The sequence below is a fragment of the Haliaeetus leucocephalus genome, unplaced genomic scaffold (genome assembly GCF_000737465.1).
Source record: "Haliaeetus leucocephalus isolate CR32 unplaced genomic scaffold, Haliaeetus_leucocephalus-4.0 Scaffold687, whole genome shotgun sequence".
In the NCBI taxonomy this organism is placed as follows: Eukaryota; Metazoa; Chordata; class Aves; order Accipitriformes; family Accipitridae; genus Haliaeetus; species Haliaeetus leucocephalus.
The window spans coordinates 3,502,127-3,572,252 of NW_010973123.1; the positions used below are offsets into that span (position 1 = coordinate 3,502,127).

General features: G+C 45.4%; 2 protein-coding genes across 2 annotated transcripts; one reads left to right on the forward strand and one right to left on the reverse strand.

Annotated features, from left to right (window-relative positions):
* The first annotated feature begins 4,824 nt into the window (after positions 1–4,824).
* SGPL1 (sphingosine-1-phosphate lyase 1) lies at positions 4,825–34,554 on the forward strand. Its single transcript, XM_010579933.1, has 14 exons — positions 4,825–4,855; positions 13,470–13,635; positions 15,604–15,671; positions 17,609–17,756; positions 19,415–19,494; positions 21,019–21,147; positions 28,207–28,295; positions 29,472–29,577; positions 30,060–30,158; positions 31,181–31,330; positions 31,589–31,827; positions 32,449–32,595; positions 33,635–33,755; positions 33,854–34,554. Exons 1-14 carry the CDS (start codon positions 4,853–4,855, stop codon positions 33,992–33,994), a joined length of 1,686 nt encoding a protein of 561 aa, XP_010578235.1. The 5' UTR covers positions 4,825–4,852; the 3' UTR covers positions 33,995–34,554.
* A 3,762-nt stretch (positions 34,555–38,316) lies between these two features.
* Positions 38,317–40,873, reverse strand: PCBD1 (pterin-4 alpha-carbinolamine dehydratase/dimerization cofactor of hepatocyte nuclear factor 1 alpha). Its single transcript, XM_010580008.1, has 4 exons — positions 40,858–40,873; positions 39,408–39,535; positions 38,966–39,046; positions 38,317–38,415 (listed from the first exon to the last, which is right to left on the reverse strand). The coding sequence occupies exons 1-4, from the start codon at positions 40,871–40,873 to the stop codon at positions 38,317–38,319; spliced, it is 324 nt and encodes a 107-aa protein (XP_010578310.1).
* Positions 40,874–70,126: the final 29,253 nt, after the last annotated feature.

Genomic DNA, 70,126 nt, shown 5'->3' on the forward strand with positions numbered 1-70,126 from the left:
ACTGGTTTATGACCCTTTCCGGCAGGGTTGGGTCCCGGGGCTGTGTGGGCTCCTTGGTTGCATGCTCTGGATTCCTGGCTGTGCAGCACAGAGTTTAGGCAGTGCAGTGGGGCGGAGGAACCCTTGGAGGTCCGGATCTGCTGACTTGACAGCCACTTGGTGCTCTTGGTGTGGCTGGCAGCTGTTACCAGCTTCCCAGCACCGCATACTGCGGTCTTTAATCAATCAGCAGGGAATGTATGGAAAGGAAATGAGTCTGGGGTGAGACACAGCGCGTACATCATGATCTATTCTAGGAAGCCAACCTGTTTCTCATTTCCATCTCCTACAAGCCATGGCTGGCTGATGCAGAGATTGTAATTCCTGCCTGTTGCTGAAGTGGGGAGCAATGTTTCTTGAAGGAGCACAGGCTTATTGCTGGAGGTTTGCTAATGGCTTACCTATTGATTTGTTTCTTAATGTAGTGTTGGCAATATGCTTAGGTAGGCAACGTTAAACTGCTTGTAAATGGCAAATATGAATGATTGTAAGTCCTATGGAATCAGAGAAAGTAATTCAGTCTCTGAAAGAAGCCCTCTGATGGGATATAGATCATGAACCTTAAATCTACATCAAATCCCATTACTTCTCCCTGTCTTTTAAAGGTTAGCCCATACCTTCTCTTTGGGACTGCCAGATCTAAGCAAAATGGAGTTGAATAGGTGGAGCTTGTACTACCTTAAACTACATCAAGAATGCAATATCCCTTTAAAATCATCACCAAAAATATTTAAATCTATGCTTTCCTCTCTGCCTTGTGGTGTCTCACCAATGCATGTTGAAGCCAGGGTGCTGCTGACACCTGAACTGAGAGGTGTTTGCTTGCACTGCTTGATTGCAGCTTCTTTTGTTCCCCCCAGCCAACTGGTTGCTGCTTGCTTGCAGGAGTGAGCAGGCAGAACTGGGGCTGAGGGAAGAAAGAGGAGTTTGTTCCATTCAGAAAGCTATTGTAATCCCCTCTTCTCATTACTTTGTGGTAAGAGGAAAAAGCACTCCTTTTTTCATACTTGACTGCTTTCAGACTTGACTTTTGCATCAGCCCTTCAACCAATTAGTCCTGCTGGATTGGTCTCAATGACATTTTTTCCGTCATAAATATGTAACCTGTAATACCCATGCACAATCTAATGCTAACAGCCCTGCTGGCAGAGAGGGTCTTGGAGCATTGCAAAACTGGGACTTGTTTGTTTTTTTTTCTCTCTCCAGCCCCTTTTCCAAGACAGCCTTTAAAGAAGGGTGTGACAGCTCTGTTTTAGCACCGGCAACACTGGCAGGAGTCTTGGTTGGCAGAGTGGAGGGGTCCAGACTGCAGCTCTGTGGGAGAGGTCCTCTTGGTATTGCTAGGAGGCTGCAAGTGCTAAGAGCGATCATCCTCCCAGCAAACCTACCCTCTTGGCCTTATTCTGTGCCAGGCTCTAGGTCAGCTCAGGCCACGCAAGCAGCCTGGCCGTCCTGCTCCTCAGGCTCCCCTTCCCAACTCTTCTTGGGGCCAGCAGCACCAGAGATGGATGGAGAGCAGGGCCAGGTGCTCAGTCGATGGCCGGCTGCTCCTGGGAAAGGCAGCTCCCTTCTCTGTGCGAGAGCAGCTGCTTTGGCACAGCCACGACACTAATCCTGCCATCTGCAAGGAGAAGCCAAGGTACTTCAGTTTTGTTTTTTTTTTTTCTTCATCTGAATAGTGGCAAAAAACATTTTTGCCTGGGCTGTGGAGGAGCTGAGGTGTGTGATGGACCAGAGGAAAATGGAACCCCTGGTTTAAATGAATATGGAAAACCTAATCTCCATGGAGTAAGTCTCCCTGTTTCAAGACAGGTTCTTAAACTCAGATGTAAAGCTGTGAAGAAGCCATGCTCCTTTGTTGTAATGTGCTTTGGAGATGTGGCTCTGGCTTTTGAGGCTTGTAAGTTGTTATTACTCTAATGGAAAGGCTGTTGCAGAATGTCAGCTTGCTCATGGCTACAAACCCCCTTGCAGTTCTCAGCCTAAATGGGTTCAGGGCCAACCTGCATCCATTTGTTCTCGTGCCACCATTGTCCTCTCACTCGGATGGCTCCTCTCCCTCCCTGGTGTGTTTCTTCCTCCCCTACTCACATATTTATAGCAAGATAGAGTATTCCCTTCTACCTGTGCTTTTAGCCATATTAAACCAAGCTCTCTGTTTCCCAGCATTATGTGAAGGTGTGTGTAAAGTTTAGCAAAGCTTGCAATGATGCATCCTAAGAAGCTTTTTTTCAGGGTTGAAGGAACAGATAAGATTTCCTCTCACCCCCTTGAGAGCAAGATGTCATTTAGACATAAATGGTTTTTTTTAAGGCTATTTTCCAAATAGCAATATTTTTCTGGAAGTTTGGGGGCCTCGGTGCTTGTTGCAGAGGTTGCTTCAATCAGAAGACACAGCTCTTTTGGGTCTCAGATGCTTTCTTGCTTGGCAAGCACATGGGAAGAAGCCCTACTTTGTGAGACTGATAGTGGGTTAGCAACAGATCTGTTTGTTCCCTTTTCTGCTAAAAAGAACATCTGATATCTAGGAATAATTCTAAAAACAATCCCACGAGGGCAGTTTTCTTGAGATAAAAGTACTGTCTGGTGACTTTATGTAAGATGCCATCTTCTGTGAGGAGACAGCTTGGATGGCATGGTGACAGCTGATGAAAACAGTTACCACTTGTAATGCAGCACAGAGTTAAATATTTGTGCTAACTACAGATGCCAAGAGCTGATACTTATATAGCCATTTCAAAACATTGTAAAAACAAAAGCATGGGAGGTTGTGTGAACATTTAAAAAGCCACACCTGAACCCGTGCAAGAGAAGGTACAGATTTAAACATTTTAAAACCAAGATGTGTTCTGGAGTGACTAACCAGAAATCTTCAGTTTTAATGAACCTAAAGTCTTAATAGGTTTGGAAGCTTGCAACAAAAGGTGCATCTTGAACACTTTATTATGGATACAAGGGGCATCAAATAACTGCTGGTTTCGATTTAACTCTGGCAAAGACACCAAGGACTGATTAATAACTGGTCTGAGTGTGGGCTTCAGACTCTGCTCTCCAAGAGCTCCTGTGTAGGCCCAGGTGAAGATGGGCACTTGCTCCTGCTGCCCTCTCCAAGGAGAGAGGTGGTTGCTCAAAGTAATGCACCAGGCTGGTGGCAGAGGCAGCACCCTGTGACACGTTGAACTGCAGTTGCTCCACTTGTTAATTTTTGGGCTGGAAACAAGCCAAATGCTACTGTGATATTTGTCCAATTCACACCACTTACTGGCAACCAGAGCATCTACTTTGTGTGTTTGCCCTCAAAACACAACCCTACCTGAAGCTAGGCTGCTCTGCTGTCACTGTGCAAGAAACTACTTATTTGAAGTGTTTCCCTTTTTTTGCCATTGCCTATCTCTCCCTCTTTCCAGGTTGCTTTTAGCTCCCCAGAGGCAGCCTCCCACCTCCATGCTGCTGTCCCAGCCTTGGGGTGTGCTCCCTAGAGCTGTGAAGCACCGCACGGTGACCTCCCTCTTTGCAAACTGGATGCTATGTAACTGGAAGCATCTTACGAGGAGCGACTATGGACTCTGTGTTTGTCTATTTTGGAGAAAAGGAGGCTGAGTGGAGACCTCATTGCTTTCTACAGCTTCCTGAGGAGGGGTAGGAGGTGCTGAGCTCTTCTCCCTGGGATCCAGTGATATGACATGGTGTGTGGGATGACTCAGGGCTGCATCGGGGAGGTTCAGCCTTGACACTGGAAGAATTTCTTTACCGAGAGGATGGTCAAACACTGGAACAGGCTTCCCAGAGAGGTGGTCAATGCCCCAAGCCTGTCAGTGTTCAAGAGGTATTTGGACAATGCCCTTAGTAACATGCCTTAACTTTTGGTCAGCCCTATAGTGGTCAGGCAGTTGGACTAGATGATCGCGTATGTTCCCTTCTAGCTGGAACTATTCTGTGGGATGAGTTCTTCTAAATGTTGCTTCCCACAACTTAAACGCCCTTTGCATGTTTGCCAGGTGGCGTTTGCCCTGGGTGCCTCAAAACTGCTGAGCTTGTAGGAGGCTGGTCCCAAACAATATTCTCCTTGTTGTGTTTGAAACCCAGCCTTTGTGTCATGGGGTCACACCTGATCCACCCAGAACACACTTTAATGCTGTATTGGCTAGTAGCTCCTGCCTTACGTTTTTGCACAGAACAAAAACTTTCTCCCAGAAAATGCAGGAACGCTGCATCTGACCAATGTGTCATAAAACCAGTGATGTGGGTTAAGAGCAACTGGATGCTGGAATAACCTCTGAATAAAACGCCTCATCAGCTTCAGCTGATCTCATGCCAAGCAAGTATTCTTCACGCACAAAGATGACTGTGTTAATGCAAAGCTCTTGAAGCCGGGTGCCTCCTCGTGCTTTGCAGCAGCTAATTAGGACTCAAGGTCCGAGAACTGCTCGCTCGTTAATTCCCCAAATTGCCATTATCAGGAGCTCCCCTCCCTGGGGAAGTTTCCCCGGCCCTCGTGGTGCGAGGAAGCAATTCCTCAGACCCGGGCGGGCTTAGAAACGGCTTTTGTGGGCTTTTTAAGCTAAAAGACGGCGGTTTTTTCCCCCCTCATGAGGCAACCTTTAAACGGAGGGAGCGGCCTCCAGTCAGGCCTCCCCTCGCCTCCCTGTTGGCGGGAGCGCGCCGGCGGCCCTACGGCGCGCCCAGCAGGGGGCGCTGTGGTGAGGGAGCGGCGGGGAGGTGCCGGGTAATCTCGGTGCCGGGTTGAGGGAGGAGCGGGGCCGCGCCGGGATCCTGGGAGGCCGAGGAGGAGGAGGAGGCGGCAGGAGCAGCGATGGTGAGTGTGGAGGTGTGGGGTGGTGGGTCCCTGACTCGGCCGCTCCACGGTGGGGTGAGAGATAGGGGTGTCCCGCTGCGGCCTGCGCTGTCCCGGCCCTGAGGCTGTGAGGCCGGGGCCTTGTCCGGCGGGGGGGGTCTCGGTCGCCTCTCAGGGGCTGCTTGACCGAGCTCGGCCGCCGGCGGGGGGGTGGGGGAGTCCGGCGGGAGGGGGCCATAGGCCCGAACCGTGCCCCTAAAAACGGGGATGGGGTGCGTGTGTGTCGCTCTTACAAGCCGTGCAGTGCTTTCCTCGTCTCCCACAGGTGTCTAGTTTCAGGGCAGGAAGGGTTAGAAATGGTATTTTCCGTGGGTTTATTTCGGCGGGGTGGGGTGAGAGTTGTATTTCCCGCTTGCTCTGGATTTTGGTGAAGGTGCCTGATGCTCTGCTAAAAGTTACCTGGCTAATAGAGGCCCTGTTTACTTTTTTATTTTTGGCTAGAAGTAGTAGGGAAGCAAACTCTTCAATCGCAAGCGGGATTGCTTGAAATATAGCTGGCTCCGGCATGCAGCGGTATGGCATGAATTTTCTGAGTCCTCAAACCTGGAAGGGGTTCTACCTACCTTCCCCCCCCCAGGAAGGTACCTTGAAATCGTGGCTGCTACTGGGTGGTAGATGAAATAGCATCATCTCTGGCTGACTGCCTTTTCCCACTCGGTCACGGGGAGCAGCTGTTGGTGCCCAAACACTCAAGTGCCGCTTCCTCTTCCCACTCTGGTGTGGAGCTGTGCCCAGCCAGTGTGTCACCACTTCTGTGAAGGGGACAAAGGCAGGGCCCATGGCATGCCGCGCGTATGCCGGCACATGTAGCGTGGGACAGCATCGAGAGCTTGCACGGCTTGTGTTTCGGTTGCTTTCAGCTGCCAAAAGTTCACTCATTTGGAACCCAGTAAACACTGCACACCTTGTGCACGGTGTGGTCTAGACTGGCCTGGGGTTGCTGGAAGCGTGCTGTGTGGTCAGGCTGTTCTCACCTTAGCCTCTCTGTGCCAAGGCTTTGCGGAGAAAAGGGCTACTTACTGCGTCTGGAAGACGTGCGCAGGTCTGCTGTTTTATTCGTTAGGCTAGACGGTAGCTATTGCACAGGGTTCCTGGCTTCTGGAAAGCTAACAAAGTTGGCTGCGTACTCAGGGGCTGAGGCGTTCTCTGGAGAAACACTGATACATAGCGTTTTTCCTAAATTGTGGTTTTAGTCTGCGATCCTTCCCATGACCTTAGCAAAAGGGATTGTGAGGCACTGGGAATTTTCTTACCTAGGTGAAGAAAAATCTTGCTTCTACCATGTATTGTGCACTTCCAGGCTACTAAGAGTTTTCCACCCTCTCACTACCCTTAGAAGTCATAGATGAATTGCTAACCTGAGCAGGAGAGGGTCTGCTGAGATGATGTCTTGCTCCTTGCCTTTCATTTCTCTGGCACATATTTTCACCGTTTGGCGGTGTTAAGATAAACCTAATCACGGCATTTATTGCGTGTATGTGGTTTGACTGGTGTGGCAGTGATCAAAACCTTGCTGTGATTCTCTTGGCAAAAGGGATTCAGTAGAGCCCGTTTCTGTGAGTAAGGATTTTGAGGTGCTGCTTGTCTCTTCTGCCAAAGATGTGGTTCTGGTAAATAAAAAGGGCGAGTATCAGTCTGGTATCCTCTTGCAACAGCTGTCTCCCACCACAGACCCCGGCGTGCAGTGAGGGTTGTTTCAGAAAGCCTGATCTGTTCACACTCTTTGGTTTTTGGAAATGGAGTGATGCATTTTTGACCTAGAACTATTGCTCTCATTCCCTGTGTCCCAGGTGGTCAAAGACATTCAAGTATTAGCAGGCCTTCCTTCTGGAGTATTTAGTACTGAAATCTGTTTGTGTACTGGCTAAATGGCTATGGCCCTTTACTGGTTAGTGTAGTGATAGGGGCTTTGAAGTGTCTTTTAGTGTTGTCCTTAGAGTGCGATGTGTAACTGAGATTTGGATTCTGTCCATTGATGTTGTAGTGGCAGGTGCATTGGTCTCTTTGCAGTGGGCTGTGGTGATTGGGGTACGACTTTCTTTATTCTTTTTTAGGAGAGATTTGTGTTTCCTAGAAATTTGCAGGTAAAAGTCACTTGGAAGCCCTTGTGTTCTGAGCGTTTCCATTTCCTTTGCCTCCTCTAGCTCATCAAGGTCCATCCATGCCACGTATCGGGAAGGGCATGTGACTAGGTATCACAGGGGCCGAAGAGTTTTGCACGTTCGTGTTGATAAGATAGTCTTTAAGGATCTTGCACTGTGGTCCAAGTTGCCCAAGACTAGGGCCCTTAATGTATAATAGAGGCATTCAGTTTGTGCTGATACTAGGGGCTTTGTTGGAGGCTTGCATAACCCTGCTAGGAAGCTGTGCCAGGTCTTGGTGCTGCCTTTGTTCGGGAATGCCTGTTCCCAGAACAATTGCCATGCTATTGTCTGCTTTCAGACAGCTCCCGCCAAGACTTTATCTTTTAACGCTGCGTGTACCTCTGCATGGCACTGAGCTACTTGCAAAATGTTTCAAATAAATACCCATTTTGTTCTCCAGAAGGCATGTGGAAAGGACTGCGTGATCTGCATCTGAGAGGATGCTGAGTGGAGGAATGAACAAATGTGTCCAGATGAGTCCCAGCACATAGGGAACTTAGCACTGCTTTTATCCTAATTATTGTGGATGCCGGGAGAGGACGTTTCCTTGCAGAAACTGCACCTTCTTGGAGCTGGTGACCCACAAAGAGATCCGTAATGGGTTCACGTAAGGCATCTATCGTGTGAATCCTGTTTCTTATGAGATTTGAGATCTGTGCTACCTGGAGCATGCCTACATGTTTGCAGAAACTTTGCTTTTATAAATTGGTTTGTTGTAGTGAGCAAAGTGAGCGATAGGCAACAACATCTTGTGTGTGTTTTGGGTTAAATGAAATTTGAAATCGCACCTGATTTTTGGAGTCCTTTGGGCTGTTGTAAGTCTGCACATCTTCTTAACCTTGCATCAGCCTTTCTCCATCTTGTTTTGGCAGTTTTATGTTCCTTCTCTGTAGTGGAAGCTGGGATGATGCTGCTCTTACTCTGACTTGTTGCCTTGTTTGTTTTTGTGCTGAAGCTATAATTAGCCATTGTTTAGCCACTCCCCTTGAACTCTCAGGGTTGGTGGGATAGTATGTGTGCATTCATTTTGCAGACACTGTATATGGGGGGAGCCCCCCCCCTCCAAGGTTTCAGTATGGCAGTGCATTTATTTCCACCAGAAGAAGCTGGTGGTACCAGGGAGCTGTGGTAAGATGAGCATGACCTGAATGTGTTTTTCTTTCACGTAGTTCAGCCCATATGTCTAAAGGTTCATGCCTGTGTCTGGTATCGCTCTGTGTGCCCACATCCTTTGGTGAGGGGCTGCAGCATGCAGTCCAAACCTCGAGCTATAATTAGGAGCTGACTAACAAATATTCTCTGCTGGGTGCTTATGTAAAGATATTTGTCACACTGGGGGTGGCAGGGAGGGACAGAGGAGCAGACTCATTACTGGGGTGCAAATCAAAACACTGCAGGCACACGTAGCAACTAGCACCCTCCGAGGCTGACGTGGCATTGCTCAATCCCATTCCTCCTCTCTGGTAGGAAGCTGGCTGGCTGAAGGCTGCAAGTCCAGTACTTACCTGCGGCTAGGCCAGTTATGCTGCGTAGTTACGCTGGTCAGATGTGCCTTTTGTGGCCAGAACTTGCACAGGCAACAACGTGTTAGCTAAGGCATGGCTAATTGAAGTCTTCCTTCTTCTTAGGAGCAGAATAAATAAATGAAGCTGCTGTGTCGTTGCTGGTTTTGTGCAGTTTATTTTCAGTCAGGCAGCCTTCTCCTGGGAAAAACTTGTTGCATAGGAGCACAGGCCTTAATTACAGTGGCAATACCTGTATTCTGCACGCTACCATAATCAGAGTTGACCTAGCTTGTGCAGTCGCAGTGAGCAATCTCTCTCTGCCTTGATTTACTGCGTGCCGAGTTGTGTGACATGCCGCCTTGTTTATTGGCTCTGAAGTGAGGGAAGACAAATGGCAAACGCAGATGTTAAGGTTTGGGCATGGGGAGGTGGTCAGAGGGTCCCTGGTTTGGGAAAATGTGTGGATTCAGGTGAAAGCTGAGGATGTGGTTTGGTGTTAGCAGTTCCTACTCGCACAGTGAGCTTAAAACTCAAATTTAAGCTATTGCTTAAAATAAACTTGCATTTAAAAGCTACTTTTATTCTGTGGCCCACTTTAAATGCTCTCCTGAGGGAAGGAAGATTCTGCTGATAAAACCTTTTTTCCTACTCTTCCCACAGGTAAATTTTAATGGTGGTTCCACTTTACAGTGTCAGAAGCAGGAGGCACTTGTAACAAAAGTGTGAGGTCCTCCAGTTTATTGCCTTTCTGTTTCTCTCTCTCTCTCTCTTTTTTTAAGGCTTATTTGAGTCCTAAAACTCACAGCCGAGGAAATGCTGTTCTGGCAAAACTGCAAAATGTGCTCTCGTTAGCTTTGGCATTTTTTCCCCCCTCTTTTCTATCATCTGGGACAGAAAAGCATTACTGCAGTTAATTTGTCCTCTTTTGTAGTGGCATAAGTGCTATCCCTGGAACCAGCTCAGCTAGCTAATGGCTTTTAGAAATAAAGTACTAAGAATGTATATTCCTAATCTGTGGAGCTAAAAATTCAATATGTAAACTGCTTGGGTTGCTGAGTGCATTAATATTGGTACAAATGAACACTGCAAGTCCTAATGATAGCAATTAGTATTTTATCTGATACCTGGGTCTGTCTTAATGCTCTGAGAATTAAAAACAAATCCTCCAGTGGAGATTTTTCCCCCATGCTTTTCAGCGTGCTCGCAAGTCGGGCTTTTAAACTGCTTCTAAAATAATCCTGTGTCTTGTGAAGCTTTTGTGGGGGGAAGGTTCTTTTAAGGAAATAAACCCAGCTTATCTACTCTCCTATAATGGGAAGGGAAACCTTTATTTTTTTTTGATGCCTTCACAAATAAGCAAGTTATTGTCTTACATGAAATTCTGTCCTGCAGATAGGCTTAAAATCAGTCCAGCTTGTTGTCTTTTAGCCCAGCTGGGAAGCAGTAATAGCAGGGGCGAATGAATGCTATAATCCTGCAAAGCTGGAAGTGCATCCCTTCTTATTGTATGTGCCGAAAGTTTCTTTTGGCTGAGGTTGATTAGAAAAAAAAAAAATCCACCTGTTTTTGACTCTGTTATGAGCAGCTCCTCCAGGGCTGCCGGGAGAGGGATTCAAGTGGCTTGGCTGAACACAGGCTATTTATTACCCCTGCCTCTTCCCTGTAAAATGAGGAAGCAGTGTAGGGCTGCAGCAGTGAGGCTGCAATCACATGTTGTTGGGTATAATGAAAACAGAGTACATTCAAATGCAACCTTCTGAATGCCCTCTAGCATCTCTAGGATTAAGTTAGTAATTCAGAAAGTAGAGGTCTCTCCTATCTTGCTGGATACTTTGGGGCAAAGAGGCGCTTTAAAAACACTGACTGTGTAGTTAGCCAGGGAGCTGAGAAATTGTATTTCATTGCTAACTCATCTTCCATGCTAATTTTCGCTGTTTTTTTTAATCCCTCTTTTTAGTATCCTCCTAAACTGATCAATCTCACCCTTCAAACTCTTGTAAGTATGAAACGACTTAAGAAGGAGAAAGTGAGAAATACAGAGAAAACTTTACCCTGTCAAACTGTATTCTTTGTGGAGTGATCTCAGATTGTTTTTTAAAGCAAGAAAGGGAAAGAAATTCTTCAATGGCTTAGAATTAACATAATGAAAATCTTCTCTTGTTTTTTCAAAACTTAGACATACCATTGAGTTAGCATCTATCAGTGCTGGTGTGCATGATTCTAGCTTGTGGTAAAACTTACGGTAAAATATTTTGTCTTGCATCTCGGTAATGGAAAAGTGAGCAGAGCCAGAGCCACAGTGCCTTGCATATGTGGTAGGCTAAGAGCAGAAAGGTGGATGTTGCTCATTCATCCGTGATGTCTTCGTTATGCACCTGAGCCTTTTTTTCTGGTAATGTGGCTGAGAATATACTTTTGTGGAGCAGCATGCTGGGGTTACTGTGGTGTCATGCATCGCTTGGGTTCTGGGCTGTCTGCGCTTTGCTTGGGTTCACCTGAAGTTCAGAGTCAAGCAGCCTGAATTTGCAGACCAGAGCACTGGTTTGATGGGCTCTTGGGAAAGAGAGAACAGGAGGGCCTTTCCGGTGGGTTTGCTTATCCCTGTGATAGGATGCAAGATTTGCCACTGGTATTGGTTGAGTCTAGAAAAACTGACTTATTTTTTCCTCCCATACCAGTGGAGAGCTGATGTGCTCCAGAATGCAGCGGTTTAGGTGGGGAGTGTGTGATTTGACAACAGGATGTGCAATTGGCTAGGGTCTTCTGTCCAGAGCTTTCTCCAAGAGTGAGATCAATCTCTTGCCAGATTTATTTATTTATTTTAACTTGGCCATTGACTTAAGTGACTTCTGTCTAGAATGTCATGTTCCGTTTTGATTTTGGGCTTATAGCTTACAGTATCCTCCATCTTCAGGGAAAAAAAAGCACAACTCACTTTATATTTGATGCTGCAGCATTTTCTTGCCATCAGTTGAGAACAGCTATTGAGACACCAGCACATTAGTGGCTCCGTTTCCATCCTTTAAGTGCAGTTCCAAAACCGAATGATATCCTGGCATTAGCTCCTAGGCAAGGAACCAAAGTCATCGTTGTTGGTTAAACACTCCTTTCCAGGGATTGTGCAAACTTGATGAAACTTGAGTACCACCTCTGGGTAGTTGAAAAAGGTAGCTCTTCCCTTAAATTCTAGGGTTAAATCAGCTTTGTGGTGACTGGATTTGAGGACCGGGCATTAGCTAGGACATTGCCTAATTGCAGCGGTTTATGTGGCTGCCTTGTTTTCAAGGCTGAAGTAGCTGGTGTATTTTTAAATTGCCTTTTGCCAAGCAGATGGGTGCTAATTTGACTTGTCATAGCTGAGTGCTACTCCTCATGAGGGGACCTGGTTTTGCCCAGTTCAGTCTGTGTCCCTTAAGCCTGTGCTGGGACATGGCTGATATTAGTCCTCTGCAATGGGTTGACAGTATTATTTTGCTGGAATTTTTTAGCTTTATGTTTGGGTTGCTTAAATATTTGTAAACTTTCTCACATTATATGCAGTTTACTGCTTTTCCAAAGTAGTGAATATTCATTAGTGTTCTCTTTTTTTTTTTGTAAGGAATCCTGCCTTCCTCCATTGATTATTTGGAAGAACTTGGCTTTTTTTAGGCTGTTTGTAGCCTCTCCAGTTCTGTTGGAATGACATGTTATCCCTAATGGTGACCTAAAAGATAAAATTAAATGCTGCTTCTGTTGTTGGTTTGACCCAGAAGTGAGATCTGTAAAGGGTCCTGAGGAGGAAAGTTTTAGCAGCTTTTCATTTAGTGGTTTATTTATATCCATCTTTGCACATTGCTCTAACCCCACCAAGAGTACAACAGCATAGGTATCAAGGATGTATTCCTTCCAAGGTTTATTAACAAATCTTTTGAAAGGCTCCATGTACTTACTCTGTCATTTGGAGGGTGAAGCTTTGTAGTGCTGGAGATCCCCCCAGAAAACTCCCTGGCAAAACTAGGCTTGATAGTAGGTTAAAAGGCAAGAAGGGTTTGGAAGAGTGCTCTGGGGGCGGCCGAAGAAGCTTTAAAAAAAGTGAAGTAGAATGTACGAGCTTTTGTCTGTAACATGCAACAAACCCCCAAATACTTATTTTGATCATAGCTCCAAACAAGGTGTGGTTACCTGGATTCTTCTTATCCCTAGAAACCTTTTTCCAGAGAATTGTACTGGGGGAAATGGCCTTTTTCCCTCGTGCACATCCAATTTTTCCCACCCTGTTCTTCTGAGACTCTTGAAGAGAGTCTGCTTTGAAGCTATTGATTAGGTACTTGGCTCTGTCCTGACAATAATTGCTAGTTTGACATTGTAATTGTTATTGCATCACAGTTTTCTTTTTTTTATTTTGGCAGCATCAGTGTTTGTCTCTTTCATCCTCCCTTTGTATGGAATGTACTAATTAGATCTTAAACTTAAGGAGTTGCTCAGTACTTGCATCTTTAAAAATCCAGCCCATGGCACTTAATAGACCTGGTTTGGTGGTACCTGATGAATGGTGTTTCCTTTCTTACAGGTGTATTGTAGTAGTTCAGTCTTCACTTGCCACCTGATAATTCCTTGGAAAAAAATATTAACGCAGTTACTTCTCTTGGGCTGTGGTAGGATCTGGTGATGAGTCTTGAGACTGTGAAGCTTGCATATCTTACTCGTCTGCTCTTGGCACTTCTCTCTGAATATTTGAAGTCTTTCATGATGTGGGTTTTTATCGGTGGCTCTTGACTGGAAAGGTGAATGACAACTATCTTCTACCTGTTCTGTTTATAGGAATTAAGGAAAGCATGGGGTCTGCATACTGAAAAGCACCTTTTTAATAAACTCATAGATGTTTTGATGCCCTATTTGTGTGCATTTGAACTTTTCTCAATACGATTCTTGTTTTCCTTTGCGCAGGATGCCATTATTCCCTACAAGGAAATCCTGCAGATGTATTGGGAGAAAGCAACAAGCTTTGTGAATGCCCAGTGTGATGGACTTGAACCCTGGCAGCTTGTTGGGTTGACGTTTTCTTCTACGCTTGTAAGTGTATGGCTGCATGGCTTCCTCTTCCAGTCTGAGAGTAAGTATTTGAAGTGGGGGATTTTCTTATGTTTGGCAGGGAAGGGAAGGGAGATGGAGTTGTTCTGAAGTAGTGGAAGGAAAGAAGATGAAACAAGGCCAAACACTTGTTAAAACTGACTTTCTGCTGTCAACTAATATTAACAAAACCCCCTTCCAAATTAAGGTCAAGGCCTGTCTGATCAATGAAACACTGCCATTCCTTGAGAGGATGCGGTAGGCCAGCCTGGAACGCATCTGCATCTCCTTCCCTTCCTCTTGTCTCCCTTTTGCTTTTGGCTAAACTATTTACTTGTTGCAACACTCTCTTCTTGCTCAAAACCTGGGAAAATTTATCTGAGAGCTGGGTTCTTGTGAACTTAGTCACTGGTGCAAAGTGTCTGGATAACTCTTGCTCTTGATTGTTTCCCTTCCTGCTGGGGGAGGAGACATGCTTTTGATTCAGTGTTGGAGACATGTTTCATCCTCAGGATGTTCAAGATAATTGCATGTGGTGGTGTTGTGTGGATTTTTTAATTTTTTTTTCCCCCCGGAGCATCTTCCTGTTTTGAGTAGTTTCTGATGTTGACAGCTCTTCAGTGGGATCTCTTTTGATGAACCTGCAGTTTTCCGTCTGATGGTCAAAGATAACTAGCTCGCCTTCAGAGGACAACAAGGTGCTTTTCAGTTCCCACAGGCCTTAGGGTTACACTCCAGTGGCAGTTTGTTAAAAGCCAAGTTTTTAACTTGATGTTTACTTCTGTGCCTCTCTGTTCCTCAACCAGCCTTTTTTCTTTTTAAAGATGGGAGTAGCTGAATAGTGGGAACGTCTATGGAAGGAACAAAATGGTATGAAGCTTTTGCTCAGCATAGGGTTATGTTAGCTTCTTGGCTAGTATTTGTACTGTTGCACAGTTTTGGTTTTTTTTTATTGACTAGCTGTTATAAGATCTGATTAGATTGTCTGAATTTTTCAGGAGTTTGCAGTCTTCTCTCACTGTGGAAGGTATTAATGAAAGAGTGCTCACACTGAAATGCGCAACAGAAATGTTATTGCCAAAGTGTTAACTAGTGTTTGCTACAGAATGTGCCAAACTGCAATTACTGTCCTTATGTAAATTTCAAAATATATATGAAGTGATATATATACATGAATTGGGGGGGGAAATGTAGATAAAATTGCAAAGTCCTAAAATGGTTGATTTTTAAAGTTTGTTTAGTTATTTTTTTGATGTAAACGTCCTGTAACTGCTGGTGCTCAACTGAAATGCCTGTAGGACTCAAAAGCATTTTTGGTGGCTATAAAGCATCTGTGTCATCCTGCTTTCGTTCCTGCCTTTAGAGCCACCCCAGGAGTTTTCCGGTGTTTGTCATCAGTGGCTTCTCTCATTTCAGTATTTGGGCTGTGGTGGAATTTCTGCTCTTCCCTCTGTCTGTCCCCTTCCCCTGAGTCGCCTCCCGTTGCATCACCCGTTTCCTATATCAGATGGCCAGACATCAGGCCAGTCCTTGTCACGTTATGGCTGAAGTACTACTTCCTCCTTTGATTTGAGAGCCAGTTTCATGTTGCTGAGTGTGTTCATGTTACAGTACTATTCTGGTTTGAAGAGGCAGAAAATATTTTCAAAAAGTTTTTTCCCTTTTTGCTGGAGACCTTACCTTTAGTGAATCCTAAAATCCCTCTCTTTCCTGTAAAATTCCCCATGTGTGTGCAAATTCCCTTATAAGTAAGAAAACGAGTCAAATTATTGATTCCCATAGATGGCTACTGTTCTGCGAGCCAGATGTTTCTGTAGCATGGTCCACTTCTGAACCTTGCTCTTTGGTGTGCACATCTGTCTCACCATGTCCCCTTGGTCACTGTGTTACTTTAGCTTGGATCAGAAATACTGAGCCTGTGTCATGGGCTGTATCAGAAGTATTGTGCTCTGAGTCCATTTTTTTTGTTTCTGGAGTCATCTTAAGTTAATTTCTGACTTTTGTCTTTCAGGTTTAACATCCCGAACTAAAAAAAAGTTCTTTAAGCTACTGAGAAAAATGCCATTTATTGGGGCTATAGTAAGTATTTGAACAACTTTTCTTAATATTATGTCAGGTCCTTGTTTCAACCTGCATAGCACTCTCTGAGAACTTCTGTGCATCTTTGTTGTCATGTTACTATGATCAGAATGATCCAAGGATATAGATCTGGAAGGTCTTCTGCTGACACCTGGTTTAATGAAAGAGATAATTTCTACCTAGTCTTTTTATCATAGTATCATTCTCATAAAATGAGGATGCCACCTTTTTTTTTCTTTTTTTAACCAAGAATTAGTGAATGTGGTTACAGAGCTTTCCAGTAACATTTCCTTGTTGTTAGATTTTAAGAAAATATTTTTATTTATGGAAGAAGGGGACAGGATTGAACTTGAGTTGTTCTTCTGAAACAATGTCTTATTCTTGAGCAAGTGTGAGATAGCCACGTGTTTGTTGTGCAACATGGAAGGATAATTTTTTGATTCCGATGATTAGTTTAGAGCTCAGATACCTATTAGCATTATAGCACAAAGATATTGGAAGTTTGTGTAATCATTAAAACAAGACAAGCTTTAGTGTTTGGGAGATGTTGGGGGTTTTTTTTGCATAAAAACTTGAAACTACAAATGTCAGCATGCTTTAGCACGTTAATGACTTAATGATCGAGAAATGCACAGCTTGGTTTATTTTACCTAGTAAATGATGGTATTGCACTTGATTGCAGTTCTTTCTGCTTGATGTGTTGGCATATTTACACATTGATTCATGGGGTCAGGATTGTTATAGGCAATTTTATCAAATGAGAGTAGCAAAGAGGAACTTTTTCCTTTTGCCACGGACAGGTGGTTCCCCAGTTTCTCCCCAGCCTTCTGGAAGGGACTAGCATCCCCCCTGTATGTCATGTTAAATGCCCCAGCTTTCACCTTCTGACTCGAGTAGTCCTTGATCAGGTGAATTAATGACTTGTTCTCTTCTGCTTGTATTTTTTTGTTGGCCTGTTAGAAAAGGACACCTTTTGGCCCCTTGTATACAGTCCCTATTTTGTCCAGACTTACCTTCTCAGGGCTAGCGCTGTTAAGCTCTCCTGTGCCAGGGGACTCCTGGTGTGTCCTATCTGTGTACTCTTTCTGCTCTTTGGTAGGCTGATACCTGATAACCTATCAGTTGCTTACAGGAGGCCTTGACTTTGAGGCATTCCAATGTCCAAAAGTCTTTAAAGCTGATGATATCCCAACACCTGTGTTGCCTGGAAGAAGAGTCTCTACTTTGGAATGTGCTATGATAAGAAGTCTGGGCCTCCTTGAGTGTAACATGTGGGTGGGAAGAAAGAAATCTCCTAACTGTGTCTGTAGTGGAGATTTTTTTATTGTTTCTATTTTCCGGAGTTTCTAAACTGTGTGTATGGTGGCAGGAGAGACAAGGTGCAAAACAGAACGCATCTGAAGACTTCTACAAATTAAAAACTGACTTAAAAGGGATAAAAATGCAGTATTTTTGCCTTGAGCTTTGTTTTCTCAAGCGTTAAGGAAGGGGCTCAAAGCTCCCACTGCTCATCGATACCCAGTAAAGAACATACTCTGTCTGAACATTGTGGTGGTGGTGTCTGTGCTGTTAAATGAAATGCAGCCAAGCAGTGGCCCAAGTGCCACTCTGCAGTCACCTACATGGGTTACTTGGCACAGTTCCGGGCTGTGCCAGCTACCATTCCTGCAGGCAATTTCCAGTGTGGTTTAGGGACTAGTGTATGCCAGTTCACTATTCCAGGCAGCTTGGTTTTGGAGGGAGAGGTTGGTAGGAAGGAGGAGTTGAACTGTGTGGCTGTGAACTCTGCTATGCTTTTTCATGATAGAGCTGAAACAGTTCCTATCTGTTCTGCTCAATAATATGGATGTAGCTAGTGAGTTCAATCTTGCATGCACTCAACAATTATTTGTAATATGGCCAGCGCTATTGTTGATAGGATTTTCCTTTCTTTTCAGATTCAAAAGAAGATTGATGAAGCCTTGAATGATGTCACTTCCAGTTTATCCTTCCTGAAAGATGAAAAGGATTATATCAAAGCACTGCCGGAACGAGGCATGAGCCAGCCTGAAGTACTAGAGAAGATGAAAGAGTACAGCTCAAAAGGTATGAATGTGGGTCTGTACTGCAGCAGAGGTGGGTCTGTTTCATAGACCTAACATCAGACTTACTCTCTTAAATGAGTTCTAATGACTCCTGCTAATGGTTTCATCTTAAATATTTCCTCCCTGATGTTCTTTGCTTGCAAATTTTTGTCTGTTTTCCTTCTGGAAGTGACTAAGATGGGTATTCATGACTTCTAATAATGTATTTGGGTACTTACATTGAAATTCTGTTCCTTCCCCAAGAATTTGAGACTGATGATGGGAGAGCCGAGAAGAGAAATGTGGAAGAAGTTATTTGAATGCATTTTTGATTACATTTCTGAGCAGTGGCCTAAAAGTTTGACTTTTAACAGAAATTTATTTTCTGTGAAGCCCCAGGGAATACTCATAATAAAAACCCCCAAACTTCCAAGCAGGATTTCTAGGGAATTTCCAAGACTGTCTCTCTTAATCAAAGTCATAATGGTTTGCACCTTGAAAATGCCATTTATGGAAGGCAAAGTCACGATAATGCTCTCCTGGTTTGAGTCCACATAAACAGTGTCTGAAACTTAATTTGAGTTGTCTCACTCATGTAAATATCTCCACCCTGATTCTTGTACCTATTACTCCGAATGAGCAAATTTGGGTGACTTGCTGTCCAGAGGAGAAGATACGACTGACCTGCTCCTATCCCAAATTTGAGAAGTGCCTTGAATTTTCTGCTAGAACAGTGCACCTACTCCAAATGCAGAAACAAACACTTTTGCAGTTGAGTGTCCTATAACAACTTCCTTCTTTTTTACTTTTATGTATTGCTTATGTAACTTCTGTCTGTGTTTTCCCTCATGATTACTTCCTACCTTCACTGGGTTGCTCTTTCCTTTTTTCTTTTCCTATGGTCCCCTCCTTCCCACACACATATACTCCCCTTTCAAAGTTACTTGGAAATGATGATTGGATTGTGACTATGTTCATCTTAAATATGCTTGTGAAGCTGATGCCATTGAGTTTTGAGAAGGAGGCTAACAGTTAGCAGAGGGAGCAAATAATCAAACAAGTGGAGATACACTGCCAGGGTGTATGGATGCAGAAGGTTACTTGGTTAAGTACCATCACGCTGGACAGTGGGTTGAAACACTTTTCAACAGGGTGTGCTGCTGATGCTGTTCCATCCACCTGCTCTCATACGTTAAAGCTTCAGCAGTATACTGTTTTAGGTGAAATTCAATTGAGGCACCCGGCATTGTAGGTTTTAGCAATACAAGCTTGGCCTTCCTGTCTCTTCTCAGCTTACAGTGGTGATGGGTGCTCTTTGAAAGTGGCTTTAACTTTAGCCACTTTAGAGTTCAGTTGGTTGGACAGCAGTTTGGGGAGACTGAGTGGGAATTAAGTGGATTACATATTAATATAACTGCTTGCTGCAGCTAGATGTTGTTTATGTGCTGACTCTTTAGTCATCATTCACTTGCAGTTTGCAAAGTTCATGGGATACATGATGCCAGAGGCTTAGTGTCACACACAGCTATCTCTGTGGCACAAAAATCATACTTGTTCCTCATCAGTGAAATCTCAAAAGCTGAATCCTCATCTGCAGAACTGGTGAGGGGACTTCTCTGCACTTCTACATGCCTTCTGAGAATGGCTGTGTTTGCCAGCAGTGTGCGCTTCCTCTTTCAGGAGATGTACGTTGGCAGGATGGGAAAGTCTCTGGGACTGTGTACAGTGGTGAAGAGAAACTCACCCGACTGCTAGTGAAGGTAAAGTGCAGTCTAACTTTGCATCTTTGCAGATATCCTTAGCATCTTCAGGGTGACCAGAAACCCCTCAACACTGTTCCAGCGTCTTTGAAAATAAATAAGGAAGATCTAAAACTAAGGCTGCCCAACTATGAAGACAGAGCCTAGGGTAAATGTAGGTGGAAGGGGAATTATTAGGAAAGCACTTGGGCAGTGTAAAGCTAGCCAAGTGACTGTCCCTGAGAAAACACAGTATAGAGATAGCTAGGATCCAATCACATGAGATGTTGTTTTGAGTAGGAAAGTAAGAAGCTGGTTACAAGTGAACTGGAAACTGGTACTGACCTTCTAATTCAGGGAATGGTAGGAGGCATAAAATTGCCATAGATCAGCTTCAGCAAGCCCCTGACAGATGTGCCTTTGCTGCAGGCTGGAGTGAAAGCATCCTTGGCCAGCCTGATACTGAGAGGCTGTGGGACCTTTGGACTGGAACAGCTTCACTGAGCAAAACTGAATTCCTCTTGGTTTAAGCAAAAAAGAAGTTTGTAAAATGTTTTTTGGCATTACTGTGCGGTCCAGATCTTACAACAACGGAGCACTGGCATGCTTCAGTGGTGTCTTTGTTAGGTCTGTTTACCTACTCAGGAACTTTTCCCTTTGAGAAGATCGGAAAATAACCTAAACAGCCGAAAGGTCTGTTTTCAAAAATATCTACTTCAAGAGGTTTTTTGCTAGAAAGGGAAGTGTAGCCTTCTTGCTCCTGGGAACAGCTTTTATAACAGCTGTAATGAGCCCTGTTTGGTGGTTGCTATTGCTGTTTTCTTCTGCGTGTTGACATTTTCTTTGCCACTCTGGGGAAACATAAAGCTCAGAGCAGCCTTTCTACAGGGGCCTCAGCTTGGATTGAATGTTGTGGAAACATTCCCTCTGTTTGTGCTGATTATTCGCTGGTTTATTCTTCTGTATTTCTTTTAACATCCCTGCAGTTGCTTTTTGATCTCGACTGCAGGAGGTCGGAACTGGCCTGTTCCAGTCTTATCCTGTGAGTCCACGGTTGCAGAACAAGCATGAAATACTGGTTTCCACAGCCACTTTTGTTGTGGTGTGGGTGGGCATTTGTGCTTTTCTAGCTGCTTCAGAATTCCCCTTTAATAGTAAACTTGAAAACTAGTTTTGCAAAGTAAATTTTTTGGCCTGCTTTCTGTAAAGCAATCACAGGGTGCATATTGTGTTCTTTTTTTAGAATAGGGAAATGATTAAACCTGTCTTTACAACAATAAATATTGCTATGTTATAGAATCACTCCAGAGGCCAGAATGCCCTAGAAAAACAAATGATTTTTTTTTTTTTTTTAACCCCTCAGCCATAGCTTCCCAGCTTGTAGTATTTACTTGCAGGAGCAGTTAAGTCCAGGTAGCTCTGCAGTATCGTTACGGCTAAATGCAGCTAATTTGCTTATACAGTGTGTATGGTGAGTTCTCAAATCTGCACTGGTAATCTGGTGCTTCATGGGCAAGGCTAACTTTCTGTCTTTGTTTTCTGAAGGTGTATGAAGAGTTTGCCTGGAGTAATCCTCTCCATCCAGATATATTCCCTGGTTTGAGGAAGATGGAAGCGGAAGTAGTGAGGATTGCCTGTACGCTCTTCAATGGGGGCCCCAACTCTTGTGGTGCTGTAAGTAGCCTGTCTTCAAGTGTCCTCTGAACATTTTGGATATTTCTGACTTGTGTCATGTGTGCAAGCGCACCCTCTGCTATCCATCTGAGACTGAGGTCAAGCACATTCTGGTGTATGCCATGCCAGCATAGCTGTATGGAAGACAGTTGCTAATTGCTCTTCTTGGTGAAGCTTTGAGAGACAATTTAACTCAGGGAAGTAGTTCTCTAGCCAAGACCATTTACTTCAGCGCTTTTTCACACTCTTAAATGATACAGGCTTGATGGCAGTTGGAAAAGAGAACCAGTGTAATGTAGCCTGGCTGGCTGTCAGTGGGGGACAGTGAACAGAGCAGTGTCACTTTGAGTATCTCCCCTCAGTTTTAATCTCTGAACTGGAAATCTGTGAGCCTGCCAAAATGCTAAGATTGAGGACAAGGCCAGCTGGCTGGCTAGTCACCAACAAGCAGCTTGAAATGTTGGTGATCAAGCAGGCATGGTATGTATTGTCATCTGTCCAGCTGGAAAGCTGTCTTTCCAGGCTTTTGTGACCTTCCAGTATGCTATGGTGGAAACCAGTTTTAAAGCCTTGATAGAGTTCCTAGCAAGAGTCCAGATGTGTGTTCCTAAACTGATGCTTTCAGAGTTGGTCAAAGAGCAAAAGATAGGAAGTTGCATGGTGAGCTATTGTTATAAAAATAAGCCATGGCTTTTTACACTCCTCTCTCTTGCTTTACCTTTTTGGTAAGGATCTTGAATTCCTTAGGCCAAATTCTCTTCCTGTTTACATGGAGCATGGGACAGCAAGGTCTTATCTCCTGGCATGGTGGTCACGTGCAGCTGGGATACAAATAGGCTGCTCAACAACTTGTGAAGAAGTTGTTCCATTTATGAGAAGAATCCAGATGAGATTTTTTCAGAGACTGGGCATGAGTTGATGCTAGGGAGGGAGAAGGCCAGCAATGGCTGAAGATCAGTATGGGAAGGTAGTGTTGACTTATGAACTTGGGAGGTGAACTGGCCTTGAATGGGCTTAATCTGATAGTTGGAGGCTTGGTTGTGTTAAGGAGGTAAGTGCTGGAGTAGCTGTATAATAGGTGTAGCTGGAACCAAACTCCACCGGATTGAAGATGAAACCTGACTGTACAGTGTCTGGGAGTATAAAATGGGATTGCCTTTGATAGCAGGAGGTTGCACCCTGTGACCTGACTTGTCTTCTCAGGACTGTATTCCTTGTGCCACCTTCAAGTTTAGAGAAGGAATGTGCCTCTTTGCTTATAAAAAGCATTTAACCTCACCTCATCTCCTTCCTGATTTGCAGTACTGAGAACACTGGTGAGATTATCCCTGGATTAGGGAATAGGCTGGGTCTAAAGCTGTTGAAACTCATCTTTATCAACAGTTGAGCTGTTGAAACTCATCTTTATCAACAGTTGAGATGTCAATTGATACAACAGTCAGATAGCTCTGTGACGCTTACCATATGCTTGGAGAGCTTTCCTTGCTGAAGCCTGCAACACCTGTGTTCAGTTTTTGTTACGTAAACCATGTGTTGTAAAAGTGTCAACCTTGGCCCCGTGTGCTCTTTCACTAAAATTTAAAAGTAGAATTGCCTGAGAGGAAAAGTTCAGAACAAGTAAAAAACTGCTTCAAACCAATAAGACAGTGGTCACAGCCAATGTGAGAACTCCACAGATGCTCTCTGGGGGAATCCCTCTTCTCCCTCTGTCTTCCCCTCCCTTCTGAGGATTGTGCCACAAAGCTGTGCCTAAGATTCAAACAGAAGCAAAGCAAACAAGGAAGCATGCAACCTGCCATGGAGTTACGTTCTAGCTGGTTGAACAGTCAGATTTGCAGGGTGAGAGGGAGGGTTGAGAAGTTGATTGGCTGGAAACAGAAGATTAATTGCATCCCTGTAATTATCTTGTCCAAACAAGCCTCTCCAGTGGACTTCTTGTCTTCCTCCCACATTGCCCTTCCTGACTGTGAAGTGTACAGAGTTGCTAATCATTGATGGAGAGATGTAGGTGGATACGTGGAGGTCACATGCTCTTTAAGTAGTTGGGCTCAAAAACCTTCCTTATTTCCTTCTCCCCAAAACAGCATTAACATTTCAGAATTATTTCTGGAGGCTTGGACAGTTACGAAGTCATTTAAAAAGAGCATTTTTTCAAACTGATGCTATGCTTTCTGTCTCTGGAAGCCCCTGCTATGGCTGGCTGCTCAGGCTGCTGCAGTTACGCTTCGGTAACCAGTGAGGCTGTAAAACAGAGATGGCTAAACCAGGGAGGGTGCAATGCTGTGAGTTATCTTTAAATTGATCTGTTCAGGAGGTGCTGCTGGCTTTTTCTACTGAGAAGGCTTCTGGTTTACTCGATTCAACTTTTGCAGTGTTGAAAACTAAAACAAATGCTTTTTTTTCCTGAATTTCATCACTGCCATCTCTGAGCAGTAGTGTGTCTTAGTGCCAGGTCCCTGTCCACTGGATTTACTAACCTGATTTAAGCAGCTGGGACTGCTTGTCCGATTTTGTTGGTGCCTGTTGATGGTCCCTGAAGGCAGATGGAGCTTGTTGGTGTTTCTGGAGAGTGTATCTGTGGCTACGCTATGTGCAAAACACCAAAAGTTTCTGTGTGTGCTTCTCAGTGAGGCAATTTCACTTCGTTTGTGCTCTGATTTCCACGACACGCTGCAGAACAGCGCTTTTTGGGGCTAATACTCTAGTGCTCAGTCTGGGAAAAGCAGCACAGTGACACATTTGTGCTGTTCCCAGGGCTTTCAGCAGCCTGGGGTTCCCTGCACGGTCCTGCCCTGTGACATGTGGACATCTTCCTAAGCAGGATCTCTGGAGGGCAGTCCCCTGCTTCCTCTTTGAAGTTTTTTGGTGTGTTTAATAAATGCTAAAATGAAACACGTCTTTTTAGATTTCTGCATGTTAAATCAGATGAGCAGCTTGCATTATTTACAGAAGTTGCCTTTGTTTGAGGCATGGGGGCTATAATTCTTCTTAGTTTAAACATGGGCATAAAACCACTAACCACCCTTGTGGCAGGGGGTGTGCAGGCGTGCCTTTTTGCCTTAAATTGCACCGAGAGATGTTCCAGGTTTTTAAGCAGTTTTTAAAAGTAATCATTTTCAGCAGCGGATGGATGCTTCCTATTTCTTGCTAATTACTACTTTTGTTCTTACTTTTAATCATGTTACGCAAGAGCAAAGAGACAGGAATTGGTGATTTTTGGCTCCCAGGAGATTCTAATCACATTCTTGCAATGATTTGGAAGGACTAATTAAGCTCAGCACATAGAGGAGGAATGGGGGAGTTTGTTCTTGTCTGATGTGTGCATGTGTTCCTGTTCACAAGGTGCTTTGTTTTGCAGTGCTGGCTCTGTGGATTTCCCCTCTAATTTGGGGAGAAATCACCACTTTTATGCAAGCTTCAATGATTTTTTTTTTTTAGTAGTTTTTTGAACTTTAAAAATAAAGGGCAGCTTTGAAGTGCAGGGGAAAATTGCATGGGGGGGTGTGTGCCTGTGTATTTGATGTCAATCTCTCTGTGAATTCTTCTTTGCACTTACTCTGCAGCTGAGGACAGGAGACAGGAGGCAAAATCAGCAGACGCAAACCTAAGCGTCCTGTAGAAACCATCTTGTCTCTTCCCCCCAAATTCTGGGCCTTCCAAACTTTGTCGTAGTGCTGGCTGTACATTTGAAGTAGGACTTTAACAGTGAAATGCGACTGATGTGTCTTGGGGGGCCTTAAGCTCTGCAGATCTGTCAGGTTTTATCTGTAGTGATGAGCAGGTCACCTTGAGAGAGACAACTAGTGGAATTTACAACCTGCAGGTTTACAGGGGTTTTATGTGAGTCTGCCACTACGTTATGACCATGCAGTGGATTGTGGTATATTTTTACTCTAATGCTACCTTAGAAATAAACTGTAGTTTGCTCTCTTATTCAAGGAGTAGTTCAGCTCAGTGAAACTTTGGGTTTGAATCTTTGTCTCCAGGGTCTGAATGGACGTGTTTCCCAAGGTGGAAATGCAAGCAAAACTTTAGAGACCATGAACCAAAGTGGCTCTTCTATGTCTGACAGTTTGACAGTGACATGCAAGTGGCATGGCTAAAGAAATCCTAGAATAGGGACCGTACCTTTTATTGCTGTTTTAATGTTGAGGTTCCAGAGCACTGGAATTTGGAGGGAGGGAGCAACAGAAGGGATATACTGAGTTTAGAAAGCAGGAGGGATATTTTTTTCCCTATGCTTTCTCCTCTCCCCTCCCATGTGGAAAATAATAAATAAATCGAGAACAAAAAAGTCTGCTTGCTTGCCTTTTTCCACACACTTTGCCTGGCTTTTGAAGATAGTGCAGGGTTGGAAAGCTGCTTAAAACAATGCCTATTTCAGCCCCTTTCCCCCATGGCATCGCTTGAACCCGTGGACTTTCATTTAGAGGAGAGAAAAAAAATATTTATGTGAGCCATTGGCGGGTGCTGAATCACTGCATGTTGGCTGGCTGCCGGCATGCTGCAGGCGGTGGGGAAGTTGTATCCTGTGACAGTGATTCAAGCCCTGGCTATAGCAAAACGAGTTTGCTGTTGATAGCTAAGCTGACAAAGCCTCCTGTAAAGGAGCAGACTCCCTCTGCAGGTATAAACTGCGTGGACCAAAAGGATTTTTGCTGTTGTAGCTGCCCTACACTAAAGGTGCTGCTGTAGATCAAGCTGCTCTGGCACATCTCTGTGGCGGAGACTAATGTTGGTACTGACATGCCGACTGTGGCCCAATTTAGGAAGCTGATCTGGCTGAAATTCAGCTTTTTGGGTGGATTTTCAGCTCTCTGAACAAGCTTTCTGTGTGGTCATCTGCACACCAGTCTTGGTGCCTGGAAGGAGGATCCGTCCTGGATGCTGTTCCTTAACCTGCATCTGACCAACTGCTGAAAAGTGTTAACTCTGACCTACCAAAACCTGTGTGTGGCTCAGCATTTCCATGCAGGTGATAAGCCAGACTTTGAAGAAAGGTTTGTCACATATAAGGGCAGGGCGTTGGTGTTTTGGTGGAGAGATCAAAATGGAGATAAGACTGTACAGAGGCTGCTCTTTGAGGAGCAATTGTCTAGATGAGAGTAGAGGTAGCTACTGCTTGCTCAACAAGGAGCAGGCCTGGTGGCACGAAGTGCCTGGTGTTCAGTAATGTGAATCCCCAAACCCCCAAATTGTGCCTAACAAAGTTTTCACAGTCATTGCAATATTGTAAGCAATGTTGCAAGCAGTGTTATAAGTGTGAAATGATCCCATTCCTCTTCTCCCATCCGGCAGTAGGAAGGCAATCCATGTTATACTAGCTGCTTTTTTTTCCCAAAGGTAATAGCCGACGACTTCACAGATCTTTTCCTAAGAAGGGTTGAGGAATGGCACAGCCCATAAAACACTTAGGACATTGTGTTCCTGCTGCCATCTATTTGCTTCACAATAAATGCAACAATTTCTTTATCCAGTGTGAGGCTCTGTTAGGGTTTATCTGTGACAGCTGTTGCTTTTAAACTACCAAAAAAGCAGAAATTTTCTGTGGTGTGACAGTCACTTCCACACTGCCTGTGGTGGCAGCTGCTGCTAGCTTGGATCATGTTAGGAACAAATGTGGCAGGCTGTTTTATGTGTCTGTGAACTTTGTTCCTTATCTCTGTACTTAATGTTTAGTCATTGTCACACAGTCATGCTTCTTCTTTGCATTTTGGGGGTTTGCAGCTATGTCAGCTGGGAAAAAACAAAGGAAAACCCAGGCTAGCAGATGTCATAAGGCATGCAAATGTAATTGCATCCTTTTTATTTTTTGGGGGGGAAGAGGTTAAAAGGGGAAATTGCAGTTGCTTCAGCAGATCTGAGGATCAAAATTAGTCCTCCATAAGCACTTTAAGTAGCTTTTGATTCCTCTCTTTCACCTCTGCTTCTGTTTACCTGTCCCAGGTACCACCCATTCTCAAGTTATGGCTCACCCAGCATAGCAGTAAGTCAGTCCTGCAGGCTGCTTGAAAAACCAACCTCACATTTTACTAGGTTAAAATTTTATTTTGGAAGGTTTGTGCCCACACGCTTTCCTGTCCCCTGCATGTCAGAACTCATAAAGGCTGGCCGACAAGAGACAGTCCTCCCACTTGAGGAATTTCTTCCTGTAAAGACTTTCATTTATTTATTTGCAACAGCTCTTGAGTTCTAGTTTGCAATAGTAAACTTGATTGAACAGTTTGTGCGTGTACCTTCCTCTCTTCTACCTCCTGATGCAAGCCCCCTTGTTCTCTTTTGGTCAGGGTAAAGAGGGCAGGAACAGCACGGGTAGTGGGTTGTGTGGATACCAAGGGACTTGCTGGGGAGAGTAATGCAGAAATTCCTCCTGGTGTAAAATTTCTTGGGTCCTTGAGGACTTACAGGAAATGGTGTTGGTCTGGCCTGGCGTTGACCAGATCTAGGCTGGCCTCTGCAGAGGGAAGGTGGGAGAGAGCAATGTGCTCTGCAGTGCTCCAGGTTCTGGGAGGGTTTTGTAGCTCAGGAGTGGTGCCAGTCCTGAGCTGGCTCCATGCCTCAGTGTGGCACTGCTCCAGACCTAATAAAACCTGCTGGACTTCAGTTGACTTAATACAGAGTCAACTTTGTTGTTTCTGTGTACGTGGCATAATTAATCTGTAATCCAGGTAAACAATCCCCGGGTAATCTAGAGCTAAGTATGTACTAGCAGTTTCATGAGGTGCAGTCATGTTTGCCAGCTAGTGACTGTGCAGTGTGGTCCCCTCTTATTAGGCTTTTGAGTTGAATATTTTTTTTGTTTTCCCTTTCCCCCTCCCACTTTAAATAGAGAAGTTGACATTTACTTACATGTGCACTTTCAAGCTCTGAATGTCAGAAAGCTACCTTGAGCTGTTCAGTGGCTTCTGCTGCCCTTGAAAACCCGAGTTGTTCTGTGCATCTTGCCTCTGAAGCATTTCTGGGCAGAGATGCTGTGGCAGCATCCCCTTTTTGTTTTTCTCTTCTGCAACATCCGTGTAAGTGGTTGTTTTTCTTGTTTGCTTCTTTTCTTCACAACAGATGACATCTGGGGGGACTGAGAGCATTCTGATGGCCTGCAAGGCGTACCGAGACCTGGCTTATGAGAGAGGCATCAAACAGCCAGAAATGTGAGCAATACTTCTGCGACTTGGCTTTTGCTTTGGGGGCTTGCAGGTTTTACTGTTCCTCTGAGTTGAGGTGGCTGCTAGACCTTAATAATCCTTCATTTCATAGCTCATTACCACCTCCCCCTTGTCCATCTGTGTCTGAAGGAGAGAAACCTGGGTCAAAAGAAGTGGTACAAACACACAAGAACCTTTAAGCAGCTTGGGAGGCATGAATGTTGCTGGGGTCCGTGGTAGCTATGCCGTGCAGGTGTATTTTGGCAATACCTGCATGCTGCTCTAGACAGAGCCTGCTCATATCAGCTTTGGGCCCCTCTCGAGCAGGGATTGTCAGGCCCTTTGAAGTGTTTAAGGGTTTTGATTTATTCAGATCAAAGTGGGTTTAGCCTGAAAACTCTGGGACTAAAGTTGGGGTTGGTTGGAGCTGAAATGAGGAATCATGCTAATTGTTACGCTGCTAGTAGAGGATTTGCGCTTTCTAACATGCTGCTTTTTTGTAGACAGTGCATCAAAAATACTTCTCTGGTTAATTGCTTACAAGGGGAAAATTTAAAAAGAGATGAAACACTATGGTGTTCATCTTCTGCTGAATTCCTGAATTTCCTCCCGCTTTAACATTTTTGCATGCTATTAAAGGCCCTGATAGAGATATGATGCCTCAGAAAACAGGGTTAATTAAAGCTGCTCAGCCATGGCCATTTGAGATGGGAGACAGCAAATGTTATGTTCATTTGGTGTATTTATACTGCTCCTTCCCTTTTGTATTATCTCATATGCACCTCTCAGGGCACGTGGCTGGTTGGAGATGGTACAATATTGTTTGATATGACAAGAAATTAGCTTTCTTAGGAATTCAAGAGTTCCTGGTTCACAGAAGACCATGCAGCGGGATAGAATTCCTTTAATAGGTTTTCTTTGGGTTGTTCAAGATGGAGCGTCCATCATTTTAGTTCAGAACAGCACGTGGCCTCTATTTTGTCCCAGAGAGTATTTTCCTCAACTTTTTTCCTTTTTTCGGTCTGTAGGATTTTTGGCTAGTTGAAACATACAGTTGGCCTGTTTGTGACCTGTCTGTTGCACAGAAATATTTACAGGTTGAATTTTTTTGCTCTTTACCCTCCTGCTCATGTTATGGCTTAGGTGCTGCCTGGGCTGACATATGCAGTCTTACTTTTCTAGGTTGGTCCCAGTGAGTGCTCACGCAGCGTTTGACAAGGCAGCGCACTACTTTGGACTGAAGTTGATTCACATACCGTTGACTAAGGCTATGGAAGTGGATGTTCAGGTATCGCTTTAGGCAACACAGCACTCTTTCTGTGAGAAATTAGCATTGTACAGAAAATAGCAAGAAATCTACCTATCTAGGTAGCAAGTCAGTGGATAGAGAGGGATGAATGCTTCCTGGAAATAAGGAAAAATGGCAGGAGTAAGTGCCTGTCATTGCAGATAAGGTTTTGTTTGAAATAATTGAATGTAAACCATCCCTTTGTCCTGTGTGATTAATTTAGAATCAAATAATTTATGTATTTCAGAAACAGTCACAGATTTCAGATGAGGGCGAACGAAAGTGTTCTCGTATTTCCAAGTGGATGAGTTAAATGACTCAGCTGATGTCTGCTGATGCTTGTAGCTCATTGCTTTTCTTTCTATAGGCTTTTGTGTGTTGGTTTTTAAGACCAGATGCTGCATGTTTTTACTTTTTATCTTTTTTGGCAGGATGGCACTTGATAAATGGAATGTGAGCATCTTCTCTCTTTAAATTTTTAGGCAATGAGGAGAGCTATCTCGAAGAACACAGCCATGCTGGTCTGTTCTGCTCCCCAGTTCCCACATGGAATTATGGACCCAATTGAAGAGGTGGCAGAGGTAGGGCACCCCTGGGACTTCTGGGTGCTGTAGCAATAAAACCAGCATGTCCTTCTGTACAAGCAGAGCAGAGGGGTTCCAGGATGCCAACCAGTGAGTCTGGTGGGAGGAGCAGACTGGTTGGTAGGGTAATACTGTCCTCAAATCAGGTGCTCAGCAACAGCAGGGTATGTAGGACACAGTTTGGAAGTGAGGAGGAATGTGGGACTAATTTTTTTGTACTGTGTAACTGCTGTGAGAAGGTGGGCTTTAAATACCAGAAGTTAGCTCTGGTCATTGCCATAAAGCTGTTTGTGTGGGGCTGGATTCTGGACTTGAGCTAGTGCAATGACGCGTGCCACATGCAAGGCAAAGCAGCAAGTCTTTTGCGCATGCTTTGTCTCTGAACTCTCAAGTCTGTGCCATGAATTTCTGCTGTAACTGAAGGTATGTGTTGTATACGTGACTTTGAGCTCCACTGCACCCACTGCGAGACCAACCAGAAGGGCTCATTCTTTGATGCCTGAAAGGAAATAACAGCAAAATAGTCCACCTGGTAAAAAAGGCTTTGATTTAGGGCCTACTGGTTATAGCAAACTTGGTGCAGAAGTCTGAGGAATGTGTGGAGGAAGTAGGATTTAAAGGGCTGGGATCTTATTTTTCAAACATGCCTCTTGATTTTTCTCTCCGTGCTCCAGTTATTTATTTTGTATGTAACCAGCCAGGGCCTCTGACCTTCTTTTCATTTGAATTATGCCCTTACACTTTATTGCAGATATTCCTTTCAGACCATGTTGTCACATCTCTTTGGCAAATACAGCAAACTGCCAAAATGTGATGTTGTTTTGCCTTTTACTGGCAATCTTCACATATGTGGAAGGCAGGGGAAAGCATCCCACAAGTACCCAGCCCTTCCAGATCTTCTATCCTCAGCAGCTTGAGAGTGGCATGAGGCTCCAAAAGGGTCCAGGAAACATTTAATTTCTTAATCATTTTCTTGCCTGATTGTGTGTTACTCAGCAGAATGTCTTGTTCACGCACAGCTTGCAGTGAAGTACAAAATCCCCTTCCACGTTGACGCTTGCCTGGGTGGTTTTCTTATTGCTTTCATGGACAAGGCAGGATTCCCTCTAAAGCATCCATTTGACTTCCGCGTAAAAGGAGTGACCAGCATTTCTGCTGATACCCACAAGGTAAGAATGGAGGAGAAGAGTCTTCCAGTGCTTTCATTTTTGGGTAGTGCTTCCTGATGTCATCCCTGCCTTGAGGCATTTCTGCTCTGCTGTGTGGAGGAGTGCTGAAGTGCAGGGGTAGGGGCTGTTCTATTCAGATGCTTTGTGCAATGCACTAAAGTACGGGCAAATGGGATCTTGGTGACTGCATGCAGTGAGTGCTTGAATGTGTTCCTGTGCCCTCTTGCTGCTTTTTAATGCTTTCTGTGCCCTTTGCAGTACGGTTATGCTCCCAAGGGTTCCTCAGTGGTGCTGTACAGCGACAAGAAGTACAGGAGCTACCAGTTCTTCATAGCACCTGACTGGCAAGGGGGCATATACGCCTCCCCCTCCGTGGCAGGCTCCAGGCCTGGTGGAATCATAGCTGCATGCTGGGCAACTCTGATGCACATAGGAGAATCGGGCTACGTTGAGGCTACGAAGAGGATTATTAAAACAGCTCGTTTCCTCGAATCAGAGTATGTGTGTGCCTTAGTGTTTTGATTGTACTCTTTAACCCTGTTCTGGACTCCTTCTCCCAAACTGCTTTTGTTTCTCTTGCAACTGTTCTTTTTCCCTGGAGAAGCTATAGCGTGTTACTTGCTGGGTAGGGACCATTGGGCAGTTGTGGGAGAAAATGCTTTGTTTATGCCCAGGTGCTGCCCTGTGCCAAATAGCTGAGACGAGAGGTGCAGGCATCTTTATTTAACTGACTTTGCTTAAAGAGTTTCTTCTGCATCAGCCATGGCTGAGGGGGAATCTGGAAGGGCTTACTGAAAATGACAAAAGAAGGGTTATATTCTCTCTTGTTGGGGTGCTTGTGTTGCTATGTGAGCTGATAAGCTGATTTTCTTTTCTGGTCTGTCTTCTCTTGCCTCTCTGTCTTCCCTCTTTTCCATTTCTTCCTGAGCTTACTTGACTTTAGGGCTTATAATGACCTGAGTCCCCTTGCAAGTCCCAATGGCCTGGGCTGTTGCATGATTTTTTGGTAGGAATGAGCTGTCATCTTAGCTTTTCCTTTAAGGCTCCAGATAGATGGACAGAATGTCTGGCCCCTGTAACCCTGGTCAGTGACTTCTTTTCTCCTTTTTCTTTTCAAGGTTGAGAAAAATTGACAGCATCTTCATTTTAGGGAAACCTGAGGTGTCTGTCCTCTCCATCGGTTCGGACACTTTCGACATTTATCGATTATCTAACCTCTTAGCTGCAAAAGGGTGGAACTTAAATGTCCTACAGTTCCCATCAAGGTGAGTCTGTGGAGACCAGTGGAGTGATGTGCGTAGCCAGGGTATGCAAGATGGTCGTCTTTAGGCCGTGTAGCTGTTGTGATTTCCTGAGTGGAGTTGTCCATATCTGATAAATTGTATGTAGACTTTTCCTCTGCAGAGAAGGAATTACTTTTGTAATTGCTGATATATAGCAGTTACTGCAGTGAGGATAAGGCAATAGTAATTTTAATGAACCTGGAAGAGGACATATCTGAGGCTCCCTTTCTATTTACCTCTGTCTAATGCAAACAGAAAAATATAAATAGCCAGGGCTTTATCTCATGTTAGTTAACTGAGGGTTTGTAGATTTATTTATTTATTTTTAGTATCTTCCTGCTGCCCACTGAAGATGAAGGTAATTGAAAGAACAGTGAAGGGCTGATCATTTTCAGTGATCTTTCCAGCCTGGTGCAAAATGAGTGTTTGTCAGAAAGTTTCCTTGAGTGGGTGGTAGTTGCTTTTCTGTGGGTAAAAGGGGCAAATGCTTTCAGATGTAGCTGCACTGAAGAAATTTTGGACTTGAAGTTAGCATGGAGTGAAGTCTAGAGAGCCTGAAGCGATAGCTCAGAGGTGCAAGTAGCCCTGTTCCTTCTGGTAGCTGCTAACTTCTGTGCTGGGGGTGGCTGATGGCTTATCTAAACTGTGGCGCAAGGGGAGGGAAATGATGGCAAGGATCACCGTGCTTGCAGGCAGCTGCGTTTTTCTCGCCTGAGGTACCTGGAACAAGGTGAGAAAATTATAGGCCTTTAACTGTGTATGGTGAAGTCAGGAAGGAAGGAGGAGTTGCCATTTTGCAAAAGAACAGCTGAACTCACTGCAGCTTGGTTCTAGCAAGTAATTTCCAGGGATTACCTTTAATTGGGAGTGGATCGTCTTCTCCCATTATACTGCTGAAATGCTGTTTTGAGGTCAGTTGCCACTGGCGAGGGAAGGACTAAATTGTTGTCGATTGCTCAGAAAATGTGGAGCTGTATGTACTTGAGGTGGTTAATCTCTCCCCTCTCCCCTGCCTGCCCAGTATTCATCTCTGCATTACACAGTTGCACACAAGGTCCGGTGTTGCTGAACAGTTCCTGAAAGATGTCAAAGACAGCATTGAGGAGATCATGAAGGACCTTGACGCCAAGACCACAGGCATGGTAAGGAGGCCAGCATGTAGTGAGGGTATGTTTAGGGCAAGTGTGTTTCTCTGATGGCATTAACAATCCTGTGTAACAACCTCCTCTTCTCCGCTTAGGGAGCCATCTATGGAATGGCCCAGTCCGTCCCAGACAGGAGCTTGGTAGCGGAGATTTCTCAGGCGTACCTGGATGGCCTCTACAGCACGGATGTTCCTTGCAGTGAAAAGCACATGAACGGCTCTCCCGGCCACCACTGACTGTAGTGCAACAATTGGTGCCTTACCAGCTAGCACTGGGGTGGTTCTAAAGGTTTCCTAGGGGAAGAGATTGCAGTAAGCCTTTGTTCCAACAATTGCAGGTCTGATGGCGGCTTGATCTTAAAAACTTCCTTCCCCATCTCAGTCTGTTCTGAAATCCGCATTATTTTCATGCCCAACTTTAGTTTAGGGCTTTTCTTCCCTTCCCCCTGCCTATTTTCATCATGACTGTTGATGGTGAATTGAATGTCCATTCCACAACTCCAATTCCTCAGGTATTCTGCATGTCACTTCATTCCTTGCTGTTTCTTCTCCTCAGACCTGGTATTCAGCTGGTGTCCAGCCAAGTGTTAGATTTGAGTTCTCATGTTGTGTTCCAAAGCTTCAATCTTCGCAGAAGTTGAAGGCAGAAAATAAATTGAAAATTTTGCTTTCTTTTGAGTATTCCTCCAAGCTACTGCATTTAATGAACTGTGCTGGAAGCCTTATATCTATGTAATGCAGAGCCGATAAACTGGCAAAGGAAAGATGGTCATGTACTCTTTTTGAAGTCCCCTCTGGAGACCTCAGTGAGACTGCAGTCGACATCTGCTGAGGGGAAAAAAATGCAACGCAAAATCCTTTTCTGGAATCTCTTAGTTTGAATAACAGCAGAAATAGAAGCCAAGCGGGTGGTATAGGGAAAGGAACTGGATTGTACTGAAAATCCTAGGTACATAGTAACTGTTTCGCTTCCCTCCCTCTTCTAGAAGACATGCATTTACCACCTAGAGTGCTTTTGTTGTACCTTGCACAATTCTGGAGGGATGTGCAAAACAGTGATTTTGCTGTTCATAACTTGAAGGTTTTGCACTATCTCACAAGGCTGTAGTAGAGTCAGTCAGGCACTGGCATGTGTCATGGCTAGGGACTTCATGTGCAAACGGATGGCACCAAAGCTGACCTTTTTTTACCATGATCTTTTAGTATAAAAAGGTGACTTTTGTAACAGTAGTAATCTCTGCTCTTTGCACTGATTCTTTTAAGGCACATTCTCAAAAGGGCATTCACCATTGTGCCTTGATGCTTCTCTGGCTTTTTTTGTGGGATGCCAGGGAGGATTTGAGGGTTCAGCTGTTGACCACAACCTTTGCTGTGGTTGTTTCCTTATGGTACTAAAACCTCAAAGGGAGACTGGCCTCAGAGAAAGTATGCTTGCCTATAAGGTAGAATAGTAGTTGTATTGAGCCAAGTCCCTTCACAGTATTACAAAGATGCTGGTGTAGCTCTGAGAGGTAGATGATAGATAGGATGCAGCAAGTTGGAGGTATTCAAGCCTTGGGCATATGGCTCACCCTTGATATTTTTCTCCACAGTTTTTATGGTGAGAGAGTTTTCCCAGTGCAACTTGTGAGGCAGTTGTGGCCTTGAGGACAAGCTAGAATCTCTTGAGTTATTAAACAGTGGTGGAGTTACTCCTGCAGGGCTTTCCCACGTGTTTCCTCTCAGCTTTTTGCATGCTACCAAGAGTTTCCCAGGCAGAGTTCAACACTTGGGAGGAGACTTTGTGCCACATTTGCAGAGTCTTATGCAGGGTGTCTGAAGGCATCTGTCTCTCTGCTGTAGTGGGCTTGTTAGCCCGAAGCTGACCCTCACTGGTTTAACACAGCTGAAGCACACACTTGCACAATAATTGTACCGAATGAGAAGGTTACTTACCAGGCCCAGTGATTGTGGGAAGGATACTTGCTTTTTAACAGGTTTATTCTCAGTGCTAGGAGACAAAAATATTTTGGCCATCTTCCCTTAAATTGATGACTTTATGCATGTCTCTGAGCCCTTTTGAAAACACCGCATTTGAATTGCCTGATAGTCTCTTGATGGTGTTACCAGCTCTGGCAGTCAGCATTTATGTTGGACCTATTTATTCTGTTAATGTCTTGCCAATGTGACCATTACTGCATCACTGAGTTTGCAGTACTTTGGAGACAGTCTTAAGTGTCTGGCTACTGTGATGGTTCTCTTTTGAACCGAGATTTAAAAAACAAAACAAAAAAGGGAGGTACTCTTTTTGTTTCTGCTTTAAAAGAAAGAGGGGATGGATTGGGGTGGGATAAAGGAGAGAGAAACTCCCTTCTCTTCTTCCCTGATTGCATTTTCCTCCGAGGAAGTAGATGGATCTAACAGATCAGCGTTCCATTTCAGATTTTTGGATGTATTTGAAGATTTGTATTTGTAAGTCAATGTATTCCATTCTGGGCTTCACTTTACTAGTAATAGTTGTGGGTTTAATTGTTTTATGTGTATTTGTTCTATACTGTAAATGTAATCTTCTGGTCCGGAATAGGCCACTGTAATTTACCGGTGTGTAGTCTTTATTCATCCTTGTCATCTAATGTAATCTGCATCTCCTTTATCATGCCAAATGGTCTTAGGAAAACGGTGCGATTAACAGGCTGTATAATTATTTAAAAGACAAAAAAGAAGAATTTTATGGACTGGATTATGATTTGAAACTGGATGGTACTTTAGACCTGGAGGGATCTTTGTGACTATTAATTCCTGTGAGATTTCTGACTGTCAGGTTTTTCAAGTGAGACACTCAATTTGTTGCTTGTACAAAGCACTCCCAAGGGGTTTGTGTGCTCTTAGGTACTAGACTGAAGAATATCCAATGGGATGGACCAAGAAGAGATGTGTGTCTTCATGCCATGGATTTCATCTGCACTTTTCTGATGACTTGGGGGAGGGGGGAGTGGAAGGGTTGCATACAACACAGTAACATCTTGCCCAATAAATACACATTGACTTTTTAATGAACAAGTGGGACAAGTTCATCTGATGACAGTATTCTGTATCGCTCTAATTTGCCACTGTAAAACTGTAGGCTGAAATAGCTGAAGAGACGGTGAAAATGGGCCTAGTTTGTATTAAAATGGTGCATTTAGCTATCTAGGCTCATTGAACTCTTATTTTTCTGTTTCAATGTTCATTTGAATGAATGAGGACCAATTGCTCCTGGTCTTTGCTTGTGCACAGCCTAGTCTGTAGCAGGGAGAATGGTTTATGAATCTTACTAACTGCCCGAGGGCTGCTCTTTCATTCTGTCAAGATAAAGATGGTGTCCGTGGGTATATCTTGTGTGCGATGTTCAAGGATGCTGAAAATTGTCATTTAAGAGCTATGGATTTTCTCTTAATACTTTGTAGAACCTTAAAGGGTTTAAAAAAAAAAAACAACCTGAATTGGGTGTTGGTAGTGTTTCTCCCAGACTGTTTTGCTGAAAGCAACTAGTGTTAGTTTCACAGCAAATTGTTCCTGTTGTACCAAAACCACAGCAATTTGGCTGCAGACTGCCTGAATGCAGAGATCATTGTGTTACTGGAGTGAAGATCTTACACCACCAAATCTACCTACAACCTCTTTTGGGAGGTATTCCACCATAAGCAGCCCCCAGCCCATTGCTGCACTGCTTTTGTGCCTTCCCTGTGTTTGTGCCTTGGCTATGGTATGCTTCTGATTTTAGCACAAGCAGTTTTTATCTGATCTGCTCTGGCTTTGATAAAATCATTCTCTTTCAGACCCCGTTCACTTTGAGGTGCAGGCCTGCAAAGGCATGTGCCATTTCTCCACTTTGCTTTATGAAGAAGCTTTTCAATGGCCGAAGCACCTTCTTGAGAGCAGTCAGGCCACTACCTGCCTTGGGAAAATCTGTTGGTGTAATTTTGACAGTGAGGCCTCCTTCCAAACTGACATCAGGTTAACCAAGACATTTATTGTAAACATTTTCAGTTGGTATCCTACTAAAGGCTGGTTACAATAGGGGTGAGATCACGTGCCCGCTTATAATACTGCTAGAGGGAGGTTACAGTAATAACCAAATTGCACATCACAGTTGCTGGTATGTTAGAGAGAAACCAAAGTGTTCACGTACCACGTTTTAGGTAGAAAGCATATTCCAGTAGGTAAGAAGCAATAACACAGTGGCTGGATGGGGTCAAGCTCTGGAAAGATTTACTGGTGTGGTTGTGTAACGTGACTCTGGCTAAAAGGGCGCATCTGCTGAAAGCCCCAGAGGCTCAGTGGTTTGCGAGCTGGTAGTGCACACCTAACAAAGGGTTTAAGAATGGAAGCGACAAGATCAGAGATTGATACGTATGCACGGTGCCCAAGAAATGCCTCCATCTGTCTGAGCTGCGGCAGGGAGTTTGGCATGGCGTTAGGCAGTCTGGATCCAGGAACTAGCTTGGAAGTGGGAGAAGGTTCTAGGTGCAGCCGTCCAGGCAAGATGCGGGTTGTGGCAGCAGCAGAGTTGATTTTTGGCTTCATGTGTCTCTCTCTAGTCAGGAGAGAGAAGCTGCAACCTGCTCGATGAAGCTGGCCAAGTTGATGTCTCGCTCCGATAAGCCTCCGCACTCGTGCGTGCTCAAGGTGATGTGAACCTAAACCAGACAGACAGACCGACCAAGTGTTGCTGGCAGAAAGAGCAGGAACGGTTTCCCCCAGTGCTGCAGACAGTTCGCATCTGATGAGGCAGGTAGCGCTATTACTTTCTCCAGACTCATTAGCAAAATTTCCTGGGGTGGGAGAGGTGGTCTGGCACTTTGCCTGGTTTTCTTCTTCCTACAGCTTGTTCTGGCCACGGGCTGCCACTGCTACCCCTGCCTTGGTCACAGCAGCTGGCTGTGCCCACTTTTCAACTTGCTCTTTCTCCAGAAGCTTTTCGCCTTGCTGCTACTTCTGACACTGATTTAAAAAAAGCAACCCTGGTGCCGGCCTACAGGCAGCTACTGCTGAGCTGGACAGGTCAAAAAAGGGGGAGGAAAGGATCTATAAGCAATAGCTGTAGGCTGCCTGTGGTATGCCAAGGGAATAGCATGAGGGAAGAAGTCCTGCTGATCTGAACAGGACTTGCTGCTGCTGTTTTATGCCTCAAAAAAGGGATCTGCACCCTGAAGAGCTCTGTTTGCCCCCACCATCCCTGTTTCTTACCTTATTGTACACATTGAACCATTCAGGGTGGTGATCCAGTTTTTCTGCCTGTAGAGCCACTCTGGTCATGAAGCCAAAGGCCTGCTCAGGGGAGTAAGAAGAAAAGTTAGCTCTGAATTGCTTACCCTGCAATACTGTTTTTCACCCCATTACTATTAATTTTACACTGCATGTTTCTAGGTAACCCAACCAAATACAAGGCCTGAGATGTTCTGTATCTTTGTTTGGCTTTTCTATGGGTTCTCCTCTTTTTGGGGAGCTTTTCCCAGACAAACCGTGTGCTGGGTCAAGCACTTTGGTGTCTTGAGCAGGTTATCTTGCTCAGCCATTACATTGCAGTAGAAACACGGATGGGTTTCTTTGGCTGAGCCTTGCACATGGGACTCCCTGCTGTGCAAACCAGGTCTCCCGCTTTGTAAAACTGTACCACTGATGCTCGTACCCGGTTGAAGTCCTTGAAGTGGAACTCTTTGAAGATGGCATCTCTGCCTTCCACCTCATTCCACCCCACAGCTCTCAGGTTTGGCAGCAGCTGCTCCCTCTCCTCCGTGCTCAGCCTGTGGGCTTTTCCTGCCTGACACCGCAGAAAGGAAAGGGAAGAGGAGCAGATCAGCATGGCAGAGGTAGGATGAAGTGGATGTTCAAAGCTGCAAGGCATCCCATGGGCTGTGGAGTTATGGGTCCATGGAGGCAGCTGCAGCCTGGATGGGAGGGTTAGAGTGTGTATGTGGACCTGAATTGGGGTGTGCTGATGATAGGGAGATATCAATGCTGTCCTTTGCTCCCTGCCCTAGGTACATCCTGCATGTACCTAGGTCAAGTGAAGTCCAGCTTGTCGCTTTTGTCCTCTGACTTCGCAACACCTACCACTTTACCAGTGTATATATGTATTCATTGTAACCTGAGGTACTAAGAAATGATGGCTGTGTGAGGTTAAGCTCCCAAATAGATTACATATTTTCTGGAAAAAAACCCCTGAAATTCTGTGATGGCTTCTAGAACTGCGAATTGCTTGCTTTTGAGGTTTGTGAAATATCTTTCTGAATCGGGAGGGCTTTATTTGCAGGTCATCTGCACTGGAAGCCTGCTTTAGAGGAGAAAGAAGTGGTGTGAATCAGAGAGATGAGTCACACTAAATTGAGTTCAGCTCCTTTTCCTTTTCAATCTCCCTTATGTTAAGATGGAGTTTTAAGAGGCTCTTTCTGTCTGTGAGTAACAAAGGGCACAGGGAGGGATTGTGATTTAGCATTGTCTTCTGGCAATTGGGTAGAGCTGCTGTTGTTTGTTTTTTAAGGGGTGGGGAAGCAGCAGTTCTTCTTGGCTTTGGGGAGTGAATACAGGTGAAGATGAAACTAAAACAGAGTTCTTGGGGATGGGGGCTACCTGAGCCAGTGTATCTTCTGGCTTAGTGGAGAAGGCAGGAGTGAGTGCACTGGGGGTATTGCTCTTTCTGAAAGGTTATGTTCTGGCAATTAAAATTCTTTCCTAGTGGGTGATCTGATCCTTCCAGTTGATTGTTTCTCAAGGACAAAGACCAACATATCTTTGCAATTAGTTTTCCTTTATGTGCTGTAGAGCAAAGCGTGGCAAGTTAGATATGAGTCCCAACAAATACGGCCCACTGTTCCTTGGGGGTGTTTGGTCAGCAGCCCCTTGAGACACTTTGCTTGGGCATTGATGCTCAGAAGTGGCATCTTAAACAGCTGAGCAACTAAGGCAAATCGTCCTTCCCTGTAGTTTACCCACTCACAGGCTGTACAAAACCAAAGAACCAGCCACGGAGCTGATGTTTTTGTGGGTTCTTCTTTGGTTTTGCATGTTTTGAGGAAGATTAGAGAGATTAATGCTCTATTCCCATGTTGCTGGGTCTGCTAAGCTGTGTGGGTCCCTACCTGTCTGCACAGCCATCACCCTTATACTTGGAGAAAGCTGTCAGCTGCAGAGCACTTCATGAAATGGAGAGTGCCAAGGTGCATGCCGAACCTTAGCTCAGGGCTGGCTCAGCCGGGATGGCTCCTGTCCCCCCGGCATCACAGCTGCACGCTCTCCCTCTTGCATGATGTTTGAGGAAAACCTTCCTCGCCTGTGCGCGCTCCAGCCTCGCCGCTTGCTCGTCAAACCACCCGTGCCGCCCTTCAGTTTGTGCGGCGTTTCGGATGGCCCCCTGCCAGCGCCAGCTCTGCCCACCCCGCTGCTAATGTCAGCCCCGTCCCTTCCCAAGCTCTGGGTTTGGAGGGAAGGTAGCGAGTAAACACGGCTCAGCGCGTGAAACCCTCGCAATAAACCCTCAGCCGTTGCCCTTCTGTGCTGATGGCGTGATAAGCTGGGCGCAGGTAGCTTAGCAACTGGATAAAGTGGGGACGGAGGCTGGCTCTGCATGGGGCCTCTGGCAGGGGGGCACCCGTGGGGGCTGCCCTGGGGGGATTCAGATGGGAACCAGGGGCTGAAACATCTTGTTCGGGTATCGGTGCTAAAGAGAGGAAAGGCTGTGTAAAGCTGGAGCTGTTGCTTGCTTGGAGCGGAGGGCTATGGACACGGCACAGGCTGGTTTCCAAGCCAGCCTCCCCCAGGCAGAGCAGGAAACCAGCCTGCTTGGGAGGGATGCGGCTTAATTGTTCTCTGAACAATTTTCTGTGTCGTGACTACACGGGAGGACGGGTCCCAGGGCTTTTTCCAAGTCCGGCTCCTCTCTGAGAGCCCAGCACCAGTGGGCAGCATGGCCAGGCTGAGGTTTGGCCAATGGACCACACGAAAGCCAGCGCCTCCGGCTGTGTCTTGTGATGGTGAACTCTCTGCCCAGAGCACCCTCCGTGCCCTCCACCCCTGCTTCTTTCCCCTTCCCTCCTCCTCCACCCCAGCACATTGGCCAGCCTGCTGTTTTTGTCAGTATGGCATGTTAATGCTCTCATGTGCACTTACTCCTTTAAAACACACTCTTCTCATTAGGGAAATTTATTTTGTTTTCTTTTGCTGGCTCTCAACTGCCAAGCCATTGGGATTTTTTTTTTTTTTTTTGCCAGCAGGAAACCAAGTAGATGCATTGTGCAACTGACAGAAAAGAACCAGCATGGGAAACTGGGAGAGCTTTGTGCTTTTTGGAGATGGAACAACCCTCTCTGCTCAAACATCCTCCCTTTTAAGGGTGACTTGTCACCTAGGAGAAGGTAAAGCCCTGGCATGAGCAGGACCTGCAGGCAGGGCTGGAACGAGGTATGCCACAAGGCCCACGGTCTTTTGCCTCTGTCCCCTCCACTGCCCTGAAAAAGCCGATTTCCAGCCGGCCAGGGTGGGTCGCACGGGCCGTGCAGACGGGGCACGCGTGGGGGTCATGCTTGCCATGCAGAATTGGAGCGGGTGTCACGCTGGCAGCGCAGCCTTGCTGACGGACCCTTTCCCTCCCCCTCGCAGAGGAACCGAGCCTGGAGAGCGCTGGCTTTGGTAATTCAGCAGCAGCCAAGGGAGCTCCCTGCGTTACTTATTAACCACAGCGCAGAGCTCTGCTCCTTTCTCCCTTTCCTCCTGCCTCCCAGAAGAGGCTGGAGCCGCCGCCGAAACCTTCCTGCCCTGTCTTTTGCCACCGCCTGCAAAGCAACAGCCGGATTTCCCAGCAGCGACTTACCATCGCCCGTGGCTCTCCGTTGGCCTCTGTCCCCGGTGCAGGCTGGGTGGTGGACGCCGTACCGTCACCCGGTTGAACCGCGGCTTGTCCGGGGCGGCGGGAGGCGTGGCGAGGGGGCCGGGTCCACCCACGACAAACTGCTGCCCGAGACTTTCCCAATGCTGCCCTTTCCCAATGCTGCCCGGCAGCGGTCACCCGCCTGCGGGACCCTGCGGGGCCGTGGGGCTCGGGGGATGCTAAAATAGGGTCTCTTTGAAGCCCTGCACGCCGAAGCGGTGGTGCATCCACTCGTGAACCACCCACCCCTCTCCTGTAGGGTCACTTTTTTTTAACCTGTTGCACAAGGAAAAGGCGGAACGGGACGGAGAGGGACGGTTAAAGCCGGTGCCGCTGGATGCTGCTGGCAGCACATGTGATGAATGTGACAGTCGTTCTGGCTGAGCATATATGTGTGCCTCCCAGGCTTTTGAGCTCTGCACAGTGATAATCATGAGCTGAGGGCTGCATTGTCTGGGGACAGCCTGGATTATATCGCAGCATGTGGACCGAGAGCCAGGGTAACGGGGAGGGGGGGGAGTGTGTGCAGCACAACACTTCTGAGCATTTTTAAGGTGTTTCCTCCTGTTGCCAAGGGAACCACGTCTGCATGGATGCTGCGTGCTGCTCCCCGGCGTGTTTTTGCTCTCCAGGCCTGCCGGATTTGTACCCATGTCCTGTAACTCATCGTCTGCTAAACCCGCTCACATGATGGGCAATTTTACAGTGCTGACAACGATTTTGTACCGTGCTGATGTACGTGGTAGACAGAAATTCAGCAGCCCGCTAGACCCTCATGGCTTTCTTTACCCTTGAAGCAACTGATTCTGGAAATTTTTTATTATAGTGTGACATACATACCTTGTATATACTCCTGTGCACATTTTGTTTTCTACTATTAGGGTTTGTGGGTGCTACAGAGATGATTTGTTTCTCCAGTAGGCAAGTTAGAGAGAAGCAAATTCTTCCTTTCCTTTTTTGCCCTCTATAGATTTGCTTGCCGTGGTAATGAAAAGGAAAAATGAGCATCTTTTGTGTCCTGGGAGACCCTGAGTGTCTGTCTGGGGAGAAAAGACTCGGAGAGCAACGCAGCACCTGAGAAGAAAATAATTGTGTGCAGATATGAAGCTGGAGGCTTTGATATGGATGAGAAGAGGAGGTGCACTGTACGGTTTCCAGCAATGAAATCAGGAGGTGGAATTGTTTGTAAGGTTGGGAAAGGCCAGCAGAATATTTTCTGGCATAAGTCTGAATTGCAGGACCGGCAGTTTCATCAGCACAGCCCAGCAGAAGCACCCCTGTAAATAATGGCATAAACAGGAGGTAAAGGAAGCAATATTGTCGTGAAGTTGCAGGTTGAGGTACGGGTGCTGCAGATAACAGCTCTGTTCAGGGGATCTCACTGCAGTTTTCTCAAGAAAAGGCAGTGGCAGTTTTGATGGTGACCTGTCAGGGCCTTGAATGCACCTTGGCTACGTGACAGTGCCTCTGTTGGCCTCCCTCTTGATTTGGAGATGGGGAGGAAGCAAATACCCCGTTTCTCACTGTACCCCGCTTTCCCTCTGTTGGATTTTGTTCCAGCACAGCTGGGAGCCAGTCCTGTTTACCTTGCCAATATGCGTGCTGCCAGTACAGAGCAACTGACAGACACCTCAGCTCATTAGAGGTGAGAATTTCTGTGGCTGGAGAACATCAGGAGAAAAACAATTAATTATACCGTGTCTACTGATTACCCAGCTCCTTTGTAATGGCATTTTCTCTCCTAGGTTATAAATCGAGCCTTAACTGCCAACTTTACACGTGAGAGATCTCTCACAGACTGATGTGCTTTTGCTGAAAAGTGTCAACAGGGCAGTTGTGATTTTCCTTGGTCTATGGTGTGAAATTGTGGCTGGGAGGATCCTTTGGCTGACTCTGACTCCTGAACCTTTAAGTGCATGAAACCCCCCCTCTGCACAGCTTTAATTTCTCTTTTTGAGATGGGACCCTTTAGATTTGGTTTTAATGATTAATTGAGTGATGTTGGGCAAGGTATTTGCTCAGAGCAGTTTGCAGCCCCATGCAAGGGGCGTGCCAGTTTACTGGGCACAGATTTTTGCTCTTTTTCCCTCCCTTTTTGTCAAGTTTAGAGCTGTGTTTCTTTTGGTGAGGTCAATGGCAGCTAAACCCACATGCATATGTTGCTGTTACATGTGCACAGGGGCTTCTGTGTATTTGGAGGGAGCTCTAGTATCACTCACCTACTGTTCTTATTTTGCCAGTAAGTTTTTAACAAAACATATTTGACCCCGAAGCTGCTTTGGTTGAGAGCCGTGCACTGTCTCCCATCTCACGATTTGCTTTTAGAATTCCCCCCCCTTTCTCGTTTCATGCTCCCTGAAACATTTTGATGGGCCCTTTGGGGGAAGAAGGGATACTAGCTTCATTCTATGACAGCGCTGGCTGCAATGTGTGACTGCTTGCAATCACATAAGAAATGTAGAAAGTGTGATCCTTGCTGCTTTCAGGGGACGCAAGCTCCCTGCAGGAGCCTAGGACTCTTCAACACAGCAACAAGTATTCTTTGGTGGTTTTTTTGTTGGTGTGTTTGTTTTTGGTTTTTTGGTGTTTTTTTTTTTCCCCTCTGTGTGGTTTGATTTTTTTTTGTTCTTCTCCTGTTTTTTTTGCCTTCCCCATAGTCTGTGCTGGCTCCTCGCTTAACAGTATTAAAAATGTGCTCAATGTCATCTTCCTGCAGGTGTGCTTTTCCAGGCATCCCTTGGGACCTGTGGGGTTAGCGTTAGCATGGTTCGAGTCATGGTAAATTCACTCTGATTTTGCTTTGGGTCCTCTCACGAGGCAAATGGGAGTAACCAGCAAAGAAAGCGGTGTCTTCTGCCATCTTGTTTGCTGCAATGCAAGTTTGCATTAGATGGGCTGTTAGCAGAGCCACTGACTCTGCAGCAGGGTGTTTGCTGATGACACTGGCAGAAGGAGTCTTTATCTCAAACAAGGTGCAGTTACAGGGCTAGGTGTTTGTTTTATATTGTACTTTGGAAGAAGGGTGGGTGTCCTCCAACACTGCATGGGAGAGGCTTGTCTGTCATGTCCAGGAGGGACCCAGTGTGGGTTATTAAGTAGGAAACACGCATCACGTGAAGATCTTCTGGGCTGAAAGTAGGTGAAGGCAGAAAAAGGGAGAAGTTTCATTTGTGCTTGCTCTGTTCTTGCATTTCCCAGGTCTGCTTCTGGCTGCAGCTGGAGACAGGGTGTGAACTAGATCCTGTGTCAGGATGTCCCTTCTCCTTAGAGAGAAGGCTTTTAGAAAATCCTGGGTGTGCTGTTAGTTTGCTCCACCTTTAACTGATGCGCTTGGCTCTTCTTTAGGTCTGGCACCATCTGCCGCTTCTTCTTCCCACTGCTCGTGAGGGAGAAGGGCTTGCTATGCTTCACCTCTTTTCCCTGAATGGGGAGACCCAGGGCAGGAGGATTGTTAGTAACCCATGAGATGGGAGAACAGATTTTTGCCTGGTGGGTACAGAATTGTCCATGTATTTATGTCTTTGAGGTTGTTCCTGTGATAAGACTGAAACTCATGTGTTGTGGGCAGGGGGGAACAACTGCTTAGTCAGCAGGGAAACAATTAACCAGCTGCAGTGCCTCAGGAATTCACTGGGAATACGTTTTCAGAGTTTACATCCATGCTTAATGGCATCTGAGCAAGTCGCTTGGGACAGGGTCACAATCCCCTGGTGAAGCTCAGCCCCCACAGGGTGTTTTAAGCCAGGGTGGGCCAAACTCTTTCATCGTTGACGACTCCACTAGTATCTGAAGCATTGCTCTTGTGGCACAATAGACTTAATTAAAGTTTGTTTAGCTCTGGAGGGGATTTATGGCAGTTGTGACAAGTTTAAGTTGACAAAAGGGCCCAATAAATAGAGATGAATCGTTAATTATTCCTGTGTGAGATTTCCTCTTGTAGCGTCGTTTTATCAAAGTCAGTGAGGGCTGGGAATTGGCCTCAGCACTACGAACAAAATAAATTGGAGGCTGGTACAAATCGGGGCTTCTCTGGTCTAATCACACGATGCTTTTGCTAAAGGGCCTTGATGTCAGGCAGTGTGCAAGTACCCCTGGAGAAAGCTAGACTGAAAAAAATGGCAATAAAAGTGGCATAACGACTTCTAATGTGTAGAAAACATGAATACCAAAGTGGGAGACAACTGTGTGCAAGACGGTGGAATATCATAGCATCTGGGAGTGAAGAAATATTGCATTGAAGGGAAATTTCCCAGAGGAGGAGGAAGATGATGCAAACCTGAGTCCAAAGTACCTGAGTGCACATTGCCACAGATGCCTTCTGTTTCAAACTGGTGCTGGAAGAGACAACCCATTGCTAGCCGATGCATGGAGAAGCCTGACATGAATTAGATTTGAAAACTCAAGAGCTGGGCCACAATAATCCCGCTTTGACTCTGTGTTTGTCCTTGAAACCAAGTGGCATGACAAAAACAAGGGCCATGGGCCCTGGCAGCTAATGTACTCCTGTGTCACAATTCTTGTCCTCCAGGTCCCCAGGAGTTTGCTCCATGGTCTGTGGTGGATGGCGGTGAGATCACGCAGTTTGCTATCCTGCCAAGGTCAGTCTGTTCCCTGCAACAGGATGCATTTGCCCCGGGGGAAGGTAATACATCAAAACTGCCTTCTCCCCACCCCTTGTTTTGTCCACTCTGGTGATGGATTGATCACATAACCTGCCTTCCCTGGGCACAGCTGGAGCCTGGTGCAAGGGAAACTTCTTGTATTCAGCTTGTTTCCTGACTTTCAGTCCAAATTTGAGTTTCTTTGCTAAACAGGTTGGATTTTCTGGCAAATTTGCAGGGGCTGTGGAGGGTGAATATCTTGACAGATCTGGAAACCTTTCTCTCATCTTAAAGAGTGAATTTTGCTCCTTACTTATGCAGACAGAGTTGGGCACCGCCATGTGAAGCGGCTGCTGTACAGCCACGTCTTGTCACTAGGGGTCAGGAAAATGCTGAGGAACGGGAGAGCTCCCTGAAACTGCAGCCCCTGGCAGAAGGGCACAGGGTTGGGGCTCTCAGAAACCCATCTGATGCCCAAAACCGGGAGTGATTGCTGACATTATCAGCTCTGCTAAAGAGTGTCTGCGCTCAGCAAAGCGGCTCTTCAGCTGCACCTTCATGACCAAATTGTTTCTCATGAGAAGCCCTTCCAGCTCCTTTGGTGTGCACCAAAGCATCAGTGCCACTCCTGGGGCACGCTCACCCGTAGATACGTAAGCATTGAGGGTGTCTCCCCAGCTAGGTTGCTAGAGGTCTTTGGTTACCAATCCTGTTTTCAAGTCCTGGAAGTCCTTGGGTTTTATTTCCAGCTTCCCAATTGCTGGTCTTGCAGTAAGCTGCCCTGAGCTAGGGACAGGAGAGAAGCTCTGGGTGTGGATGTAAAGGCAAGGTCTGTCTGCACAGACCTTTTATCGAGCAGGATTAGAAGGTAGGATAAGGGAAGGTAGACAAGCTTTTGGACAAACAAGCCCTTCTTCCGACTGGAACTAAAAATGGCAGGTTTCAAACCCAAATGAGTTGAAAGAGTTGCTCAGAGATTAGTGAGATATTTAACAGTTGTGGTTGCTTTAGAAGGAAAGAGTGGCTGTAACATACAGGAGGTGATGATAGGTGAGTGGAGAAAAAGAATGTGCTAAGGCAGTGATTTTCTTGGAGACAAAGGCAGGTAGCTTATGGGCCATGGCACATGGTGAGGCTGGTAGAGGGCACAGTGGCCAACTCCTGGAGCTTTGCTCTGCAGTAGAGTTGTGAATTCTGTTTCCCAGAGCTGCCTCTGGGAGGTGTTATGTCGTGTGGGGTTTTTTTTTGTTGTTGTTTTTTTTTTTCCTTGGATCAGGGCTGAGAGCAGAGGGAGTGATTTTTATTTTTATTTTTTTTTTAATTTTCTGAGGAGGGGAGGTGGGGTAAGTGGTCCCCCGCCGGCTGCTGGGTGTGCTTGTCCCTCACAGATTGTCTTTGGGAGTCTGTTCAGGCACTCAGTGGGTGCTCAGCTTCATCTGCAGCCTTCCTAGAAGGGTGGTAGGTGAGCTGGGTGAAGTGTATCACATTGCTGGAAGCACAGGGTTAATATCCAGGCATGGAGCGTGGTGCAGGGGGAGCTCTTGGAGATACATTGGCAAGTTTTGCATTTTTTTTGTGCAGAATCTGATAGCAGAAACTCATGTGTGAAATTCATGTCAGGTGCAGTGCTGATTTTTTTTTTCCTTGTTAGCATTAAACATACTCTTTTGATGAGGTTACTCTCTTATTTATATTACCACCTCTTTTTCTCCCCAGCCTAATGAGTTTGTACTGCTTCTTACAAACTGAATTAATCTGCTTTGCTTGTTCTTGCTATTAGTGGGAACGACCACTGGACCATGCTGTCTGCACTGTTTGTTCGAAGCAGGATAAAAATTAATGGGAAAATTGTGTACGCAGCAATCTTAAGAAACCAAAATGCCACTGTGCCTTACCCGTTGGGGGTAGCAAATTAAATAACGTAGCAGCCTGCTTCAAAGTCTGAGGATAAAGTGTTCTTGTGGCAGGCATGGCAAGGAGGGGAGAGATGAAATACTACAAACTGTCATTGATTCACAGCCTGGGCTGGAAGTTCGCTGATGTGCTACAGCAAAATGGAGCTGTGTTTAATTCCAGCCACCTCCACTCCCTCCTGCAACAGCTGTATCTTGGAGGGACTTTGGGCTCAAAAGGAGAGACCTGTTAATTGTAATGGTTTGCCTGAGCTCTTGGACCTCTGCTTACATCCCTCTGAGGTGCTGTTGAAGGTTATCTGAGCAGTATCCTGAACTGGTCTTGGAAATTGCTACTTGGTGTAGGCTGGGTTTATGACCTTGCAAAGGCAAAGTGTGGAAACTGGTGGGGAGGAGGGAGAAAGGGAGGTGGTTGTTTCTGACTTGAAGTGGAAAGTGACTGGTGCTGTGAACTCCTGGAGGATGTTGCTTGGTGGCACCAGCTGTCCTGCGCTGCTATCGCAGATCCTGTGGCAAGATAGCTTTCACTGAGTATTGCTATTGCCTGCTTGAGGCACCATGAAGAGTCAAGATGTTGGTGACAGCATTGTAGTGCTGAGAAGGAGGATTTTGCTGGGAAAGAGACCTGACTGTTTTTCTGGAAGGAGGATGTCTTATAAGACTGCTTTCAACCATAAGCCCTCCAGAGGGTCCATGTGAGAGCTTGGTCCTCATGCTGGTCACACAAAGGGAAGGTGAGGAGCAGGAGCATGCCCCACGATGGGGAGACAATGTTTGTTCATGGGACGGGAGGGTTTCCAATGCGAGGGTATATTGGGAAATCCACCTCTGACATATCATCAGGCTCAGCAGAGCTCATCTACAGGTGCTTTCCCCTCCTCAGCCAACATGGTGGCTATGGCTTTGGACAAACTGCCTGCAAATTAAATGAAGAAGGAACAGTTGGTTGAAGTGGAGCTGGGACCCAGTGGCCAAGGGCAGGAGAAGAGGGAGAACAAAATAGGAATTTTTCTCCCCAAACTCCTATTCTTGGATCAAGCAAGTTGTGTTAGTAAGAAGGACCAACAGTTCCAGTGCAACTGGGAGATGTGATATTGCCTACCATGGCAGCAAGGACTTAAGTCAGCAGGATCAAAAAACAACCTCTGTACACTAGCAGCAGCATCACTCAACAAAGAGAGGGTTTCTCTCCAGGAACCAGCTATTGATCAGCAGTTTATAACGAATGCCCAGCATGTAAATAAATACAGATACTGTGGTGGTGCTGCAGACTTGAGCCTGCCCTTGAGGCCTGCATGGCATGTGTTCTGTGGTAACTCAGCTGTCTCTTCTGATGCTCAATTGAGCAGGTGAAGCTGATTCACTTAAGCCTGGTGACTGTAGCTGATCTGCATTCTTAAGCAGGTAACTAGTAGTTTCTATGACTGACAGGTGTCTTAAATCAGCAGGGATACTCCATGAAGTATTTGAGGGACCTCACCTCAGTAGATGCTTGGGAATCCAGTCTTGCTTTTGCTATCAAATTCAGCATAAGGGGGGAGGGAGGACTGATTTTTAAAAGCACTTGCATTTTTGGGTACCCTCCTGGTGCTGCTGCAGTTCTCCCATGCACAAATGTGGCTGTTGTGGGGGGAAGGAGTGAGAGCCCATCTGGTGAGAAGTCAGGTATGTCTTACCTACGCTGTCTGCACAGTAAAATTTGGGATCTGAATTGTTCCTTCTGGAGCTTGGGTGTGGACTGCAGCTTAATGCTCTCATTTTGCTTAGTGGCGCATAGCTTTCATTAAGTAATGCTGTAAAATACATGCATTATGGGCTATGAACCAGAAGAATCAGACTGTAGTCGCTGTGGTTCTGGGTCATGTTTTGCATGTGGATCATTGACAAAAGTAACCAACCAGCAGAGATGAATGAGGTAGAAGGTTTTTTACTGTCTTTGTGGTACAATCCTCTGATGAAATTTGACAGGCAACCTGAGATCTGCTCCACATTTAGTTTGAGAGGAAGAAATAGCATACTGGTTTTTATTTCACTTGCTTTCATTTACACTGCTGGAAGGTTTAGCTCCACTTTAGAGCATGGAATTGCATTTTTTCCTTACAGAGCCCCAGAAAGGGTATTTTAGAGCTTGGAGGAAACTTCAACAAACTGGAGAACAGGCCAGGATCTTTCCCCTCTTTGCCCTGTGCCTGTATCTATTCATTGGCAGTAAGTATGGTGCAAAAAGCACCCGTCTTATTTTCCAAATCACTATAGCCAGTGATCGAGTCAGCCATGTCAACAAAAAGCATTAAGATCTCCGCTTTCTGCTGATGCAGAACGATAATTTGTGGCTCAGGCATTACTGAGATGTTAGACGCCGAAATTATGACCACTCTGTCAGATTGGCTGGATAATTTTTACTCCTAAGCCTTCCACCAAGATGATTTTCAGTGCTTGGAAATTAGTCTTACTCTGCAGAGCTGTCAGTGTCTCCCAGCTGTGTCAGTATGTGCTCTAACAAATGTGTGTATATATGATATAGCTATTTCATCATCATTCCCTGCACTTCTCCAGACACCTGGGAAGCTTATCTTAAGTGCAGCTCTCCTCTCCCAGGGGTCGCTTTTGTTAATTCTTTTTTTCATTTGTTTGTTTTCCAGTAGTGTAGAAAAGCCCTAGAAACAAGCTTGTGGGTTTTTTTCTTTCTTTTTTTTTTTTTTTTTTTTTAACAGGCCCTGTAGACACACAGGGAGAGAGATTTTTGTGTTCTGAGTAGGTTATGCTTGAAGTGGATGGTGGGGAGGTTTTATTTGTACAGGTAGGAAACTGAAGCAAGGAGAAATCAAGACCTCAGAGGTGTTAAAGATGTAATTCTCCACGAAAGTTTGTATCCTCAAAAGGTAGAAGGCAGGAAATTGTTGTGTAGGGAGGCTGTGCTGAGGTCTCTCGAGCAGGTCTGAAAGGGTTGCAGGTCCCCTTGCAGAAAGGGAAAAGCAGTGCTTAAAATGGCAGATCCTTTGAGAAACAGAGCACCCAACGCTTGACCTTCCCCATCGCCAATCTGCAGCCATGGTCTTTGGTCAGCAAAGAGGTGTCACCTCCACCCCCAGGGCACTGTTCCTCCCTGAGGACTCCTGGCCCTGTAGCAACTCATCCTGGGCACATCTCTGCCTAGCAGGAGGTGGGAGATGCAAAAAAGTGCTCTGGAAGAGTTTTTGCCTTTGTTGTGTGCAGTGAAGGTGAGCTGCGAGCCTACAGTTGCCTCATCTTTTTGGATACGCTCCCCAACTGATTGGGGCTCTATTATTAGTAGCTGACATGCTGGTAGAGTCACTCTCCTCCTAACTCTGCTAATTAATCAATGCACCCTGTGACAGCTCTTGACCGTGAAATAATTTTCATTAGTATCCAGACCCCAACAGTATGGATGAACCCATCTATCTTCATTAGCTCTTGGATTTCAACATTCAGGAACAGGAGCCAAAAGTGACAGTAAAAGGGCAGTTTCCTGTCTAGTCCCTTCCTCATCCCAGTGAAAACTGACCTTGCTGATATTTTTCTTTCTTCCCCTCCCTGCCCCTTGTTTTATGTTGGTTAAAGGAGATGGGCAGTAACTTCAGCTCCTCTCCTTCTTATCCCAAGTGACTATCCTTAGGAAAAATGTGGACAGGATCCTCTTTAAAGGTAGATAAATAACGTATGATTGTCCTCATTTTGTAAGTAATCTGAGAATGTCTCTCAGGTCACGAAGGAAAGAAAGTGAAGATCAATACTTATCAATGTCTGAATTACCTTCCTCCATATTAAAAATTAACTTTGCCAGTGTGTAGCTGCATTTGTGCACAGGTAACCCTAAATGGGCCAAAATTGTATGCACAATCTCAAAGCCAGCAAGGAGCAGTTACACTTCTTGGAAGTGTTCCCTGACCTTGCTGAACATCTGGTGTTTTCCTGGAAGCTATGAGAAGCCACCACTGCATGCTCAACCTTGCTCTCCAGAATGAGAGGGCATCACAGTCCTTGCTCATCTGTGAGGTTATTTCCTGAATATTTGGTCATGTTGGGAAGTCATGTAATTTCCTTCCTGCCAGCTCAATCTGCCCTGAAGCAATTTCTCCTTTTGTCCGATTAACGTGATTTAGATTAAAGAACTAAAAGGACTCAGAGAGGCCTCCTGAGATGCTGAAGTTTGTCCCCTGCTCTTGGGTTATATGATGTGGTCCTCCAATCCATTGACATCATGGGGGTGGTGGATTTGGCCCCTATTAACTTCTCTCTTTCTCCTAAAGCGTGTCCTTTCCTGTGTGCTGAGAAAAAAAGAGAATAAAGGCCAAGCTTTGAAGAATTGAGCTGGCTGAGCAGATTTGCTACTCCCATCAGGTGTTGTATGCCATGTGGAGGTGTACTCTGTGCTGCCCAAAGACCCATTTGGCCATCGCAAACGGTGGCATTCTGTGGAGCAGGGAGCACCTACCCATCGGTTTTCAGTAAGAACCTCAGAAATGCAAAGCAGGCTTTGAGTGAGGCTCATCAAACTGAGAGGAGATGGCTTGTACTTAGCTGCAGTGCTTATGGGGTGAGTCGCTCAAATAAATCACATGAGGATGTTTCGTGGGCTCAGGTCGTTTCATCAGGCTAAAAGTGAGCGCTCCTAGAGATTTCTGGAAATCTCATGAGGCACAGCACCAAGAAGGTGCATTTTGAGCACAAGGAAATTTCTGTGTGCTCCTTTGACCTTTTGAGACATCGATACCGTGTCCCGTGGGTGGCCCAGGGAGGGATCGTGCAGTGGATAATTGCACTGTGTCTCACAGACCTGTTCGGGCCTCGCTGCCTCCTGCACTGCGGGTGTCAGAGATGAACAACAGACGTTATTTTTGCAGCTTGCTCCTCCCGGGCTGCTGTGCATAGGCACTGCTTGGGCTTTTGTGTTTTGCTCTTTGTTTTTTTCCAGTAGTGTTTCTGGAATTATTTTTTCCCCCCTCTTCCTGTAGAACTTAACTCGGAGCTGCCTCGGTTGATATGTGTCTATATCTGCTGAGAAGCCTTCTATCAGTCATTTGCCTGAAGCCACCACTGTAAGTTATTTATACAGTGATTAGTTAAAGCTTCAGATATTTAATGCAACCTTTAAATCACATATCCACCAACAGCTATTGGTCACATAAAATTTCATTGAGCAGTATCTATCACTTACTGTTTTTCTCAATGTGTGCATATAGTTAATTTTCTACAGACCTCTCTTGCTGATATTTTCTGCTGAGTAAATAGTAAATTGAGGGACTTCAAAAAGTGTTTTGTTGCGTTGCAGTGAGTGAATTACTTGTAAAGGGAACATGGAATATAAAAATTCATCTTGCAAAAAAGTTGCTGTGTTGTATAAATTCTATCTCTCTATGGTAAAACAGACTCAAACCTTAAAATGAAATGTATTTTCACAGCGTATGTAGCTAGTAAGGACTCTTCCAACCAGCTAGCTTTGAATATTTAACCTTGTTGGGTTTGCTTCTGGTTTTTGCCTCTTCTGCCTCAACTTCTAGTATGCTTATGGGACAAAATCTGCTTTGTACTAGGTGTTCAAAACTGTACCTGTAAACGCTTGAATTCAAAGATACAGTAAAAATTTAATATTTTTAAGTTGGCTCAGAAAGCCAAGTTCTTGAGCTTATCAAAGGAAATGAAACTTGGAAGAAATGTAGGTAGAAAATGTAAAGCTGAAGTCTAATGAAACGAGCTTCCTTTTTGGAACAAGTAGCGATTAAAAGAAGTGAAACGAGATTATGCCTGCATCTGCAAGTGAAGTAGCAAGAGTCTATTCCAGCCCTGACAGCTGGGCTGAGCCCAAGCCACCATAGACCCTGAAGTAAAGCATCTTGGTACCTAATCTCACCCTGTGGTCAAGAGAGGCGGCTTGAATCAACCTCAAGGGATGATTCAGATGCTGGGTGCATTGAACTGCTCCATGAGGGTCTGTCCATGACCCCAGTTGGACCCAACAGTGACTGGGATCAGGAGCAAGGAGCCTGGAATTGGGTAGGTTGAGTGCCAACCTAAAGATTCGAGTGCTTCTGTGTATGTGCAGTGCAAATCCTCCTTTTCAGGTGCGTGGGTCAGTTTGGAGAGCCACGCTCAATTTGTGTGTCCTCAGCTTGGAATTTTGGGGGCACTATTTTGCTGTGCATTTGAAAACACTGCAGTTCAGTTGGTCTGGAGTAAAGTGGTGCAATATGTTCGTGTAACGTGGTTGTGACCGGCTTAGCCATCTTGGAGTGAACAAGTCTCTCCCTTTCTGTAGGTTTCTGTAGGGTTGGTGAAGAAAGGAGGAGGCCGGGGACACTGAAGGGGAAAGGCGTGAGCTTTCCCCAGCTCTGCGTGCTTTGGCGGAGACCTGCCAGCCTTCCGTGCTATTGCAGAGCTGCCTTGATAGCCCCACAGCTACCCCGTAAATGGGACGTCCACGTGCATCCCCGCTCCTTCGGTTGCAGCCTGCAGTCTGCTTGGCAGTGAGCAATGCAAACCCTGAAACAAGTGCAGCGCTGGGGAGTGACAGGCTGTTGGTTCTACCACCCTCTGGGAAACAGCTGGCAAATTTGGAGCCCCATCTGCTTGTGGGGTTTGATGGAAAGGAAGGAGAAAGTTTCTTGTGAGTCTAGTGCCAAAACGAGGGGTATTCAGTGCTCATGGGGGTTCACCTTGCCTTGGGGTGCAGACACAGCCTCACCTCAGCATAGCCTTTTCCCAGCCCAAATATGGGGCCAGTAACTCCTTTCTCTTGCTTTAACCTGGTTATAAGGAGCAGAGGAGAGGAACAGGAGGGAATAAAAGGTGAAGTGGTGGTTGGGGAACGGCAGGAGAGGACTCTTGGTGGGCAGCGTGGATGGCTGCGTCGTGGGTCGGCTGCCTGCCTGCCCCTCACCAGGGCTAATAATGCTTTCTCCGACTTCTGACTGCTCACTGCAGTTTATTAATTGATTTGGCAGAGCAAAAAGGAAAACAGTAGTGACTGAGTGAAGTGAAACTATATATTTTTAACTGTCCTCCTGGATCCCGGCAAAATTTCCTTCAACACTCCCTTGGAGCTGGTTGCTGTGTCGGTGCCTTCCTGTTCTGCATTCCCCTTGCCTGAGGTTTGATGGATGCCGAGGTCTCATTTTTGGCTAAGAATTGGGATTTCACTCATCCCGGAGGCAAATTTGCCATTCATTCCTGTGGCAAATAAACTTCGGGCAGAGTTAGCTACTGCCCTTGCTACAGCAAAGGCCTCTGTCTTAGTCTGTGCTGTAACGTTAATTAAACAACTCTCTGAATATTTCCACTCCCCTTTTTTTGAAATGAGGATGGAGTCAGACTTCCATTTGGCTTAACTGTACTTGGTGGGGCTGAGTAGTAAAGGCACAGTGTCAGGTAAATGCGGATGATGGAGAGTCCTATCTCTGTGTCTTCTCACACAGCTGTGAGTACTTTACTCCAAGCCTCGTTATACATGGGGGCTTGACCTCTTTTTAACTGCAGTTAAAAGCGGTGTAGCCCCTTCCCAGTGCTATTTGGTATGGCACAAGGAAAGGGAAAAAACTTCCATGGACTTCAATGGACCCTTTCCGGGTGTGAGGGAGCTCCTGCTGTATTTAAAGTTCAGAGCGAAAGACTATCTTTCAATACATTGTATTTAACTTTGTCCAATTCCGTTCCCTTTTTCTGCAGCAATAAAACCACTATTGCTCTTTCATCTCTCCCCCTTTCTTCCCGAGTAGGTTCTGTGAAAACGGTGTTTGGGGGCAGTAAATCACAAAATGGAAGCATGCATTCATAAAATGCTTTATACCTCCCTCCATCAATATTTCAATGTGCAACACAGACACCAACATTTCATTTTAATTACGCTGCAAATTTCCCTGTCGAGGAAGAAAGCTGAACTCTGCGAGGCAGCCCAACCCCGTCCCCATCCCCTCCTTGCCATGGGAGCAACCGCAACATCCAATTAGCCACGTTTTGTGTTCATCTGAGTCACGGGGCTGTATGCGTGCCCGGTGCGCGTTCCTTCTGCAGGAGGAAGACTTCCAGCTGGGCTGAGTCTGGCCTGCCTTGTCCTTTTCTTGCCACGGGGTGAAAGGAGGTCTCGAAGCCATTCGTGGATGTATCTGTGGGAGCTGGCACGTTGCCCGGAGCCCTTCAGCGGGCAGGAAGGGCGATCCAGCACAAACAGAAGGTTTTGGAAGATAGGCTCTGACAGTGATTAGAGGCAAGGGAAGGCTTCCCTGCTACAGCAAGTGTCACTCTTTTTTAAAGCTGTCCTTTCTGAGGTTGCATTAGTTGCTAGGACTGTTTCCACTCGCAGGAGAAGAGAAAGAACGCGACAGAGGCGTGCAAGTCGCTGAATGACACAGGCACGTCAGCCCGTGCCTTCGTGTGGAGCCCTTTTTGGGAGATTTAAGAGATGGCCGCTTGCAACTGAGTGGCAGTACAGGAGACAATACATTGCGCACCCAATTAATGTGCTAACCTGCAAAACTCCTTGCCAGAAGATGCTGCTGCGTGCCCCCCCCCAAAACATAGCAGATTTTCTCAAAGTACAACATTCACAGGTATGTGAGCTAGGATAAAAATATACATGACAAAACGTTTAAGGAAAGGAGAGGGTCCCCAAATGCAAAGGAAGTATGTCCCTCGTGGTGGTGCTGTTCCATCATTGTCAATTATAAGGAGTGTTAAATGTTCCTCTGTAGCAGCTGGTGTGGGGTATTATTGTAGAGAGGGCATTAAATTAGACGGGTTATCAGTGTAATTCAATATGACAATTTCTGTGGTCATATCCTGAAGACAATGGAAAAGGTGGGGAGAGGGAGCAGCACCCGTGACACACACAAATGCTAACTGGAAGGGAAAGAGGCATTCATTTCTTGTTAGCGCATACAAATGTAAATGTACTGATTTATGTAACTTCCCAAAGCTTAGCTGCTCGCTGCCTGAAGAAGCATTCTTAAAACACATATCCAAATTAAGATGCCACCTATCAGATAAATTGCTCCGTGTACAGACTTTGTTTGCAAAGTCAACATTTTTCCAACAACCTTTTTAAAGTCCTTAAAAAAAACCCCAAACAAACTCTATGGAGAAACAAATATCTGTATATTGCTGGTATAAAGGTCTAGGAGATGGTTTTGAGGCCAACCGTGTCGGTGGAAGCCAGTGTCATGGTGTCATGACAGCCCAGTCTTGGGTGGACAAGTGTTGGAATCTTTGGTTATGTACTCATTAAAATTAATTCAAGTCCAAACAATGCCCAAGAAATGATTTAACAAATGAATCGCCTTATTTTGACCTCCCCGAGCACAGCAATTTGGAATTCTGTAATGGAGGGCTACACGTTTCAAACTGAGATGGGGAGTGTGGGATGTGTTATGCTTCACCCAACATCTTAATGCAGCATTTCCTCTGTGAGGGAAGGTGTGAAAAGTAAAGTTAAAGCTGTGATCTCTGTTTTTTCCTCTCCCTAGGACTGGTGTCTCCCTTTTACTCAGAGCTACACCAGACTCACATAGAAGAGCTCTCAGGTAGTGTTATCCATAGGGTAATGGGTATTTTCCTACTCTGTATCTATGCTTAATGATATATGTACAATGCTCAAATGATGTTAGGACAAGAATAGTTATTATTCTGGAGTACCTTTCCTAGGATCTCCTTGAATTTCCTTTGAAAACAGCTCTCCGGAAGCCCCACTTATGCAAAAATTAATCTCATGGCTGTAACGATAGAAGATGGGGAGGTACCTACAAGGCAGAGGGCCCTGAAATAAAGTTGATTTGCAGAAAGACCGTAATAGATCAACAGGCAAGACTTTGCCTGCAAGCCTGGAGAAAGTCATGTGAGCTGGGAGCTGTTAGGAGGATGTGCAATGGGATGAAAGCTAAGGACACCACCAAAAAGCATTTCTGAAGAGGTGGGACTGGCAGTCCTGGTTGGGGCATGCCAAGTGCTAGATGGCTCACCTCATGGGTTAGCAAGGAAGATTTCGTTGCATGATCTTGAGATAACATAGACCATCCTAACAGCCAGCAGTCTTGAACAGGAGTGTTTAAAAAGAGCTGGAATTCATCTGTCTTCACAGGAAAGGAGTGCTGGCAGGTTTGGGTTGATCTGCTGGATGGGAGGAGTTGTTTGCCAGGTTAATTTGCCTCCCTGCGTGGTGCAGCAATTGCTGTAAGTCAATCTTAAAGAACCTGCGGCTGATGAACGTGGCCTGTAGATGTAGTCAGCGAGGCTTTTTGGGGCGAGACCTTTTTATCTGGACCCTGAACAACAGGACTAGTAGAGAGCAGGCAGCAGGAAAAAAAGAAAAATGTTAGTGTTTGCTGAGCATCCCCTCCCCAAATACATGTTGGCATGTCCCCGTGCAGCACAGAAATAAGCAGAAGGGATCTATTTACGTGGTTATGGGTTTGCTGTCCTTGGATCCTGTTTGAATACACTCCATCCCAGAGTCGTTTTGCATTTCACCAGGGAGTCTTTTGTCTAAAGGGCATCGCTGCTACAGCAAAGTGGAGTGTGTCCCTGCCCCTGCTTTCTCCAGTGGATATCACATTTCATTACTCTGATGAGCCTGAGCGAATTCTCCCGGTTGTGTTAATTTGCCCACAAGCCAGCCTGTGTCACGTCTGCAAGAAGCCTGTGACATTTTCTAGCCTCCCCCATCCCTCCCGGTTTCGAAACCTCGAATAATAATCGCAGCCTTGTCCCTTTTTCTACTTACCGCTTGTGAGACGGAGCGGGGAGAGGGCGGAGGGGCCGAGACGCCCCCTTCCCGACCGCGCGGTCAGGATGCGGTCAGCCCCAAGCCAGGCGAGCGCGGGAGGCGTTCGCCTCTCGGGGCTCCGCGTGCGTGTGTGCCCAGTCTGCTGTGGGTGCTGCAAGGGCCTATGGCGGGGGGAACGGAGGGGGTGCCGTGGCACAACCTCCGTCTTTGTGGTTGGGAGCTCCTCAGTGAAGTGGAAAGCGGGTGGTGGCGAGCGGGGCGGCTGTTCCGGCGTCGTCCTACCCTTTGGCCTGCTGCAGGTTGAGAAGAAGAGTGCTCTTGTGCATTTGATGCCTTCATCGACGCTTTTTTTTCCTTGAAGCCACGGGTGCATCGCTAGGGAGAGGACCGTGTAGCGTTGGACAACAAATGCTTTAAACCCAGGGTCGGAACGCTGTGTTTCACAGTGCCCCGCAGGCAAGGCGTAGAGGAAGGATTTAAAATTAGATGCATGGGGGCAGGTGAGAAGTAAACTATTTGTGTTCCCAGTGTATGGTGCTGCTCCTTCCCCATGTCTTCAGTTTAATCCGTATTTTGGATTACATTGATAGTACCAGAGAGTTGGGGCTGTTTTCCAAAATGTTGGTATCCAAAAGTGTGAAGTGAGGTGTGCTTCTGCATGTGTTACAAACGATATTTGTGCTTCTTTTTTTTTTTTTTTTTTACTTTAAATAATGAAACTTATGCTTTAACTAATGATGCCTTTAAATGATGATAATTTTGCTGTTCTAGCAGTCCTGAAGTTGAGCCATTGAAAAATCAGTGGTGCTTGTATCAGCCTAACCTTAAGGACAGGTATTAATTTCTCAAGGAGTCAAACAAACTCTAACAGGACAGAGAAAATTAGCTACTGATTATTGGTACTTTTAAGAGAGATGAAGATACAGTCTTTCAAAATACTTCTCCTGTGATTATGTCCCTCATCAAACCATCCCAGGAAGGCAATTCAACAGTCTGCGAGGCTTAGCAGCGCCTTGTGCTCTTAACTGGTTATTAGGCCTTTTGGATAACCATCGTTCTCTGCATTCAGGTTTCTGAGAGGAAAGGTTAATGCACGTTGGCTCATAAACACCACTCTGAATGTGCTGAGAGGCTTTGTACCGAGCACACGAGAGCCTTGGTCACATGCAGACAAGAGTTACTTGCACACGGAGGACTGACGACTGATTGAAAAAGAGTTTCAGGCTAAGTGTATGAAGGGGCCTTTGAATGTATTTGGCTGTAACACAAAGCTGTTGCTGGAGAGCTCTCTGGCAGAATGGAAGAGGCTCCAACTAAGAACTGGTTGTGTGTTGCGTCGAAGACGAGGGGTTGGGGATTGGAGTAAGTGGATCTTACAGTAAATGGATCAAAGAGATCAGGACACAGAAACTAAAGCGAAAGATAACGACAGGTAAGAGTAACCACTAATGAAACTTGAAGCCCTGAGCACTTAACATGTGGTAAAGAAGATCCGGGAGCTTTACTTAGCCCTAAATAACCAGGATAGGTGAGAAGACACCTGTGATGTGCTCCTAGGTGGGACAGGGTGGCCGAGGACTGCAAAGATACTGGGAAGGATTTGGTTGCGGACAGCATGGATGTAGCATGCATGCCCCTCCTCAGATGCATTTGGTAAGCGAAATCCTTGTTTTTTTCCAAGAAAAGGAAAGGCTAGGACTCCCAGGCAAGCTGGGTGACCGCTTGGAGTCTCACTATGCACCAAGGCTGTTGCCCTTGCTCAGCTTGCCTCACACCTGGGGACAGATGCACAGCACCATGTATCCTGCTGATGTTGCTTCTGATTCATATTAACCATTTCACTTAAAACCACGGTGGTAGAAAGGTTTCGGGTGCTGTTAGGGAGAAAGGGGTAACTGAGGAGGATGTTTAGGGTGTCCTGACTGAGGCCACCTTTTGAGGTGTCTGCTTTTCCTTCCAGGAGCCTGCGATCCTAACCTCATCCCTTTACCAGTTTCTTAACCTCTGGGGACATCAACGTACCTTCCTGGGACAAAGTAAGATGTACCCCAGCCTGAGCAGAAGCAGATGATCCAAACCATCTCCAAACGCTCCTAGCCTGGCCAGCAGCTGCTGTGGTGAGTGATTTCTAGTCCAAAGAGAAATTTCTTCTCCCAGCATCCCTCTGAGACATTTTTCTTTGCCCTGAAAGGATTCCTCCCTGCATGTTGAGTCATGCTTGAAGAAGTGCTTGTTAAATAAGTACCGCTCAGCTTTGCTTAAAACAAATGAAGTTGATTTAATAGGGCTATAGAACGGCCAGGTATCTGTGTTATTTAAGAGTATTGGCACTTTGAAGGCCGAGCGCTAAAAGCACTTCATTTTTATTTCAACTGTTAATTGAAAATCAGCTGGTTCGTCTTGTTCTTTCCGCTACCGCTCCTTCTCCTCTGCTCCCCGCTCTCGTCTCCCCCATTCCCCTGCGATAGGATAACAGCTGTTAATGCAACACCCCTGCACAACGTGCTAGTAAAAATGTGGCATGAGGCCAGGCTTTCACTTGTGGTTTATTGGTTTAATTAACCAGGGTCTTGCAAATACTTCTTTGTGAGGCAGAAATGAGAGAATCTAATGTTTCTTGGGCTGGATCCTTACATCATTTTTAGGCACCTGGTAAAAGCACCAAGGTAAAAACTTGGCTTGTCTGATTAACCTTGACTGAATTCAATAATACCTTGGAGTCGCATTATTGCTGACCTTGTGTTTTGTTACCTTCTCATCTTTCTAATTTGTCTTTTCTTCCTGTCTTTGCAACAACAGTCAGAAGTGTTAAAAAAAATCTCCTGCTGTCTCATGGGAGAGCTCCTCTACTTACAGTGATTTTTATTTTTTTTTTTTAAATTTCAGTATATTTCTTGTCATTTATGTTTTTCTTGCATTTACACACACAAACATTTGCATGAGAATAGCTACTTAAGAGTTGGTTGGAGGTGACATTGTAATTTTTTAAATGAATTTGTGTGATGACATGCTGAATACTGCCAGCCATTGAGATAATTTGGCATTTGTTCATGCAAAAAGTAATTCTTCCTATGTGCCATTTTAGGAGATGATCTTGCCAATGTTTGTGAGAAAACCAGTGTTGAAGCTGAGATGTCCACAAAGAAAAGTCCAGGTGCTGCCTGGGTTTCTTTCAAGTGATTTGCTGTTCTACCCCCTCCCCCTGCCTCCCCCGGTTCCTGCTGATGTGATGTCCTCTTATAATTTCAGTCTATGCTGCTGAAGGTGTGTGTATTATTTTGGGTGAGGCGTGGAACAAAGGATCTGAGCACTTGTAGTGATCTGTAAAGCCTCTGGCATCTATTTAGAATAAACTCTGGGGTCTTGTTCAGGGGTATTGGTGTGGATGCAGCTGAAATCTTGTAGTTCAAAGGCCAGATCTTAAAATCCTTTAAGGGTTTTGAACAGTCTAACCCTGTTGCAATTCCAGTTTTGGGTTAAATGCTGCTTACGCTTCTCTCTTGAAATTCCTTTCACTTCTTTGCTTGCTTTTCCTTTACTAACACCTAACAGCATACACAGTTCCTATGGTCCACCCTAGAAGGTGGTGGCAGTGATTCTTTCTTACAACGTTCTAATGATCTTGAGGGCGATGGTTGTGTTTTGAAAGAGACGATATTGATTATGATCTTAATTGACAGTTCTCCCTTGCTACGATCTCACCAAATCAAACCTATGGCAGGTCATGTTCCCATGGGGTACCCAAAGCATGCTTTTAATTTCTGGAAGCATCTAGTCAGGTGAGTAAATAGTTTATTAAGATTTGCCTTCTTGCAGTGATTTTTCTGTTGGAGTTCAAGATTTCAATGTGAGAAATGTCTCCTTTACTAGGAATTTTGAAGCAGAAATTGTGGAGCTCAGTTCAGGACTTCAGCAAGCAAAATGCTTGCAAAATACCCCAAATTGGTACGGCCCTCGGTGGAGTGGTTTCTGGTGTCTGTGTGTGTGCATGGCTCTAAGGCCCGGGTCCGGGTAAGTGGGAGTGCATGAGGCTCTCGCTCTGAGCAGACCACTGTGTGACGGTGCTTGTGAACTATCTGAGGTATCAAATAGACTGCAGGGTGTCTCCAGGGTTTTTCATAATGTAGCCCCACACGTCTGGTGGCTGCTTTTGTCTTCTTGGCGTTCTTGTGGAAATCCAATGTTGTGATTCTGAGAGTCACGGCCAATTGAATTAACATCGTCATCGGCTTCATGGGTGATAAAAGGTAGATAGACTGCAGCTAGGTACACTACATCATGCTCTGTCTCCTCTCACCCCCTATAACTGCTCAGGCATCGCCCAAGTAGCTGCAGTTGGCTCACCCACCCCCTGACAGTGACAGAGCCAAGTATAGGGAAATGGCTGTAGTTGTCTTTGCTGGAGTTTGTAGCTGTCCAAGGCACATAGTTGGTATTTCTCCTTCGGTTCTGCTGTCTCAGCTACCTGATGCAGCTGGGTGATTCATCAGTACGATCATCTGTGTGACACAGGTTTGGCCAGAAAGTCCTTGCTTTTAGATGTAGGCAGGTGAGGTTGGCAGGACCACGTGGTTGGCTCCAGCCGCCCGTATCTGTGGGCAACCTGAGGAGAAAAAGTTGAGTCCAGGAGGGTCCAGGGACCTTTTGTTGTCCAAAGCCGTTGCACAGGCACTGGAGCCTAGGCTGGCTGCAAGCTGTGCCCTGTCCTTGCTTATCCCAACGTCCAGCACTGGGAGCGATCTTTTTGTGAGGCTCCACTTGCAACACACTCTGAAACGTCAGCAAGTATAAAATTCGGTAAACGCATTGATTTGGCTTTTTTTGCCTCTCTGGAGCATGTTGAAATGCTGACTGTCCTGGTTACTGTCTGGTGCAATTTAAGATGTTGAATGGAAGTGCAGTGTCCTTAAGTGAGATAGTTGCGGGCTACCCAGAAGATTGTATCTTTACTTTCATAACATTTCTTCACTGCAAATCACAGTCTTGGTAGAGTTCCTAGTCTTGTGGATTTGCGTAGAACCATCTAATTTGGAAGCAGTTTTCATCTCTCAGCTAACACTTTGCTGACCTGTCAGATGCATTGTAGGATCCAGCCATTCCTCTGGGACTTTGGAAGGGGGGTGCTTAGCAGGTGGAATGTTTTATCTTTCTTTGGGTTTAGTCCAAGAATGTATCAATATAGAATTTTCTACCTGCAGGTCAAGAGGAAGTCTACATGTATTTTTAGAAACACAGACAGTCAAACCATTAAATTAATTTGTCTTTGCTTTAATAAAAGCGCTCCTTGCCTTTAGAGAATGATAATGGCACTAGATTAATGTATCTAGGAGTACCATTGTGAGTGGCAGCTGGAGAATGAGAACTTGATGGGATCTAAAATGAAAGAAAAATGTTTGCAATCAGTTTTGTGTTTCATTCTCCTCTTACCCCAGCTACCTGAGATGTTCAACACATAATTCTACAATTATGTGGTGTTTTTTTTTTAAAGAAAGGCATTGTAAGTCTTCCATAAGAAACTCTCAAGATGCTATTTTCATGCAAATAGCTTTGTGTGCTAAATTGAGGAACTTAAGAACCACAGAAAATACAGGAAATGTGGGCAGAATGCATTTGAAATGTAAAAGTTTCCTGGGAGTTGTCAACAGCTCTTTAAGAAGTCTATTGCCCGCACCTTTCAGCAGCTTTTCTTTGTGATTGCTGTGGAAAAAAAAAAAAAAAAACAATTACCAAACTGAAAAGATTGTATGTAGTTGTTGCACTGAGGAACAACTCTCGAGAAGCGATAATGGAGCAGAACGTCGTTCTGCAGTTCGCCTCTCTGGCTTTGATGAAAATCGAGACGACAACAATGCCCCAATTCTTATTCTAGTTCCGAAGCTTAAAGTAAGAGGATACCCAGTTTTCTAGATGGCTTTGCCTTAAGAGTTCTCTGACACCTTCTAACCCATGTCCTCATACCTGCGCCTTTCCTTCAGTGGCAACCCTAGCAAAGAAACTTGAATTTCCCGGTGGAAGGATCTTTATCGCTCACACAGGCTCTTACAGCAGAAGTGTGTACAAGCCTTGATTCTTGAACGCAAAACCAGCCTGGAAAGCATCCTCTCAAAATTGAGTGTGGTATGAATAAAGCAAGTGACTTTTCCACACCACAAAGATGAGTGCTTTCTACTTCACTGCTGCGGATGATTAAGGAAAACAATTGCATTCTGACAACATGCATTGACATTTTAAAATGAAAAAGAAATGAAGAACAGATTCTGGGAGGCTTGCCATTAATGATAATGGATTTCCCTGAATGGGAGCCTTTTTGAAAGTCTGATTCTATTTTTTTTTTTTTTTTTTTGTAATGTTGCCTAGAACAAGCAACCCTGTCATAGGGGACAGCTAGTGGGTCAGAGGAGTTCAGGGGGTAATCTGGGGAACAAAAATGGCTCTGCACAGGCACTCATGAGCCTACTTAAAGACAAACTAGAAAAATGCCTGTGGGGGTGAAGAGGGGAGGGAAAGCTAGGTTAATGCTGATAAATGAATATTTGACATTGAAGTTCAACTTTCATTGGCTTGCAAATGAAAACTATTGTGTCAACACTGCAGGAGACGGTCCATGCATGTTGGGTTTTTTTTTTTGTTCCCCAAAGGTTAATTCTTCTTTCATTTAAAAAAAAAAAGTGAGAAATGTTGACTTTAAATGATAGGCAAACACACAGAGGGTCTTCCTGGCAGTGCAGGCTGCACATCAACAGCACAGCCCTGCTCGAGCATCTGGCGGGGGGCTGTAGTATATGTGATAACACAGCATTGAAGGAAGAGCTTTCCAGGCAGGTGTAAAATCTATTGCAGTTAGCTATTTTCCTGTAGGAATATTTTTGCTACTTGTGATACTAACTTTCAGCTGTGAGGTTGAAACTGGGATGTTTACAGCTGCATCTTTTTATAGGCATCATGTGATAGGTAATTTTATGTGAAAAATCTATTTAGTCCCCTGATGGAAGAAGTAAACTTAGGTGAGACTCATTCTCCTGTGAATTCTTGGCATGCTGTAAAAAAAAGTTGCAGTTCTCCAAAATATTAGCTGTAAAACTTGTGCCTTGTTAAAGTTACAATCAGAAGATGTAATAAACGGATTATTTAAGCATACATTACCATGTAATGTTCATCTCAGGGCACTTGGATTTTGACTCTGTAGTACTGTGCTTTGCCTGGCAATCTCATGGTGGCTGCTGGGGCGGAAAACACAAACCCTCCTTTAAATAATGCATCCCTTCCCTGCTGTGCCTCTCCTCTGGTTCAAAGATAGTCCCCCCCCTTAAAATTTAATCAGTGGTTTTATCATTGCTCACAGGCAAAAGGTACTGATCCAAAAAAAAAAAAAAAAAAAGTGCCTTGGGATGGAGGAGTTTAACACGGGATGGAATTGCACCTTCTCCTCCGCTCTTGCTGCTTTTAATTGATTCTTCATAATGGTGTGTGCTTATTTGGGTGGGGTGGCCCTGGGAGGGTGACAGGAGTTTGTGAGCTGCTGTTCTACACCTCTGCTGAACCCACTCATGGGGGGAACGAAGCTTGTGGAGAATCTGTACTGGAGCAGAGCAGGGAACAGGTAGTTTCTTGGGTGTTCAGTTGGGTTGCTTTCCCCAGGCAGCTCTCCCAGAACTGTTTCTGCCTTTGCAAAGTGCCTTTTGGCTTTTATGGGGTTTTTTTGGTATCTGTCACCTGTCGATGCTCCTGAAACACTAAAGGGATAGATGTGCGCAGTGCAGTAATTGAAAGGTGGGTACGTTATAAAAGGTATTGAGAGACCTGAGCTGATGCTTTCTCAAAACTCACGTTGTTAATGTTGTCGTTTTTCAGAGCAGAGTCCCAGTGGTCGCGGGCAGCGCTGCAGTGGGAGGGGGTGTCCGTCCCCCCCTCAAGGGTTGGAGAAGGGAAAGCTCTGGGGAGCAAGCAGCAAGCTGGGAAGGCAGGGGTATGAAATGCAAACTGCTTGAATCTGGGCTTGTGCCTGTGCCTGGTCCTCCCTGTTGGCTTTTCAAGTGCGTTTGGAGGTGTCTGTCTAACAGGAATGGTTTGGCACAGGTTCCCAGAGGAAATTTAAGCCATCTCAGCCTGGGCCTTAATTTCCATGAGTACGTTTGGTCGAGAGCCTGCTTGGCCTTTTGGGCTGAGATTGCGTTAATCGTGGCTTCTTAGAGGGCACTTCATTACTTAAGGAGGATAATAATCTGTTGGTATATCGGCATCAGAGGGAAGAGGTTAATGTTAGCTCTTTGCGCTTCTCTGGCTTCTCTTCATGGGAACACCCGAACAGTTGGTTGTTTCCAAAATGGGAAGAGGAAAGTAAGTGCATCTCCCCTCCTCTTTGACAGACCAGCACCGTGGACAACATGTGACGGAAGCATCTGTGGGAATCCCCTTCAGTTTGTCCTCTTTCATGGTTTAAGCCCAGCCAGCAACTAGGCACCATGCAGCTGCTTTCTCACTTCCCCCCACGCAGTGGGATGGGGAGGAGAATCAGGGAAAAAAGTAAAACTCATGGGTTAAGAATGACTTAACAACTAAAGTAAAATAAAATGTAATACTAACAAATAAAATAAAAATTATAATAATACTAATTGTAATGAAAAGGAATGCAATAAAATTAAAAAAACCCAAACAAACCCAAGAAAAAAACCCAAGTGATGCACAATGCAATTGCTCACCACCTGCTGACCAATGCCCAAGCAGCGGTCAGACCCTCCCAGCCAACTCCTCCCAGTTTCTATATCGAGCATGATGTTCCACGGTATGGAATATCCCTTTGGCTAGTTCAGGTCAGCTGTCCTGGCCACGCTCCCTCCCGGCTTCTTGTACACCCGCTTGCTGGCAGAGCACGGGAAAATGAAAAATCCTTAATTTAGGATAGGCACTGAGTAGCAACAACTAAAACATCAGTGTGTTATCAACATTATTCTCACACTAAATCCAAACCACAGCACTGTACCAGTTACCAGGAGAAAACTAGCTCTGTCCCAGCTGAAACCAGGACACCCTGCAATGAGGGCGCACAGGCACATGCGTTAATGTAATATTCATTCTTGCTACCGTCGTTTTCTCTCTGAGACTCCTGCAAAGCCAGTACAGGGTAAAAAGCTCATTTCTAACTCTGAATCACCAGTGTTCTCTGGAGTTTCCTACAAGCCTAAATTTGTTTTACAAAGCTGGTAAAACCAATTCAGTTTAGGGTAATTTGCACAGAGGATGCTATTGGTTTTGCTCAGCATGTACTGCCCTGGCCCTCAGTCTTTTTTGCTTTTCCACCAAACATTTTTCTTGGTCAGTCTAGCTGCCACTTCAGATCTCTAGTTCTTCCTGTGCTGCTTTTCTGTTTGAAGAGAGCTGCAAGAAAATCATCCTGTAACAACCAGGGCTGTGAGGCATTTCCAGCCTTTGTATAAGCTGTATGGGATTTTTCCTTTTTTTCCGTGATTGCTGTCCACATAGGTAAAGCCAGGGCCAGCAAATGCTGATAATTCAGATAAAATGCACAGCATTTAGCCCTTGTATTGTTAGCTGTGGGGAGGAAAAGAGGCATTTAGTACAGCTTTGCAGTGGATTGATACAGAGATGGGAGCAAAGAAGTCTCTGGCATGGGGTTTTCTCAGGAGCTTGGTGCAGAATTTTTATGCATGGCGTCCTGGGTAGCTGCACAGGTATTTATCCGCTATATAAATAGGAGATTGACATCTTTATAGATCTGTTACAAATGTGTTCTCAGCTCAAGATTGCAGTTTTCTTCATTTCTTGCGTGTAGCTCATTTGCTGCTTCTTTCCATGCCTTACGCTTGCTCTGGGACTGGCGATGCATGCTGTGAACTCTCCTGTCTCTCATACTTCAGGTCCTGTTCTGCTGTCTTTTATCTGTAGGGATTTCTTCTGTGAGCCATAACGTGCTCATACATTTCCTTGGTGCTGTTGGTGCTGTATAACATTTAAAAATATATGTATTTTAAATTGTGCAGATTTGAGGGTTTTGGTTTTTTGTCCCCCCCCGCCCCCCGGAATCTAATAAGTTTGAGGGTTTTACTCTTGGTGGGAAAGCACTGGAGGTGTTTTTTGTACCTCTTAACAATGTTCCCTGTTTAATAGGATGGGTTACTTACGAAACCAGCTGGGTTGCTACTTCTTTTAGCCTGAGCTTGACGCCCAAATCATGTCAGGTTGCTTGAAGCGTCACAGAGACTTAATTGACCTGCACCCTCA

What these genes read in the sequence shown, in the direction of transcription:
- PCBD1 (XM_010580008.1), bottom strand. An exon ending in ACTTCAAGGACTTCAACCGG is followed by an intron (nt 39,047 to 39,407) that starts GTACGAGCATCA and finishes TCCCCTGAGCAG; the next exon opens with GCCTTTGGCTTCATGACCAG. An exon ending in GGTTCAATGTGTACAATAAG is followed by an intron (nt 38,416 to 38,965) that starts GTAAGAAACAGG and finishes TGTCTGGTTTAG; the next exon opens with GTTCACATCACCTTGAGCAC.
- SGPL1 (XM_010579933.1), top strand. An exon ending in TGCCATTTATTGGGGCTATA is followed by an intron (nt 15,672 to 17,608) that starts GTAAGTATTTGA and finishes CTTTCTTTTCAG; the next exon opens with ATTCAAAAGAAGATTGATGA. An exon ending in GAAAGAGTACAGCTCAAAAG is followed by an intron (nt 17,757 to 19,414) that starts GTATGAATGTGG and finishes TTCCTCTTTCAG; the next exon opens with GAGATGTACGTTGGCAGGAT.